Source organism: Chiloscyllium plagiosum, unplaced genomic scaffold (assembly GCF_037043375.1).
Source record: "Chiloscyllium plagiosum isolate Xiang-an unplaced genomic scaffold, Cpla_swu_hap1 HiC_scaffold_51, whole genome shotgun sequence".
In the NCBI taxonomy this organism is placed as follows: Eukaryota; Metazoa; Chordata; class Chondrichthyes; order Orectolobiformes; family Hemiscylliidae; genus Chiloscyllium; species Chiloscyllium plagiosum.
Genome location: NW_028270189.1, coordinates 18692918 through 18765006, shown reverse-complemented (window position 1 = coordinate 18765006; position 72089 = coordinate 18692918).

Genomic DNA, 72089 nt, shown 5'->3' with positions numbered 1-72089 from the left:
CGGATGTCTCAGTGTGTCTCAGACAGTTTCACAGTTTGTCTCAGAGAGTGTCAGATAGAGACAAAGTTTGTCACAGTGATTGTCTGCCTGGAAGTCTGTGGTGAGTGGTGTTCCACAGGACTTTGTCCTTGGGCCTCTACTGTTTGTAATTTTTATTAATGACTTGGATGAGGGGATTGAAGGATGGGTTAGCCAGTTTGCAGACGACACAAAGGTGTCGTTGACAGTATAGAGGGCTGTTGTAGGCTGCAGCGGGACATTGACAGGATGCAGAGATGGGCTGAGAGGTGGCAGATGGACTTCAACCTGGATAAATGCAAGGTGATGCATTTTGGAAAGTCGAATTTGAAAGCTGAGTACAGGATTAAGGATAGGATTCTTCGCAGTGTGGAGGAACAGAGGGATCTTGGTGTGCAGATACATAGATCCCTGAAAATGGCCACCCAAGTGGACAGGGTTGTTAAGAAAGTAGATGGTATTTTGACTTTCATTAACAGGGGGATTCAATTTAAGAGTCGTGAGATCTTGTTGCAGCTCTATAAAACTTTGGTTAGACCGCCCTTGCAATACTGCGTCCAGTTCTGGTCGCCCTATTATAGGAAAGATGTGGATGGTTTGGAGAGGGTTCAGAGGAGGTTTACCCGGATACTGCCTGGACTGGAGGGCTTATCTTATGAAGGGAGGATGACTGAGATCGGATATTTTACATGGGAGAAAAGGAGGAGGAGAGGGGACCTAATTGAGGTTTACAAGATAATGAGAGGCATAGATAGAGTCGATATCCAGAGACTATTACCCAGGGCATAAATGACGAACACGAGGAGTCATAGTTTAAAGCTGTTTGGGGTGAAGTATCGAGCGATGTCAGAGGCGGGATCTTTACACAGAGAGTTGTGAGAGCATGGAATGCGTTGCCAAAAGCAGTTATGGAAGCAAGGTCATTGGGGACATTTAAGAGACTACTGGACATGCATATGGTCACAGACATTTGAGGGTGCATACATGAGGATCAGTGGTCGGCACAACATCGTGGGCTGAAGGGCCTGTTCTGTGCTGTACTGTTCTTTGTTTTCTATTTTCTATGACTCAGTGAGCGTCAGAGACTGTCGCAGTGTGTGAGAAAGTGTCATCATATGTCTCAGAGAGTGATGGAGGGAGTCAGAGAATGTCATAGTGTGTTTCAGAGAGAGTCAGAGACTGCACGGTGTGTCAGAGAGTGGCACAGTATTACTAACAGAGTGTCACAGTGTGTCTTAGAGAGTGACAGAGAATGTCGTAGTCTAATTCAGAGAGGGATACAGTGTGTCAGGGAGAGTCACAATATCGCTCTGATAGTGTCACAGTGTGTCTCATAGAGTGTCACAGTGTGCCATAGCGTGTCACAGTGTGTCTCAGAGAGAGTCAGGAAGTGTCACAGTGTCTCAGGAAGAGTCAGATCGTGTCAGAGAGTCAGGGAGTGGCAGAGTAGATCTCAGAGTATGACTCAGCTTGTCTCATAGAGTGTCACAGTGCCCCACGGAGAGTCGGTCAGAGTCAGAGAGAGTCAGAGAGTGTCACAATGTGTCAGAGAGTGTGACAGTATGTCTCAGAGTTTGACAGAGAGTGTCATAGTTTGTCTCAAAGTGTGCCACAGTGTCTCAGAAAGTCTCAGTCAGAGTCAGAGAGAGTCAAAGAGTGTCACAGTGGGATTCAGAGAGTGACAGATTGAGACACAGTATGTCTCGGAGAGTGTCAGAGTGTCACAGTGTGTCTCAGAGATTGTCAGAATGTGCCACAGAGTGTCTCAGAGAGTGTCAAAGTGTGCCAGAGATGGTCACAGATCGTCTTAGAGAGTGTCAGACAGAGTCAGAGAGTGTCACAGTGTGTGTCAGAGAGTGTCAGAGAGAGTCACGGTGCTTCTCAGAGAATGTCACAGTGCCTCCGGGAAAGTCAGTCAGAGTCAGAGAGTGTCAAAAAATGTCAGAGAGTCTCGTACCGTGTTAGTGTCTCTCAGTATGTCAGAGAGTGTTACAGTGTGCCAGTGAGTGACGCAGTGTGGCAGAGAGTGTCAACGTCTGTCACCGTGTTTCAGAGAGTGTCACCATATGTCTCGGAGAGTGACAGAGAGAGTCAGAGAATGTCACAGTGTGTTGCAGAGAGTCAGAGACTGTCACGTGTATCAGAGAGAGGCACAATTTGTCTCAGAGATTGCCAGAGTGTGTCTCAGAGAGTGCCAGAGAGAGTCACAGTGCATTTCTGAGAGTGTCACAGTGTGTCAGGGTGAGTCACAGTTTTCTCAGGGAGTGTCAAAGTGTGCCAGAGAGCGTCACAATGTGCCTCAGAAAGTGTCAGAGTGAGTCAAAGAGTGTCACAGTGTGTCTCAGAGTGTGACGGAGAGTGTCAGAGAGAGTCAGAGAGTATCAGACAGTGTCACAGTGTGTCTCAGAGAGTGTCACTGAGAATCGGAGAGTGTCACAGTGTGCCTCAGAGAGTGTCAGATTGTGTCACATTGTGTCAAGTCTGTCAGAGAGTGTCACAGTGTGTCTCAGAGAGAGTCAGAGAGTGTCACTGTGTGTCAGAGAGCGTCGCAGTGAGTCAGAGAGTGTTAGAGAGTTTCAACGGGTGTCACATTCTGCTAGAGAGTGTCACAGTGTGTCTCAGAGAGTGCCAGAGAGGTTCACAGTCTATATCGGAGAGTATCACAGTGTGTCTCAGAGAGTGTCACACTGTGCCAAAGAGCGTCACAGTGTGTCTCAGAGAGTGTCAGAGAGAGTCGGAGAGTGTCACAGTGTGTTTCAGAGACTGACAGACAGAGTCACAGTGTTTCTCAGTGTGTGTCATAGTGTCACGGTCTGTTTCAGAGAGTGTCAGGAAGTGTCACAGAGTCTCAGAGAAAGTCAGTGTCAGAGAGAGTCAGGGAGCGGCACAGTATATCGTAGAGTATGACTCAGCGTGTCGCACAGAGTGCCACATTGTGGCAGAGTGTGTCTCAGAAAGTGTCACAGTGCCTCAGGGAGAGTCGATCAGAGTCAGGGAGAGTCAGAGTCTCACTCTATGTCAGAGAGTGTTACAGTGCGTCAGAGAGTGCCACAGTATGTTTCAGAGTGCGAGAGAGAGGTTCATAGTTTGTCTCAGAGGGTGTCACAGTGTCTCAGAGAGTCTCAGTGTCAGAGAGAGTCTGAGAGTGTCACAGTGTGATTCAGAGAGTGTCAGATTTTGTCTCAGAGAGTGTCACAGTGTGCCAGAGAGCGTCACCGAGTGTCACTGTGTGTCTCAGAGAGTGTCAGACTGTCAATGTGTCTCTGAGATTGTCAGAGAGAGTCACAGTGTGTCTCAGAGAATGTCACAGTGCCTCGGGAAAAGTCAGTCAGTGATTCCTGAAGAAGGGCTAATGCCCGAAACGTCGATTCTCCTGTTCCCTAGATGCTGCCTGACCTGCTGCGCTTTTCCAGCAACACATTTCCATCTCTGATCTCCAGCATCTGCAGACCTCACTTTCTCCTCAAAAGTCAGTCAGAGTAAGAGTCAGAGTCAGAGTCAGAGTGTGTCAAAATATGTCAGAGTGTATCACACTGTATTATAGACTCTCAGTATGTCAGAGAGTATTAGAGTGGGTCAGAGAGTGTCACAGAGTGTCAGAGAGTGTCAGAGTCTGTCACATTATTTCTGAGAGTGTCACCATATGTCTCTGAGAGTGACAGAGAGAGTCAGAGAATGTCACAGCGTGTGTCAGCGAGTGTGAGAGAGTTTCAAAGGGTGTCACAGTCTGCTAAAGAATGTCACCACATGTCTCAGAGAGTGACACAGAGATTAGAGAGTGTCACCGTGTGTTTCAGAGAATGTCAGAGATTGCTATTGGGTGTCTGAGAATGGCACAGTATGTCTCAGAGAGTGTCACAATTTGTCTCAGAGAGTGCCAGGGAGTGTCACAGTCTATTTCAGAGAGAGTCACAGTGTATCAGGGAGAGTCACAGTGTCTCTCAGAGAGTATCACAGTGTGTCTCAGAGAGTGTGACAGTGTGCCAGAGAGCGTCACAGTGCATCTCAGAAAGTGTCAGAGAGTGTCACAGTGTGCCTCAGAGAGCGTCACTGGGCAGCACAGTATATCGTAAAGTGTGACTCAGCGTGTCTCATACAGTGTCACATTGTGGCACAGTGTGTCTCAGAGAGTGTCACAGTGCCTCAGGGAGAGTCGGTCAGAGTCAGAGAGAGTCAAAGAGTGTCACAGTGGGATTCAGAGATTGACAGATTGAGTCACAGTATGTCTCAGAGAGTGTCAGAGTGTCACGGTGTGTCTCAGAGAGTGTCAGGAAGTGCCACAGAGTGTCTCAGAGAGTGTCCAAGAGTGCCAGAGAGCGTCACAGATCGTTTCAGAGAGTGTCAGAGGGAGTCAGAGAGTGTCACAGTGTGTTTCAGAGAGTGTCAGAGAGAGTCACAGTGCTTCTCAGAGAGTGTCACAGTGCCTCGGGGAAAGTCATTCAGTCAGAGAGTGTCAAAATGTGTCAGGGAGTCTCACGCCGTGTTAGTGTCTCTCAGTATGACAGAGAGTGTTACAGTGTGTTAATGAGTGACTCAGTGTGTCCGAGAGTGTCAGCGTCTGTCACAATGTATCAGAGCGCGTCACAGTGTCTCTCAGTGAGTGACAGAGAGATTAGAGAATGTCACAATGTGTTTCAGAGAGAGTCAGAGACTGTCAAGGTCTGTCAGAAACTGTCAGAGAGAATCAGGGAGTGTCAGAGAGTGTGTGTCAGAGAGTGACGGAGAGAGTCACAGCGTGTCTCAGAGAGTGTCAGAATGTCACAGTGTGTCTCAGAGAGAGTCCAACAGTGTCAGAGAGAGTCAAGGAGTGGCACAGGAAATCGCAGAATGTGACTCAGCGTGTCTCATAGAGTGTCGTATTGTGGCACAGTGTGTCTCAGACAGTGTCACAGTGCCTCAGGGAGAGTTGGTCAGAGTCAGAGAGAGTCAGTGAATGACATACTTTGTCAGTTAGTGTCAGAGTCTCACTCTATGTCAGAGAGTGTTTCAGTGCGTCAGGGAGTGTGACAGTATGTCTCAGAGTGAGACAGACAGGGTCCCAGTTTGTCTCAGAGAGTGTCACAGAGAGCCTCACTCAGTGTCAGAGAGCGTCAGACAGTGTCACAGTGTGATTCAGACGGTGACAGAGGGAGTCCCAGTGTGTGTCGGAGAGTGTCAGAGTGTCAAAGTGTGTCTCAGAAACTGTCAGAAACTGTCACAGTGTGAAACAAGGAGTTTCACAGTCTGACAGAGAGCGTCACAATCCGTCTCAAAGAGCGTCAGAAAGTCAGAAAGTTGCACAACGTGTTTCAGAGGGTGACAGAGAGAGTCACAGTGTGTCTCAGAGAGTGTCAGCAAGTGTCACAGTGTCTCACAGAGAGTCAGACAGTGTCAGAGAGCGTCACTGGGCAGCACAGTATATCGTAAAGTGTGACTCAGCGTGTCTCATACAGTGTCACATTGTGGCACAGTGTGTCTCAGAGAGTGTCACAGTGCCTCAGGGAGAGTCGGTCAGAGTCAGAGAGAGTCAAAGAGTGTCACAGTGGGATTCAGAGATTGACAGATTGAGTCACAGTATGTCTCAGAGAGTGTCAGAGTGTCACGGTGTGTCTCAGAGAGTGTCAGGAAGTGCCACAGAGTGTCTCAGAGAGTGTCAAAGAGTGCCAGAGAGCGTCACAGATCGTTTCAGAGAGTGTCAGAGGGAGTCAGAGAGTGTCACAGTGTGTTTCAGACAGTGTCAGAGAGAGTCACAGTGCTTCTCAGAGAGTGTCACAGTGCCTCGGGGAAAGTCATTCAGTCAGAGAGTGTCAAAATGTGTCAGGGAGTCTCACGCCGTGTTAGTGTCTCTCAGTATGACAGAGTGTTACAGTGTGTTAATGAGTGACTCAGTGTGTCCGAGAGTGTCAGCGTCTGGCACAGTGTGTCAGAGAGTGTCACCATATGTCTCGGAGAGTGACAGAGAAAGTCAGAGAATGTCACAGTGTGTTTCAGAGAGAGTCAGAGACTGTCACAGTGTATCAGAGAGTGGTACACTATGACTCAGAGATTGTCCGAGTTTGTCTCAGAGAGTGCCAGAGAGTGTGACAGTGCATTTACGAGATTGTCGCAGTGTGTGAGGGTCAGACAGAATCAGAGAGCGTCAGTGGGTAGCACAGTATATCGTAAAGTGTGACTCAGCGTGTCTCATAGAGTGTCACATTGTGGCACAGTGTGTCTCAGAGCGTGTCACCGTGCCTCAGGGAGAGTCTGTCAGAGTCAGAGAGAGTCACACTGTGTCAGTGTCACGCCCTGTCAGAGTCCCACTCTATGTCAGAGTGTATTACAGTGCGTCAGAGAGCGTCACAGTATGTCTCAGAGTGTGTAATGGAGAGCCAGAGAGTGGCATAATATATCTCAGAGTTTGACACAGTGTGTCTCCGAGAGTGTCGCAGAGAGTCAGAGAGTGTCAGAGTGTGCCTCATAGTGCCAGAGAATGTCACAGTGTCTCAGAGATTCTCAGTCAGTGTCAGAGAGTGTCGGAGAGTGGCATAGCACATCTCAGAGTGTGACCCAGTGTGTCTCCGAGTGCGTCACAGAGAGTCAGAGAGTGTCATAGTGTGCCTCATAGTGCCATAATGTGTCACAGTGTGTCTCAGATAGCGACAGAGAATGTCTCATTGTGTCTCAGAGAGTGTCAGAGAGAGTCAGACAGTATGACAGTGTGTCTCAGAGAATGTTAGTGAGAGTCAGTGAGTGTCACAGTGCGTCTCAAAGAGAGTCAGAAAATGCCTCAGTGTGTCTCAGACAGTTTCACAGTTTGTCTCAGGGAGTGTCAGAGAGAGACAGAGATTGTCAGAGTGTCTCAGAGAGTGTCAGAATCTGTCACAGCGTGTCAGAGAGTGGCACAGTTTATCTGAGAGAGTGTCACAGTGTGTCTCAGAGAGTGTCAGAGAGAGTCAGGGAGTGGCACAGTATATCGCAGAATGTGCTTCCGTGTGTCTCAGAGAGTGTCAGAGATTTTCACTTTGTGTCACAGAGTGTCAGAGAGAGTCAGGGAGTATTACAGCGTGTTTCAGAGAGTGACAGAGAGAGTCAGAGTTTCACAGTGTGTCAGACAGTGTCAGAGAGAGTCAGGGAGTGGCACAGTATATCGCAGAGCAGTATATCTGTGTGTCTTATAGAGTGTCATATTTTGGCACAGTGTGTCTCAGAGAGTATCACAGTGCCTCAAGAAGAGTCGGTCAGAGTTAGACAGAGTCAGAGGGTGTCACACTGTGTCAGAGAGTGTCACATCGTGTCAGAGTCTCACTCTATGTCAGAGAGTGTTAGAGTGCGTCAGAGAGGGTCACAGTATGTCTCAGAGTGTGGCTGAGAATGTCATAGTTTATCTCAGAGAGTGTCACAGTGTCTCAGAGAATCTCAGTGTCAGAGAGAGACAGAGAGTGGCGGAGCATATCTCAGAGTGTGACAGTGTGTCTCAGAGAGAGTCAGACAGTATGACATTGTGTCTCAGAGAGTGTTAGTGAGAGTCAGTGAGTGTCACAGTGTGTCTCAGAGATAGTCAGAGAATGTCTCAGTGTGTCGCAGACTGTATCACAGTTTGTCTCAGGGAGTGTCAGAGAGAGACAGAGATTGTCACAGTGTCTCAGAGAGTGGCAGAATCTGCCACAACGTGTTAGAGAGTGGCATAGATTATCTCAGGGAGTGTCACAGTGTGTCACAGAGAGTGTCACAGTGCCTCAGAGAGGGTCAGAAAGATTCAGGGAGTGGCACAGTATATCGCAGAGTTTGCCTCATTGTGTCTCAGAGAGTGTCAGCGAGAGACAGACACTATCACAGTGTGTCATACGGCGTCTCAGAGAGTGTCACAGTGTGTCTCATACTGTCAGAGGGTGTCACAGTATGTCTCTGAGAGTCTCAGAAATTTTCACTTTGTGTCGCAGAGTGTCAAAGAGAGTCAGGGAGTATTACAGAGTGTTTCAGAGAGTGACAGAGAGAGTCAGAGTTTCACAGTGTGTCTCAGAGAGTGACTGAGAGCGTCAGAGAGTTTCAGAGGGTGTCACAATGTGTCTGAGAGTGTGTCATCGAGAATCAGAGAGTGTCGCAGTGTGCCCTTTGAGAGTGTCAGATAGTGTCACAGTGTGTCTCAGAGTGTGTCAGAGAGGGTCACAGTGTGTCTCAGTCAGAGACAGTGTGTATCACAGTGTCTCAAAAAGTGTCAGAAAATGTCACAGTGAGCCTAGGGAGTGATAGAGCGTGCCACAGTGACTCAGTGAGGGTCACAGTGTGTTTTAGAGAGAGTCATAGAGTCTCTGAGAGTGTCAACGAGTGTCTCAGAGAGGCCAGAGAGAGTCGAGAGTGCCACAGAGTGTCTCCGAGAGTGTCAGAGAGAGTGAGAAAATGTCATGGTGTGTCTCAGTATGAACCCTGTGCCCTACAAAGTTCTCTCAGAGCCTTTTAAGACAAGGAAGGAACAGTGTACACAGCCTCCAAGTATGCATTTGGCGTGGTACAGAACTTCGGAAAAATTTGGTAAGAAAGCGGACTAATAAAACACAGAGGAAAAGAACTAGCGCATGAGGAATTGATAAAAACAAGTGATGGAGTCGCAGTTACTCCCGAGACAAATAGCGACAGTTCATATAAACGGACGTCAGAAGGGGAATGAACTGGAAGTAAGAGCAAATAAACTGGCCGATAGTATAACTAAAGAAGCAGCCCTGAATCGACAAGGAGCAGTGATATATTCCCTAACACCTACAATTCCACATCTTCAGGTTGTCCTGTTGTTTGCTGCAAAGGAGGGAAAGGAACTAAAATATTTAGGGGCTGCAAAACAGCGGATCGGTGCTAGATGTTACCCGATGGGAGGGAAATGTTGAATAAAATGATGATGCAAGAAATTATGTCTGTCCTATATTAGGGGAGTCACTGGGGAGTGCAAGCAATGTGTGATTTAGTCCTAAGGAAATATGGATGCACAGCAAAACGGTTATGTGAGGGATGTATAACATGCAAAAGCGTAAACAAGAAGATATTAAGGAAACAAGTCCCAGGAGGGAGAATCTTTGGGCTAAGACCATTTCAGTGCATCCAGGTAGATTCTACCGAATTACCCCGAGTGGAATTACTGAGGTATATGCTGGTCATTATTGAACACCTATCTGGATGGGTGGAGGCGTATCCTTTGGTCACTGGCACCGCAAGTGGGGTAACCAAGATAATGCTTGAACACATATTCCCCAGATACGGGATAGTGCAGTGTATAGATTCGGATCAGGGAAATCATTTTACTTCCAAGGTACTCCAGGGAATGATAAACGGGTTTGGAATCTCCTGGGAGTTCCACACCCCTTGGCACCCACCGTCATGGGGAATGGTTGAGAGAATGAACCAGACAATCAAGAGGCAGTTATGTAAATTGGTAATAGAAACCAGAATCCCTTGGACTAAGTGTTTACCTGTAGCCCTCTTGCGAGTGCGAACGGTCCCAAGAAATGATACGGGGCTGTCCACTTATGAAGCATTGTTTTGCCTGCCCTATTTGGGAACGAAAGGGCAACTGCCAAATCCTGGAGACTAAAGGTCTGTGCTAAAACGAGTATATACTGGGTTTGTCCTCCTCTTTGTCTTTCCTCAGGAAACAGAGTTTATCGGCACAGACTCCACCAATTGAATTCGCCACCCATTAGATCCGACCGGGGAGATTGGGTCTTAGTCAAATCATGGACTGAGACCAAATTGGAACCGAACTGGGAGGAGCCGTACCAGGCTCGTTTGACTACTGAAATGCGATAAGAACGGCAGAGAAAGTCTGGACTCACAACACACGGATTTAGTGGCCAGTGGACTCCTCGGTTGAGAGAGAAATCTGGACAACCGAATCAACAAAAGAACCGCTTAAAATCAGACTGAAAAGACTTTAAATAACTGATTAAACAGTGGCAGAATGAGCGCTGGATAGTTTCTATAGTATTGTATGCTAAGTCTCTCGGTGCTTCAGTGTCATTGTGGAATGGGGGTAATGTTTAGCTACACGATATTAGATCCTCTAGTCCTTGGATTCTGTCAGGCCCTGTTGTGCTCGTCTTACTTAGTGATAACAGTTCCAAAAAGTACAAATCCACAAGTCATAGAAACGGATGCCTGCAGCCTCGTGGATTGCGGAGATGTAAGAAGTCAGAGGCAATACAGTAACTCAGAGATACATCTTAAGTTCTACAAAAATGTCGCCAAAGGCGGGGCATGGTATAGGGTTGACGGGAAGAATGTGTCTCGGAGAGAGAAGTGTAAGCGACATCTTTGGAATGAAGGACATAAAGGATGGCGGAGGCATGAAGACCATGAAGGAGATCTCTTGATTAATCCACTCGTCACAGTACACTGGGGGCCATTCTGGTTAACCCTTGACTGTCCCGATAAAAAGCATAATCATATATATTTAAGAATAAAGAAATCTTCATGGAATGAAGCAGTTTTGGCAGGATGGAACCTGTCAGGTCCAATTTAACAAAACATTTGGGATAGAGATGAAAGCAGACGGGAAGGATTTCTTGGGCTGCTGTTTTAACATACAGGTGAAAGACGGAACCCAAGTAGAAGAACTGAATAGCAAAGCCCCTTACTCTGACACTACGATGATAAAAATTGTGGAGGTAAAAGACTGAAAACAGACCATTGAAGTAGAAGAAGGATATGGGGATAGAAAGGTCTGGGTTGAAAGTGTAAAGTACACTGTGAAAAGTCTGAATAAAAGCAATTGTTATGTCTGCGCCTCCAGGAGACCAATGGCCCAAGTAGTTCCCTTTCCGCTCGGGTGGAAGTGAGACAGGAGGGGCATGACATGCATGATAGCCCTGTATCAGGAGGAGACCGCATGGAGTAATAAGAATTGAATGTCCCTTCTATTAATGTTCCCTCCCTTCAACAAGGAAGATTTAAAAACGCCCCCCGCCCCACATTTTCTGCCGTGGTCGTGTGTCAACAGAGGAGGAACAAATCGGTCCAGATACTTGGGGGAGCTGAAATCATGTACCACAATTGAGTACTTGACAGAAACTGACAAGCGAGGGAACGACTCAGCATTAAGGATTGCCCGAACGGATCTGTGGTGATACTACAGAGGGAAAATATTGAGACCCACACAACCTCAAGATTGGAGGGATATGTGTGCAATTGGCAATCCCGTTCACCCTGCAATTTAAAAAGGAAAAAGCAGCAAAGAAAGGGGGACAGAGTTAGAGATCATTATTGGATACCTCGTTTGATGATCAGATATATCTGGACTCTATAGGAGTTCCAAGAGGGGTACCCGATGAGTTCAAGGCTCATAACCAGATCACAGCAGATTTTGAATCGGCCCTCCTCTGGTGAGTAACGGTCAACAAGAATGTGGAGTGGATAAATTATATTTTCTATTATCAACAAAGGTTCACTAATTACAGTCGTGACGCAATTAAAGGCATAGCTGAACAACTTGATTCAACGAGTAGAATGGCCTGGGAGAATGGCCCGAGACATGATCCTAGCGGGAAAAGGGTTTGTGTGTGCGATGTTAGGAGAGAGCTGTTGTAGATTTTATTCCAAATAACACAGCCCCAGATAGGTCTATTACTCGGGCCCTTCAAGGCCTAACAACACTGGCGGAAGAACAAGCCGAAAACTCAGGAGTCATCACATCACTCATCAGGTGACTAGAGTTGTGGTTTGGAAAGTGGAAGGGTTTGGTGGTCTCCTTCCTTACCTCTTTGATCGTGGTGGCGAGTACTGATCGCAATAGTATGCTATATCACACCTTGCGCACGAGGGCTAACGCAAAGGCTGAATGAAACAGCTTTGGCCTCACAAATGCCCCTAAAGAGAAATCGGGGTGAAGGTTTCTACCTGTTGAACAACGAGGGAATAAGTGACCTCGGGGAGGTTTCCAAAATAAATTAAATCTCGAGGATGATGCTCGCCAACTTGGAGGCGACATATAACGAAAATGCAAAAGACAACAAATGTTAATTTAAAAAGGGGAGAATGGTGGGATATAGGTAAAGCAGCTGGAGAACAAATTACATAATTGCTTCTGCCAAGCGCTGAACTAACTTACTCAATTGTATGATTGTTTCAGCAAAGAGCTGAGCTAGCTAATCTTGCATGTAAAGATGAAACCATATGAAGGCAGTCAGTTAAGATTAGGAAAAGCAGCAATGGTACATGTTACGGACAAGTAGATAAGGAGGATAGTAGGAATAAAAGGTCACTGAGCCATGCCAGTTCAGCAGATTACCTTCACGTAGGCATCAGAACGAGCCAAGATAGTTCCAAATAATGAATAAAACAAACAAGAGTAATGGGCGCTAGGCTGAGAGTAGTGGGAGAAGTAAACAAGGGCGGAGCATAGCTAAGCAGGGGCGGAATACAAGAGGGAATAATGATAGGTTTGACGCGTAATTTACTAGGCCAATGAAGTAAACGGGGAAGTACTGGGAGAGACTCAGTTAAACCGCATAAATTGTGACTTAAGTTTTGGAGCGGTGTGCCCCCTTGTTAGCCACGTCTTGCAAGAATGTTTCAATAAAGTTCACTGCTTCAGAATTTGACTCGGACTAAAATTTATTAATACGTGAGCTTCGTTCCTCACAATGTGCATGTTTAGCAGTCGCTTAATTATCCATAATGACTCGGCTTCCACCACCACCGCTGGCAACGCATTCCAACCATTCGTTACTCTCTGTGTAAAGAACCTACCACTGACGTCCCCTCAATACCTTTCCCCTCATATCTTAAAACAGTGACCCCTCTGACCAGTCAATCTTGCCCTGGGGAAGATCCTTTGGCGATCGTCTCTACCCATGCCACTCATTACCTGGTAAACTTCGATCAGGTGACCTGTCTTCCTCCTTCTCTCCAGAGAGAAATGTCCGAGCTTAGTCAACCTCTGTTTATAAGACAAGCCGTCCAGTCCAAGCAACATCCTGGCAAATCTTCTTTTCACCCCCTCCAAAATCTCTGCATTTTTCCAATAATGGGCCGACAGGAACTGAACACAATATTCCAAATGTGGTCTCATCAGGGACTTGTACAGCTGTAGCAAAACCACGTGGCTCTTAAACTCGATCCTCTTGTTAATGAAAGACAAAACACCATATGCTTTCTTCACAACCCCATCCACTTGGGTGTCAACTTTGAGGGATCGATGTAATTGAACACCAGGATTCCTCTGTTCCTCCACACTGCCATGAATCCTGCCTTTAATCCTATATTCAGCATTCGAGTTTGAACTTCCATCATACAACATTTCGCGTTTATCTGGATTGAAATCCAACTGCACTTTCTCAGCCCACTTCTGCATCCTGTCTATGTCACGCTGCAACCTACGATAGCCCTCGACATTATCAATGGCACTTCCAACTTTTGTGCCCTCTGCAAATTTACTAACCCATTCGTCAAGCTCCTCATCCAAGTCATTAATAAAAACTAGAAAGAGCAGAGGCCGAAGAACGGAGCCCTGCGGGACACCACTGCATGCTGACCTCCAGGCAGAATACTTTCCAACTGCGACCACTCTCTGTCTTCTGTCAGCCAATAAATTCTAAATCCAGACAGGCAAATCGCCCTATAACCCATACTTTCTGACTTTATGAATGAGCCTACCATGGGGAACTTTATCAAATGCTTGCTGAAGTCCATAAACACAACATCCACTGCTCGACTTTCGTCGACCTGTCTTGTCACCTTCTCAAAGAACTCAATAAAATGTGTGAGGCATGACCTGTCCCTCACAAAGCCATGCTGACTGCCTTTAATCAAGCTATGATTTTCCGAATAGTCATAAATCCTATCTCTGAGATTTCTTTCCAATACCTTTGCTGACCGCAGACGTGAACGCCACAAAGAATGTGAGTGTCTGTGGAGAAATGTAAAAGGAGATTTATCAGAACAGTCAATGGATTGTGGAATATTAGATGTAATGTCAGGATGGAGAAATTGAAGTTATGCTGTACAGAGCAAAGAAGATTGAGATTTTTTTGTTGAAGGTGTGGGGGATTTTAATAGAATTAAGAAGTTAGATAAATAGTAGCTGATCCCATTACCTGACAGTAAAAGTATGGGAAACCAATTTAAAATATTTGGCAAGAGTTACTGCGAGACAGAAAGAAGAACTTTTATGTTCCGTTTGTCTTACCGAATAAAGTGGTACGCTCAAACCTTGATATGTTATTTTGTTTCAGTTTGAAAACTGCAACTCTTCTTCTAACATATTATAAAATAGTATCCCAAAAGCATGTCAGTCAGTCCGGTACAGATGTTCAGAAAAGACCAAATATTTCTGTTATTTGGAGTTTGCTGTCTTTAAATCCTCCCCGCTTCACTACCTGTACAAACAGTTGATATACTTCATTCCTGTCAGTCCACATAAGACTTTCACAAGAACTAACCAATATAATCACCCACTGTGCTTGACTTTAATAGTCACCACTTTGTAAAACGGCAAGTTTCATTTGCAAAGAAAGCACATTTGTCCTAATGAAGCTTCCATTCAACCTCTGTCTGCCCAGCCATTCAATTTGTTCACTATTGATCTTATAAATTACACCTCCACTTCCCTGTTTTGCTCCATAATTCTACGGAAACTCGAACCTCATCACAACATCATATATTCCTTTTAATTTTAGGATGTTTAGATTACTTTAATGATATGAAGATGCTTGCAGCAATCTGAATAATACGAAGTAAGCTAAAAAGCCCTTCCAGAAAGTTAACCCACTGCAGAGTCAAACATTTTAGAAAGTTCAGAGAAAAGACACGTGTGTGCTGCTGAAAACTATCTAAGTTCAACTTAAAATAGTTCAGTATTCTTTTCCACAGCCTGATGGCGTAATTCTCACTGCTCTATGTTAATTGAAGGTGAATTTAGACTTCCCAGCCTGACGTCCCAATGCTCCCCACTCCATGAACAATAAGTTACATCAGGTGAGATTGGAGATCCCAGCTTTGGCGTTTCCCGCGCCTCTATCCCTTCATGGTACGACCGTGCACTCACGGATTGCGTCACTGGACGACAGAGGAGATCCACGCACTCATTCCACTCCTCATTTCCAGTTGGATCTTCGCGGCTGCGCCGCTCAGTTTCTCTGATTCCAGACGTGGGAACTGGGATATTATGATAGTGTGCAGGAGTGAATACTTCCTTATCTTGGGGATCTGGAGAAATAACGATGTGAAACTTCGTTGGTGTTGAAAATTGCATTTCAACGATATTGTGCAATTTCCCCTGTACATTTCATCTTTTGTAGGAACATTTGGATCTCAGTCTTCAACATTCTCAATGATGCAATCTCCACAGCCTCTGAGGATATTGAAGTTAAAGATTCACTCCAATCTCTTTTTCCACATCTCAGTCCAATGATTGGCAATATTCCTGTTGAGCATGTGGTGCTGTTCCTCGAATAACCTCTGCCGTTGCATTTATCGATTTAGATATTGTACTTTTTCATGTTTTGCCGTGATTGTATCGATGTTACTATTCTGCGTTGCGGCCACAGCAACCTCACTTCAAATGTGAGTAACAGTAATACGCATTTGATCCATTTTACTCCACAAAAACTGTGTGAAACAATCGCAGGAACTAATCAAATTCTTAACGTGGGAATATTCTTCAAAGTGACCGTTTTTTTCCTTCAAACTGCCACTCTTTGACATCTTTGCAAGTCATATATCTGGTTTCCAATCCACCCAATCTCGAAGATTTCTCCCAGTCACACAATCACTATCCTCCCTTTTCGTCCCTCCTCCCATTTCACTGAGGCATTGCGCAGACTTTCACATTGACACCGTTAAGCCTGCGCTGCTGATGACACTGTTGCCAGGTGAACGGGGCCCAACGTCACCATTACGACCTTCAAACCACTTAACGGAATTAGATAATACATTTGCGTGATCAATCCTTTTGTATAGTGTTTTTCTGCATGGAGCTGAGATTAACGGAGCATCAGGTTAATGCAAAGGGCACAGATCTGTATCGAGGGAAAGAGACTTTATTGGGAAGGCGAATTTCTGCTCTTTGTGAACATTTATTTCATGTCTTCATTCGGCTCTCGCGAGAGTACTGTGTGCGATCGTGAAATTCACATTTTGAAGCCATATGACTGCTATGGAAACCGTGCAGAAATGATTTAACAAGATACGTTCTGGATTGAAGAGATTCAGTGATTAAGAGCTTAGACAGACTGGAGTTGTTTATCTGAGTGAATGGGAGATTGACAGGAGGCAAAATTGAGATGCAGAAAATAAGGAGGGATTTTAATTTTTAGACTGAACGAAAAGTTTCTTTTGCATGACGAGATTGATCACCAGGGAACAATAAATTAAGTAAAAAGCAAAAAGTTTTTAATAGATGTCCAGAAAAAACTTTATCAGGATTTCACTGCCTGTAAGTGTTGGAGGGGCAGAAACCCGCGTAACTTTCAGAGATATTAAGATGCGTATCTCTGATGCTGAAGGCATATAAGGCCAAGTGATAGAAAATGTGTTGACGATAGTCAAGCACACGGAGCTTGATGGCTCAGCCAGCTCTGACCTTCTCCATCGTATGGTATTTACCATCCTCACCTGTTACGTGGAAGGCTGGAGTCATTTTCCCGCCGGTGCAGCCCTGACTATTTGGCGCTTCAAGGTTTTTGTAAGGATTTGTAGCTCTGGTGAAGAGTGCAGTTATTGTGGGGATGTTTGGTGGATTTGGGAAGTTTGCTTGCAGACGTTTCCTCCCCTTTCTCGGTGACATACTCAGGTCTGCTGAGATTCCTGTAAAGTGCTGCTGGCCTGTGGCGTTTGGAGGTGACTTCTTTTTGCTCCTACTGCTTCCGGTTGCCAGTTCTGGTTGTTAGTTGCAGGTCCCGGTATGTTGGATCCAGGTCAACTTACTTGTTGATGGAGTCCATGCATTGGTGTCAACCTTCTAGAAATTTTCTAGCTGACCTCTGTTTATCTTCTTCCATTGTTGCTGTGTTGTCCCAGTCGAATATGTTGTCCTCGTCGTCTGTGTGTTTTGCTACCACGGAGAGGTGTTTGTGGTGTTTGCTGGCTTCTCTTTGCCAAAAATAGATATTCCTGCAGAATCCTCACAAACAACTTTAGGAGGACCTGCGATGACCCGTCACACTAAGCACTGTAAATAATACTTTAAAAAGGTCTCGTAACTGGCAGCCAGACTCGTCTGGCCATTCGGTTTCTGTTAGGACATAAAACCAACAGCCATGTTCAGACAGTATTTCACCAGAAGAAAAGACCCATTATCAATCAGGTGCAGGACAAATGTGGACAAACAATGTTCCGACGCAGGGACGACATGAAACATTGCAAATGACAGACAACTCACGACTAGCATTTATGAAAATCAACTTGCCCCGAAATCAACTGCAAGGAGTCCGCATAAGGTCTCCTAAGGACATTGAGTGTCTCTGACTCCGTGGCTGGGAACTCGAATTATATGACAGTCTGCAGCAGTGCAGAGTGTGTTGCTGGAAAAGTATATAGGATTAGGCGACATCCGAGGAGCCAGACAATCGATGTTTCGAGCATAAACATTTCATCAGGCTTATGCCTAAAACGTCAATTCTTCTGCTCCTCGAATGCTGCCTGATAAGCTGTGCTTTCCAGTAACACACTCTCGGCTCTGGTCTCCATCCTCTGCAGGCCTTTCTTCTCCGTCTGCAACACTGGCTGCTTTCTTCTGTGTGGGAACTGCTGATATAACAAAAGTAAAATTCGATTGCTGATTGAAAAACACATTCGGGTCTGTAGCCCAAAAGATTATTGCTGTTGCCTTTCAGGTTCGGTTCCTGGCGCGACTTCTGGCACTGCACATATTTTGAGTTTACTGGCGTTTCGAAGTGTGTTTCTGGAAACTTCCAGTTGTCTGTGCACAGGAGTGTGGCTGCAGTCATCTGCATTCATAACCTAATGTCTATTGCTGCTGTTGTGTTTTACTCTTGATTTGTACAATAAAAATAGAGTGACGTGTAGTTATAGTGATCAGGAAAACTGAGGGAAAGAAGTCACCAGTGGCTGTTATATAGCAAACGTACAAAAGAAAATTGAGGAAAATGTATAAAGGATCGTAGTAATCATATGTGACCTGACTTCCACTCCCCAGCTCTCCCAATTCCCATGCCTGGCACCACTGTAAACATTTTTTGAGAACCATAAACATCAACACTGACAGTTTTTGGGAACCAATCACCACTGATCACCAGTACTGCCATCTTTCGCTGCTATTCACCATTACTCCCATTTGACGCTATGCGGGCCCCATCCACTCCCTTGCTCAATTGCTGCGTCAGCCTTATAGCAGTAGAATCCATCTCTGGCACGGCTTCGGACATTAATGACTCCCTGATGCCCCTGACCATGACCAGCCGCTTCATGGCCAACTGTCTCCCCGCTACGGTGATCTCCTCCTTCATGACCATGAACCAACGAGCAAACAACTAACAGAAAGAAAAAAAAACAAGAGAAGACAAAACAAAAACACAGAAAGACAAGCAGTCACAATGACGAGATGTGTTGAGGAACCTACCCTTTTGCCATTTTGGATGAAGAATTGCACCCTGTACTGAGGGAAGGGCTGCTTGGGTTTGGGTAGGGCTGCTTGTTGTCTATTCTCTTTACAACACTTCTAATGGGAAGCACTTCCAGATCATTGATACCACTCAGATAACTCAGCAAGATGAGGGAGCGTATGTGACTGGCATGTTCTTCAGAGAGTCGGCGCTTGGTTATGGACTACAGGGATTCTTTGAGTTTTCCCTTGCCCATATTGAAGATGGTTGTGCCTAATGCGCGTCCTAGCCTTTTACAACTGACATAACTCACTTAGGTGAAGGCTGAAGATTGAGAAAGTTGGACAGAAAATTCTCTATATTGAAAAGATGTAGTTGCAGATACACAGATAGAATCACGTTTTCATAAGGCATGGAAACAGATCCTCAGCTCCAACCAGTCCTTGCCAACAGTAATCACACACTGAGATTATCCCGCCTGAATGAACTTGGCCCATATCCCTCCAAATATTTCTTAGTCCAAATGCCTATTAAACATTGTAACTGTATTTATCGGATTTATCGGAATTATACATCATCTGCCACACCTCAGCCCATTGAGGAGTTGAGGAGTATATCTTTGTAATCTTTGATAACCTTCAGTGTTCACTGTTCCACCAATATTGGTGCATTCTGCAAGCTTACAGATCTGCCTTACTATCATCTCATGTGAATCATTATAAAAATGACAAGCACAAGTAGATTAAAGCAATCCCAGTGGAATCCCGCTGTCAATAGGCTTCCAGTTTTTTTTAAACAGTTATCCTGCACAATAACCTGTCTCCTGTGATTAAGGGAGTTTGTATCCAACTGGCACGTTCATCCTAAATCCCACTTAGTCTAATTTAATTAATTAGCTTTCTATTTGGAAACTAATCAAAGGCTTTAATAAAGCCCAAGTAAGCAATGTGTACTGCTCTGTCATCGTCAACCTTCTTGTTTACTTCCTCAAACAACTCAACTAAGCTTATCAGTCACGATTTCTCTTGCACAAAACCAAGCTGTATATATCTAATCATTCGTTGCTTCTCCAAATATACTAAAATCGTAACTTTCACAATCATTTTCAAAATTTATCTAACAACAAATTCAGAGTCACACATCCATCGCTCCAGGATTTCGCCTTACATTCCTTTCTTAGACAAATACCACACTCTAATCATCTACACTTCTAGCGGAATTATGGATACTACAAATAGTTCTGCAAGAGGCCTTGCAATTTCCCACCGAGCTTTCCACAAATTACTGGGATCAGATCCAGCAGAATTATTCGCCCTTATATTTTCGAAGAACTTCAGCACTTCGTCTTCTAATGTGTCAACTGTCTTCAAAACATCAATACTGTTTTCCGTGACTTCTCGAACGTGTACTTCCTCCTCCACTGTGAAAGCTGACACGAAATATTTATCTACTATCTCACCCATCCCATGAGGTTTAACACAACGATGACCTCTTTTTGCTTTAAAGGACATAACTCAATAATTGCTCTGATCCTCCTAATGTACAATCATATTTTCCAAGACGATCTCATGACCCCTCGTTTACTGCCTCATCTCCCTGTTATGAATATCACTACTACTCGTCATTTTCAAAAAAATCGTTTGTACCAATTATTTCTATCTCATATGTAAGTGTTTTTTTTTTATTATTAGGCAAGCCCTCGATTCCTGCAATCAACCTTCTAAAACTACATTGGACACGCCTAAAAGCAACATACTGGCGTGGTGGCTCACTTGTTAGCTCTCCTGCTTTACAGTACTAACAGATTCAGATTCAATTCCAGCCTCGGGCGACTGTCTGCGTGGACCTGGCACATTCTACCCGTGTCTGCTTGGGCTGACTACAGTTTCCTCCCACAGTCGCAAAGATGTGCTGGTTAGGTGAATTGCTCAAGGTAAATCGCCATTAGTCAGAGGAAAAAGGGTCTGGTTGAGTTAACTTTCGGAGGGTTGGTGTGGACCTGTTGGGCCAAAGGACCTGTTTTATCTTATCTAAATCCTTCCTGGCGGTTATGGTACTTAACTCAGGAAAATGCATTGTGGCGCTGTGGTGCGCATTGCTGCCTCACAGCACCAGTGACCCAGGTTCGATTCCAACTTCGGGTGACTGTGTGGAGTTTGCACATTATTCCCATGTCTGCGTGGGTTTCCACCCGGTGCTCCGGTTTCTTCCCACAATCAAAAGATATGCAGTTCATGTGAATTGGTTGTGCTAAATTGCCAATACTGTTCATGGATGCTTTGATTTGGTGCATTAGTCAGGGGTAAATATAAAATAATAGAATAGGGAAACGAGTCTGCGTGGATTGCTCTTCGGAGGGGGGTCGGTGCGGACTTGGTGGGCCGAAGGGGCTTTTTCCATACGATAGAGAATCTAATCTAATTTCACGAAATTTAAATCTTTTAATAGATCCGGAGCCCTAAAGTACTCCTATTATTCCACATATGTGTGCGATTTAGTGGAAGACCACAGAACAAGAAAAAAGGTTGTTTGGACTTAATACGATCATGGATAACATAACGGGACTTGATTAGATCAGGGGTGAATTCTTACCAGATGATCACAGGTCAAGAAATAGCGGTTTGCATTGGTAAAACAAAATGTGACTTGATTTGGTCATGATGATTTCTTAGCGGGTAATGTTAGGACAGGCACCCTGGTTCTTCTATTGCCATAGAAAATGCCTTTGCTATAGAAAATGACGCTTCTTTAGAAATTGACATTGCTATGGACAGAACATATGGAGTTACATCTACAAGCACAAAACAAAACACAAGGGTAGTAGAATACGAGCCGTGATTGCACAGGAAGCAGGTACCCAACGATGTTTATGCATCCACTTTTAACATGGAGGCATTTGTCCTAGAACATTTTTGCAACTGCTTTATACCACTTCTGAAGCTGTCACCTTTTTTAACCGTCCATGTAACTTCTACACTACTGCAATAAAGACTGAAAAAAAAACTTTTGTGGAGTTTCCTGTTTATTCCTAACAATGGAAAAGAAAACGAGTAACAACAATTCTGGCGTTGGTGGCAGGATCACAACAGGATAAAAGTGCATAAAACTACTGTAATCGGTGTTTAGTTGTAAGGACTCCTCTTTTCTTAGAAGTTCTCGATTATAACTGATAGTCCGAAAATTTCCATATGATGTGATCTGAAACTGTTAGGACAGCAAAGGGGGTCTTTGTCTATGACACTTAGAGGGTTCATTTCATCTCAAATCTCGATGGAAATTCAGGCATAATGTCCACATCGGAACTACCTACCATAGTCAAATATGTGGAAACACCACATACCATATTCGAAGATGCAGTCTTGTTGATAATCAGAGAACATATTGAGCAGTATTTCGATCTGTTTATCTCCATAACCAAACTCCGTGGAAAGTCTGAAATCTCCACGGGACTGTGGTCAATGGGTGATATAAAACGAATTTGGAGAAGGAGTACTCGTCTGAAGGATAAAGAATGTATCCGATTTTCACTGCGTACACTACAACAGCTTAGATTGGGACAAGAAAGAAAATAATAAAAATCGAATCATGATGGAGAAGTGAACAACCTAAATGTGCAATTTGAAACAGTTTGTCCAGAACTGCAAGCTACTAACAAGGAATTGAATACAGCCATGAAGGAAGTAGAACATATCAAAAATACGTCACCTGTGATTGCCACCATGGGGGACTGAGTGTGACTGCGGGAGAGGGAGTGCAAATGTGCGGGAGGGAATGTGATTGTGAGAGAGACCATGGGATTTCCACTATGTGAGTTCGATTGCGTGGGAGGAAATGTGAATGCGGTGGCAAAGGAGAAAGTCAAAAAGCCGCTGTGACAGTTATGCATGAGAGAGACCGCGAGATAGTCAGCGTGATTATGAGGTGAGACACAGTGTGACAGTGAGAGAGCGAGTGTGGCTACGAAGGAGTCAGCATGACTGTGACAAATCAATTGCGAGTGTGAGGGAGTGCGTGTGCATATAAGTATTTGAGTGTGACTGCGGTGGAGCCCGTGTGACTGCAGGGAAAAGCGTGCAACTGTGAGGGAGGGAGTGTGACTACAGATGAGTGAGTGTGACTCTGAGGGTGTGACTGTGACTGTGAAAGAGTGGGTGTGACAGTAAAGATGTGAGCGTGACTGTAGGATGACAGTGACCATGAGAGAGCGTGAGTGACAGTTATGAACGAGCGTGACTTTGGGAAAGCCAGTGTGACTGCTCCAGATGGACAATTCTCCACATTATATTCCCTCTGCCAATTATTTGCCCACTCAGCGAATCTGTCCATGTATGATGACAGCCTTTTTGCTCCTCCCACAACTTTTTCTCCCACCCAGCCGGAGACATTATATAGAAACAGAGAAGAGACAAGCTGTGTAATCCATTCAGCTTCTTGAGGCTGCTCTGACATTCAATATGATCAAGACTGATCATTGAGCCTAATTCATGAATCAAACCCTCTCCAACCCCGAATCTCTCACCACTCCCAATATTTCTTGTTTTTGTTTCAACACAATAACGAAACCTTGAGAGAAATACTGAGATTGGTCATGAGAGAGATCCACTTCCTGCTGACTATGAGAGATTCCTGTACCAGACGGGATTGGAATCACTTGCTCTCTTCGAGAACAAGACAAGGCAGATGCGTTTTGGGCCACCGTTGATGTAGATGACGAGAAACAAGAAGCTAACAGGTAATCCGAACAGTTCAGAGAGAATCGGGAAAAAAGGAACTTGAATTCTTGGAATATTTCAGTTCTTCTTGAGAATGCTGAGACAGTAATATATGGATTTTGTTGTCTCACAGTTGAAAGTTGAACATTATGTCGTTGTATGTCTATGTCTATGTCTGTACGTAGTGCTGAGAGATGGAGAGAGGTTAGTTCAACTTAGATGATCCATCTCTGCTTGGATTGTGCTTCTCCATCAAATATTCGACTGTGAACTCATCGAGAGAGTTCCCAGTGGTCTCCCTGTCCTCGGACTATCCAACGTAGAAACTGAAAAAACAGTGACTCAATGAAATGGACTCCGAAGCCCTTCTCTTTTCTGCATTCCCGGATTCATGAAATCAATGCCATTCCGGTGCTAACATGAAGGAGCTGCTCTGAAAAAAAAACACATAAAATACCCGATTGTCTAAGTTCTGCTGAATCTTTAACCATTGATACATTCCTGAATTGCAAATTCTGTAGTTGCAGGATATGGAGAAATTTGTTATAAACGTTCTGCAAGATTCAATTGAATAAGATGGAAATTCTAGAATCTGTTTTATGTCACTGCCCTCGGATAATTAAGTATTTACAGCAGTGTCTGTCTAACCTTCAAAACTTCATTCAGGCACCATGATAGAAATGAACAGAAGGTGACATCTCAGGTCACAGACTGACTTGTAGCTGTGAGGACTTGGTCAGAATTCGTCTCAGAGTTTCAACATGGCCTTAGGCTGTTTTTAATATAAAGTGTGGAATTTATTAAATGCTACATTAAACTAGTGCGACACAAGTTTTGTGTTTTCATACAATATATAATTAGCTTAGATTACTTACAGTGTGGAAACAAGCCCTTCGGCCCAACAAGTCCACACCGACCCGCCGGAGCGCAACCCACCCATGCCCCTACATTTACCCCTTTAACCTAACACTACGGGCAATTTAGCATGGCCAATTCACCTGATCCGCACATCTTCGGACTGTGGGAGGAAACCGGAGCACCCGGAGGAAACCCACGCAGACACGGGGAGAATGTGTAAACTCCACACAGTCAGTCGCCTGAGTCGGTAATTGAACCCGGGTCTCTGGCGCTGTGAGGCAGCAGTGCCGCCCATTATAATGTATGTGCAATTAAACAAAAGGCTTGGAAGCAATTATTATCTTCATATTCGTACGTTTGATTGTGTGTGTGTGCGAGAGAGTGCATGAGTATGCACGAGGGAGTATGCGTGCGAGAGTGTTTGTGTCAAGACATGGGGTAAACACTCCTGCTCAATTTAAAGCAGCAACACAGAAAAGACTTATCCCGTGCAGTAATCTGCGAAAATTCAACAGGCCAACTACTATGTAAATTAAAAAAGGCAACTTTCTTTCCTAAAATGTAACAGAGAACAATTGAATAACAACTATTAACAACTGCTTACTCTAATCTATCGTTTACTTCCCCCTTCCACAATACTAGACGGACAAAACTTGCAAATAAGAATTATAAAATAAAACTTCTTATCTCAAAACCACGCAGCATTGTATTGTCTCTGAAGTCCAGTCTATATTTTTTCCTTCATCGGGTGCTGCTTCACAGGTAAAGCAGGTCGATAAAGATACCTTTAAGAGAGCTATTTTTCAGGCAGCATTTACATGCTGGTAAATTGGCAGTTCTCCTCTCGACTGTTCGGTTTTCCTCAGCATTTTAACACAGACCCTTGTATTGTGTCAATGACTTTTAAGTTTTTCAAGATATTAAATTTAAACTGAGTTGCTGTTCAGTATTTTTAGGGATTTATTTTAAAATGATTGGGCTAATTGAGACTTTTGTGTGTTTTCCAGCCAATCAAGACAATCCCGCCTTCGACTCGGTGTTGCATTGTTACCTTATTGGCAACACCTTTTGAGTGGGAGCAGCAGTGGAGGTAAGGCGAACCGGGAAGGCTACAGCTAAGGTAAGGGGGATTTTTAAAATTACTTACCGGTAGTGGACAGCGGTGTTTTTCCTCCACAGTAGGAGTGGGAGCGGGGTGAGGTGGGGGGATGGGGGGGAGGGGGTGGCGAACTGACACAGAACAGAAGGGCTTCCGGGAAGGAATGTCACCATATATATTAGCAAGGCGGCAAAATCTACTGTAGTGTCTCCCACCCGCCCTCCTCCTCTAACCAAGTTAATAAGGTACGGTTCATTTCTAAACCTCCTTTACTGAATATAAGTTTATTGCTTGAATTTATAGCAATTTAATAAAGCTTTCTTATTTGGTATTGTGTGGGCGTTCAGATAAGTGGGGTATGGATGCTAGGGCAGTTGCTTGCTCCTCCTGCAGAATGTGGCAGGTGAGAGACATGCCACATGTATCCGAAGGCGACATCTGTGGGAAGTGCACCCAACTCCAGTGCCTTGAAAACCGTGTTAGGGAATTGGAGCTGGAGCTGGATGACCTCTGGATCATTTGGGAGGCTGAGGGGTAATTGAGAGAAATTACCGGCAGTTGGTCACTCCTGAGTCTCAGAATAAGGATAGATGGGTTACAATCAGGGGGAGGAAAGGGGACAAACAGACAGTGCAGAAATCCCCTGTGGACATTCCCCTCAGCAATAAGTATTACGTTTTGGATACTGCTCGGGGGAATGACCGACCAGAGGAAAGTCATAGTGGTCATTTCTCTAGCACTGAGCCTAACACTGTGATCCAGAAGGGAAGAGGGCAGGATAGAAAAGCGCGAGTGGTAGGAGACTCGATTGTGAGGAGAATTCACAGGAGAGGTTATGGTAAGGATCTGGATTCCCGGAAGGTATGTTGCCTCCCTGATGCCAGGGTCTAGGACGTCTCCGATCGGGTGTATAAGATTCTGAAAGGGGAGTGCAAACAGCCAGAAATCGTGTTACATATTGGCACCAATAATATAGCCAGGAAAAGGATTGAGGATATAAAAAGTGATTTCAGAGAGTTAGGGTGGAAGCTGCAGAGCAGGACGAACAGATTAGTGTTCTTGTGTTTACCACCGCTGCCACGAGATAGCGAGGCGAGGAACAGGGAGCGGGCGCAGATTAACAAGTGGCTGCACAGCTGGTGTGGGAGAGAGGGCTTCAGATATGTAGATAATTGGGATGCCTTCTGGGGAAGGTGGGACCTGTATATGAAGGATGGGCTGCACCTGAACTGGAATGGACCAATGTCCGGGGTGGAAGGTTTACTTGAGTGGTTCAGAAGGGTTTAAAATAGTATGGCAGGGGGGTGGGAACCTGAGCTATATACCGGAGGTGAGAATTGATGGAGATGAGGCAATAGCAAGAGGTAGCATAGTCAGTGGGTCCAAATAGCCTGCGAAAGAACCAAGGGATCGATTAAAGTGTGTTTGCTTTAATGCAAGGAGAATCAGGAATAAAAGTGATGAGCTTAGAGCATGGATTAGCACCTGGTGCTATGATGTTGTTGCCATACAGAGACGTGCGTTTCTCAGGGGCAGGAATGGGTGTTGGATATTCCAGAGTTTAGAAAATTTAAAAAGGATAGGGAGGGGGGAAAGAGGAGGGGGTGTAGCAATGCTAATCAGAGAGATTATCACAGCTATAGAAGTTACTATTGTCGAGAAGGGTCTGCCGACTGAGTAAGTATGGGTGGAAATTAGGAACAACAAGGGAGCAGTCACCTCATTAGGGATTTACTACAGGCTCCCCAATAGCAGCAGGGAGATTGAAGAAAGCATAGGACGTCAGATTTTGGAAAAGTGTGAATGTACTAGGGTTGTTGTAATGGGTTACTTTGACTTTCCCAATATTGATTGGAACCTCCTTTGAGCAGATGGTTTGGAAGGAGCTGTTGTTGGAAGGTGTGTTCAGGAGGGTTTTCTAACTCAGTACGTTGACAGGCCGACGAGGGGAGAGGACATGTTGGATTTGGTGCTCGGCAATGAGCCAGGACACGCATCAGATCTTGCGGTGGGAGAGCATTTTGGTGATAGTGACCACAACTATCCCACATTCTACATAGTTATGGAGAAGGAGAGAAGCAGGCACAATGGGAGGATCTTTAATTGGGGAAAAGAAAACTATGATGCTATCAGACTTGAGTTGGGAAGCATGGACGGGGAGCAATTGCTCCATGGAAAGGGCACTATAGACATGTGGATACTGTTTAAGGAACAACTGTGGCGATAGATGCATAAGAGTGTTCCTCTGAGACAGGCAAGAAGGGGTAAGATAGAGGAACCTTGGATGACGACAACGCAGGATCTTCTCGTCAATAGAAAGAAGGCAGCTTATGTAAGGTGAAGGAAGCAAGACTCTTGCTCAGCTCGAGAGGATTACAGGCAGGCGAGGAAGGATCTCATAAATGGTCTGAAGAGAGCCAAGATGGGGCACGAAAAACGCTTGGCAGGAAGGATTAGGGGCAATACAAAGGCAGTTTACACGTATGTGAGGAATAAGAGAATGGTCAAAGAAACAGTAGGGCCGATCAGGGATAGCATAGAGAACTTCTGCATCGAGTCTGAGGAGGTAGGGGAATCCCTAAATGAGTTTTTGCTTCTGTATTTAGGAATGAAAAGGACCTTGTAGTGAATGAAACCATTGAGGAGCAGATAAGCATGCTGGAACAGATAGAGATTGAGGAAGCAGATGCGCTGAAACTTTTGACAAACATTAAGATTGACACGTCGCTAGGGCCAGATCAGATTTGTATTCGGCTGCTTTGGGAAGCGAGAAATGTGATTGCTTCGACGCTTGCGAAGATCTTTGCATCCTCGCTCTCCACCGGAGTCGTACCTGAGGGCTGGAGGGAGGCAAATGCAATTCCTCTCTTCAAGAAAGGAAATAGGGAAATCAGCAGCAACTACAGACCAGTCAGTCTCAGTCTGTCGTCTACAAGGTGTTATAAAGGATCCTGAGGGATAGGATTTATGAACATCTGGAAGAGCATGGCTTGCTTTCGTGCAGTCAGCACGGCTTTGTGAGGGGCAGGTCATGCCTCACAAAGCTTTTTGAGTTCTTTGCGGATGCTACGGGACATGTTGATGAGCGTCGAGCGGTGGATGTGGTGTATATGGACTTCAGCAAGGCATTTGATAACGTTCCCATGGTAAGCTCGTTCAGACGGTCAGGAGGAATGTGTTACAGGGAAATGTAGCTGTCTGGATACAGAATTGGCTGGTCGACAGAAGACAGCGAGTAGTAGTGGAAGGAAAGTGTTCTGCCTTTAAGTCAGTGGTGAGTGGTGTTCCACAGGGCTCTGTTCTTGGGCCTCTACGCTTTGTAATTTTTATTAATGACTTGGATGAGGAGATTGAAGAATGATTTAGCAGGTTTTCAGACGACACAAAGGTTGGAGGTGTCGTTGACAGTATCGAGGACTGTTGTAGGCTGCAGCGTGACATTGACAGGATGTTGAGATGGGCCGAGAGGTGGCAGATGGAGTTCAACCTGGATAAATGCGAAGTGACGCATTTTGGAAGATCGAACTTGAAAGTTGATTACAAGATTAAAGACAGGATTCTTGGCAGTGTGAAGGAACAGCTGGATGTTGGTGTGTAGGTACGTAGAGCCCTTAACATTGCCACCCAAGTGAACAGGGTTGTTAAGAACGCATGTGGTCTTTTGGCTTTCATTAACAGGGGGATTGAGTTTAAGAGTCGTGAGATCTTGTTGCACCTCTATAAAATTTTGATTAGACCACACTTGGAATCCTGTGTCCAGTTCTGGTCGCCCTATTATAGGAAAGATGTGGATGCTTTGGAAACGGGTTCAGGGGAGGTTTACCAGGATGCTGCCCGGAATGGAGAGCTTATTGTACGAAGAGAGTTTGACTGATCTCGGACTTTCTTCATTGGAAGAAAGAAGGAAGAGAGGGGACTTAATTGAGGTGTACAAGATAATGAGAGGCAGAGATAGAGTTGATAACCAGAAACTTTTACTCAGGGCAGAAATTGTTAACACGAGGGGTCATAACTTTAAGCTGTTTGGTGGAAAGTATAGAGGCGATGTCAGAGGCGGGTTCTTTAAGAAGAGAGTTGTGAGAGCATGGAATGCGTTGCCAGCAGCAATTGTGGAAGCGGGGTCATTGGGGAAATTTACGAGACTGCTGAACATGCATATGGTCACAGAAATTTGAGGTTTCGTACATTAGGTTTACACTACATGAGGATCAATGGTCGGCACAACATCGTGGGCTGAAGGGCCTGCCCTGTGCTGTACTGTTCTACGTTCTACTTCCTGTGGTCACGTATTTCTTCCAGCATTTAACTCCCTTAAAGATACAGTGCACACACACCTCCTGAAGAGAGTGTGTGTGAAAGAGTGAGTATTTGAGGATGAATGAGTGGGATGAACAGAGAGGGTATATGAGAGAGTGTGCGTGAGAGACTGAGGGAGTGAAAGTCAGTGTGTGTCTGTGTGGTTGCGTGAGAGTGTAAGTGTAAGAAAGTCTGTTGGAGTATATGAGTTTCTGAGAGTGACTGTGAGTGAGTGTGTAACTTTGTGCATTCCGTTCATTGTACTAACCCATGACAGAAGATATTTGCTACAGTATACCATCGGAATATAAAGAGGGTATCGTCACAAAGCTTGCCCTTTTTATTTAAAAAAAATGGTCGTTTCTCAAGGATACTGTGTCCATGATTGTTTTCAGAGGTGTCATGAAATAACGCAGACTCTGGATCGATTGATGTAGCACAAAGATGAAAGGGTTTACTGAGAGGCTCTGTTTATACGTAAACAAATGAGTCTTCACGCCAAAGATTTTATGGTTTAGAAGTAACCTGTACAAGGAAAGGGGAGTGGTCAGTCCTGGAAACTGAATTCTTGCTGTAGTCAATTCTGCAGTTTTGTGTGTGAAGAAAGGCTGCAGGGGTAAATCAGTCATACTGGAACTTCTGTCTCTCTTTCACCCTTCTAATTTGGACTGGAAAGCCTCTTTTTTCACTCCATGTTAAGCGGTTTGTTTATTGCAACTTTTGCACGCATTTTCATTGAGTCCAGTTTGGATTGACTGAGGTTTGTGGGTATTCTGCGTTCTGTTCTTTGTGTTTCATTCCGTATCTTTGTGATTTTTTTTGTCTGTTTCAAAACTTGGTCGTCAAACTAGCTGCCTTACTCCAAGTAATTTTCACTGTACACTCACCGAAACAAACAGCAAAGTTACGGTCTGGGCGGCCTGCTTAAAAATGTTGTGAGTGGTCTGGCCTCGTCCATACTGACTGGAGGCTCCTTCTGGGTTTTAAATAGCTAGAGACAGGTGCTCGTGTCTTTACTTCGTGTATTGGTTTCGTTGGGTTGACAAAGCTTGGGATAGCAGTGGCTGTTTCCGTCATCAAGTGTTTTATCGAGGTAGATGAGGTGATTTTACAGGTTTTACAGAAAGTTATTAAGACCAAGCTGCAGGAATTATTAAAGAAACTGGAGTCGAAGCTACCTTCTGACGCAAGGAAAAATGAGATAATTGCAGCAGTAGCTCAGCATTAAAGTTTGTTGGGGAAACCATCAGAATCTGCAGAGATGGCAATAGTTCAATTGCAATCGACCCAGTGTGAGTAAGAGGTGAGCGATAAGGAAATTACAGCAGAAATGAAACAGCCTGAGTTACGGTTAAAGCAGAACAGATAAAAAAAGAACGAATATGTTCAGCAGAAGAGAAAGAAAGAAAAGTACGAAAGGCTTCAGCAGAAGACAAAGAAAAAGAGATAGAATTTGAAGTACAAAAACTGACTCTTAGTAAGGGAAGTCATCTTAAAGGTCTGGAGATAAAGGCTGTGTTAAGCTTAGTACGGAAGTGCAGAGACGTTGGAAGGTTCGTGGCTGATAATTATGAGCTGGTCCATAAAACATGCCTTGGCTTGCAGAATCAATTTCAGTCTATGAGGGATAGAAATTGGGGCAAAGAAAGATCCTCAGGTGGAAAGGGTAAGATAAATATCAGTGAATAAGGAGAACTTACCAAAACGCAATAATGAAAATACTTGAAGGGGACAAAGAAGGTTCAACATCTCAGCCGTTTTCATTGTAACGAAGTGGACCACATGAAATCACATTGTTGATAGTCTCGGAGAAAGCCAGACGTAGGAAAACAGGACAAGTCTGGGAGCTTTGTTGAATGCGTAACAAATGTCACAAGGGAAGTTGTACAAGTGCCTCAGAGTGGAAAAGATGATTGGAGGATGGTAAAGGTGGACCTGCCTGAGTCGCTTCAAATATATACATGCAAGCATCATATTATATTCACATAGTCCAGGAGAAGCAGATAAACTGATTACAATATTAAGGGAGACAGGATCCTCTTAGCCTCTGATGCTGAAGGATAATGAGACATGTACTCCTGAAGGAAAACGAACTGTTAACGGGAATTCACAGTGAGACAAAAAGCGCTCAATTATGTAAAGTCAGGCTAGCGTTTTCAGAAAGGTTTTGGGAATTTGTCATAGGAGTACTGTAAAAATTCTTCACCCCAGGAATACAATTTGTCCTTGCAAATAATATCGCTGATTCACCCTTAGGCGTGTTACCTACTCTAGTCAAAATGCCAATAGAGACGCAGGCAAGTGAAGCAGTGCAGGATGTTTAACAAGGCATCATTCCAGACTAAACGAGATCGCAGTGCGATAAGCTGAAGCATGGGAGATCAAAAGGCACAGATTTGAAAGCTGAAGTAGCATTACCAGACACACTTTTATCGGATAATCGCGACAGTGCAAAAGCCAACTATCAAAAATGCAATCGTCTTTAGATGTGCGAAACTTATTGAGTTACAATTGAAAGATGAGAACTTAAAGCAATTATATAAAAAGGTATATACAGGGAGGATAATAAAGGCATCCCTGTGTGCTACGGTTTTACAAATGATGTCTGAATGAGGAAATGGAGACCTCCATAAATTGAAGGGGATGAGCAATGAACAGAAGTTCATCAGATTGTTTTGCATCAGGGTAGAGAAAGGATGCGCAGCAAGTGGCGCATGAGCTACCACTTAGAGGTCATGAGGTGAAATGCACAAACAGTTATACGACACAAAGATGTAGTTGAATTTTGCTAGAGTTGTCATATATGTCACCTAATCGGAAAATCACAGGCAGTAATAAAAACTGCTCCTTAAATACATATTCCAGCATTTGGGGAACCTTTCACAAATTTCTTGATTGATTTCGTAAGTTCCCTATGCCAAACAATAAGTGGGAATCAGTATTTGCTACAATAATGGATGTATCGACTAGATTACACGAGTCAGACACATTATGCAATATTACAGCTAAATGGGTGATAGAAAATACTTTTTTTAACTAGATACGGATTACAAATAGCGATGCAGTTAAATCAAGTGTCCAAATTCACATTCAAACTATTAAAGGAGGTTATGGATAGCGTGGGAATAAAACAATTCAAATTTAAAGGATGCCATCCAGCTTTGCACGGAGGGCTGGTAAGGTGGGATTATGCATTACCTACCACGTTGAGGGCTTATGATCAGCACTATCCAGATATTTTGGAGATGCTTGGAATAAAGGAGTTCCGTTTGTGCTTTTTGCAATCAGAGATGCATCGAATGCCTCATACAAATTTAGTCCGGTTGAAGTAGTTTTGGACATTAAGTAAGAAAAAAAAGAAATTCATTAAGGATAAATTAATACGCCAATATTCAGAGGCTGCTCATTTGGACCATGTGTCAAATTTCCGAGAACGACTAAATAGAGCTGGGGAGTTTGGATAAACAGCATTTGAAAGTATTGCAGTCTGCAATGAAACATGAAGTGAACAAGAATTTAATGATTCACAATTTTGTCATTGGGGATAAGGAATTGGTGTTACTTCCAGTAATAGGTGCACATATAAAAGCAAGATTTGGTGGACCTTATGAAAGTTAGAGGAAATTGAGTGAGGGAATGACCTGGTAAGGACTCCAGACAGGTAGACATCTCAGAGACCTTGTCATGTGAATATGCTCAAAAGGTATTTTGACGGAGAAAGAAAGCAAGAGGAGTAGGTGTCAATGATCATCAAGTGGAAGGAAGAAACCAATTCAGACTAATCTGAATTGGACGTTCCTCAAATGAAGTTGGTCCATGAATAAGTTATCAAAAATTGGGAAAAATTATTGAGTTACCTTCTGCAAGAAAATCGAAATGACCTCTAAGATTTTTTGCTATCATATCGGGTGGTATGCGGAATTAAACTGGGGAGTACTAACCTAATTGTGCATGATGCTGCTCCGATTAAGCAAAATCCCTACAGGAATAGCCTTCCAAAGTTGGGAAAGATCAGAAGGAGATAGCGCGAATTTTCGAAAATGACGTAATTGAAGTGAATTTGTCAAAGCTCAAGTGACAGCTTCGGGGGCATGTTATTGGACACTGACAAATGGCCCCATGGAATGCGAACACGATAGTAATTGAGGAATTTTCCAACACTGTAGGTGCGGTGCTCCTGAACGAGGAGAACAGGGGGATAGAAATACCCATCAAGTATTGTTCCAGAAAGTTGGACGTTAATCATCATAAATATTTAACAGTAGAGAAAGAAACTTTGAGGTTGATGTTGGTGTTACAAATTTTATCGATTATTTTTCCAGCGATGCATCTAAGACATTCCTAAACACTGATCATAACCTATTGACATTTGTGGAGAAACGTAAGCACAAAAACCCCAAACTGTTTAGATGGAGTTTGTTATTGCAGTCACTCAATTTCGCAATTATGATTGTTGCAGTGCACGAAAACGTGATCGCAAATGCATCTCAATAATCGACTGGGATGTGAAGGTGCTAATAGCGGTTGTGTTACGGCCTGAAATTGAATGTCGTTGGGAATATTTGCATGTGTATAAACAATGTAGTGTATACGCATATTTTTGAGTACTAACCCTTTTTCTTAATGTGTTTTAAACATGAAGCTATCTTTGCATATGATGGTTCTTTATCTTAAGGTCGAGGTATCTCAAAATTGGTCATTTCTTTTCTGAAAGCTGTTCCTATTATGAACGACACTGTGTCTGCCATTTTTTAAAGAGAGAACGAAAACACTCTGGGCACCGAAATGTCTCGGTTGACTCTGAGATGAAAGTGTAAACAGATTAGACTTTTGGCCAAAACTTATGTTTTATACGTGACCTTTACAATGAATGGGGAGTGGTCAGCCCTGGAAGCTGAAATCCTGGTTGAGTCAAGTCAGCAGTGGGCTGTGTGGAACCAGGTTACTAGACTCTTTTCTGCCATTCTACATCCGACTGGAAGACTTTGTTGCACTTTGTTTAAGGGTGTTCGTTGGTGGGGACTGTTGTGCACATTCAGAACAGCTTACTGAAGTCTCGGTTGGGATAGTCTGAGTTCTGTGGATTTTTCATATTCGATTCTTTGAGTTTCATTTCCTAATTTTGTGAATAAATTTTTGCCTGTCAAAAAACCTGACAGTCAACTCAGCTAACTTCCTCCGGGTAATTTTGACTGTCCACTCACTGAAGCAAATTGCAAAGTTGTGGTCTGGACTTTCCATTTAGAATGTTTTGATTGGTCTGGCCTAGTCCATAACACACATCTGAGGACGGGTCTCACTGATCTCTGCAGTCAGTATTTGTCAACCTAAAGATAACCAATTCACTTATACTGCAAAAGCTCTTGATCGCTATGATATTAAACTGCGAATCCAGGAACGTTTGCTGAAATAACCAAGCTCTTTCTGTTTCTTAAGAACCAATGGAAGCAGTCAGAGAAAGAGAACTGAATCACAGTCCCTGACCAAGAGAAAAAAACTGAGAGTATCATTTCAATAACAGAACCTAGAGTAAAGAAGAATGAACTGTGTTTCCAGTTGTCCCACTCTACCAATAAGTTATAAGTCCTGTTTGACTGTCTTTGGTTAAACGGTGCTTAATGGAAATTATGATGGGAAGACGCCAGTGTTGGACAGGGAAGTACAAAGTTGAAAATCACACCAGTTTATAGTTCAACCGGTTTATTTGAAAGCTATTGAAATTTCTTACATTAATCTTTAAACATTTACATGAAAACATTCAACAGCAATTTCAGCTGTTTCTTTAACTCGGCTCTGAATTTATTCTGTGTTCCAACGTAAATAAATGGGTTGATACATGAGTCCAATAACTGAAGCATTAACTCTGATTCTTGGAGAACACATGTGACATTACTGGGATCGGAACCGGAAGGATAAGTAATTTTTGCAGTTCGAACATAAGCAATTGTTGCAAAACGTAACAAATTTAACAGGATGAAGCTGCCCGAGATAGGGAAGAGTAAAATAATAGTCTTTTTCCAATTGTCTATTTCTGGATCATTACGATACTCTCCTTTTCCACATGTTTTGAGTCTCCTGCGGACTTTACTGGCAATAAAAAAGTTTCTTATAGGCAGAGCATTAAGTGCCAAAATCAAAATGAGTGGGAGACATGGAGAGAAAGTAGATCGAATCTTGTCACAGAACCAGGGCATTCCTTTCATTGTTTTTACGGGTTCATATGTAAAATACATGAAGCTATTCTTGATACAGATAAGTATGGAAACGATTCCTATAATCCAGGCTGTAGTCCAATGGGTGCAATATTTTGTTTTCAGTTTCCGACAACAAATGGCAACAAATCGATCATAAGTGAAAGCAACTGTCAACCAGGCAGAACTGTCGAGTGCTGCATTCCTTAAGGCATGACGAAAGCTGCAGATTGTTGTAATGGACAAGAAACTGATTTGTAAATACATTCTATCAACACGGTTTAATAACACGATGGTGAACATAACGAAAACTTCCGCCACCGCCATGGACAGTAAATAATATATCACACGTCTAGAAAGACCGAATCTACTTCGGCCTAGTATCACAACCACTCCTACGTTAGCTGCAATAGAAAGAGACACAATGGAAGAAGGTGTAAAATGTATGTGCGAGACAGAGCGAGGACACCAAACTGAATTATCCGTTGTAGAGTATTCCACGTTAAATGCACACACTTGACTCAATGGTTATCCATTACCATGGGGTAAAATTTCTAAGGTTTTAGGTATTGATCTTTCAGATAAGGACCACAGAAGGTTAGGATCGCTAAATAAACTAATCTGAAATAATGAAGCGCTAGATGATACTCAACCAATAATGAAACTGAAAATAATGGAACAAAATTCATTCTGTTTGGGGTAACGGTCATTTTTAGCATCAATCAATGCCCAAGTATATATACTTATAATAAGATTTGACGTATTTTTAAAAACCGAATCAAGGACATGACGCTGTCATATTCAGCGCAACTATCTCTCAATGTGTTACATCCTCTCGAATGTTATGTCCCTTCAGAAGCAATACTTATGTGATTAATGCAATTTAATGTCAGGCAAAAACAGTGTGAATTAGATGAGAAAGACAGGCAACATTTTTGAAGATTTACTAAGTATGAGGTTAGTCATGAATGGAGGAAGTTTGTTGAACATTTCAGGTAGATCATCAATAGAATACAACCCATATTTTACAATTATCATTCCGTAAGCAGGAGTAGTGAACATGAAGGTGGAGAACCATACGGATTGGTGCCTATTAATAGAACCATACTCTGGGAGCAGTGGCAATTGCTAATCCATTAAAGGAACAATTTCACTTTGGTTCGAAACTGAAAACTTTTATGTGCTTTAGCCAATATCTTCAATAAATGTTTAATAAGTTACTTCAGGAATCATTCAATGAATCATTTGTGGCAGTTATGTTGATTCTGTCAAAGTCAAAAGTACAACGGACATGCATACCGAACTTTCTTAAATGGTGTTGAATAAGCGAGAAAATCAGCAGTTTTTTTAAAGAAAAACACACACACAACAGAATATTATTCACATTGTGAAAACTGAGAATTCACCGACAGGGTACTTTATACTGCACTAACACTATGTTGACATTACAACAATTGTTAGTTAATTAACTATCAAAGTTCTATCAGTACAACACGTTTTCATTGTCTGATTTTCACAGGGCAAAGACATAGTATGCAATCAAACTGATCAAATAGCACCAGACACAGGAAAGTAGCATGGTTACGTTAAGGAGACACAATTTAGACATAATGTGAAAAGCTGAATTTTTGAAACAACGAAGTAAATACAGTATGATCCAAATTTTTGGGAGATGTTGACATCATGCCACAAAACATGTGTCTGCTCATTGAAGAAATTAATGTTGAAATTAATACTAGCAATGCAAAAGAAGTCACGAAAGAGAAATTTTGCTCATAAAATTGTTAAATTCTTGGCAAATTAACAGAGCAAACAGTTACAAAGGAACTACGATACCTGGAATCCCGCTAGCTGCAATGATGAGAAAATAAATGGCGAAAACCAGACCTGTTAGCAATGCATGAATTTCTCCCCGGACGTTCTGAATGAGCAAATCGCAGAAAAATTATGACATTTAGCGCAGATGTTGGACACCAGGGAGAGAGTTTTTTTTGTTCAATCTACCTTTATTGGAACAAACAAATTGATGCAGCTTCAGTTCACTGTTTATCCTTTGATGGAATGAATCACAGCAGTGTGAAAATAAAGCACTGAATGACGACAGGATAATTGGACAAAATGTTGCTTTTACTTAAATAAAATCTACTTGAATTCTAGCCAAATGAATGTTCTTTACTGGCCGCTATTAGAAATGTTTTTCTTTCGAAAAGAACATTGCCAAGCTTTCGTTCCTGAGTAGGCGTCAGGACCAATGCAGAGTGTACAATCTCTTTCATACGTTGTGTAATCGATGTTCTATTATTTCTAACACAGTTACTGGTGGCAAAACAAAATTATTCTGAAGTCAACATCTGGCCTTTACCTCGGCATGAAAACGGCAAAGGAATGTATTGATGTGAGACGTATTCGGTTCTCTTATGTAAATGATTGTAATCTCCTCAATCGAGAGGGCGCCCTGCCTTTAGGATAAATGGAACAGCGGTAAAGTTGTTCACAATAATCAGTCAAAAGGGCCAAGTGGATGGTCAATTGTGGTCTCCTGTAGTAATCCTCAACAGATCTCCATCGTGAGCCAGTTTGTTTCAATCCAAGTGAAATCAAGAAATCTTTGTGGAAAATGAATACTGTAAACCCTATACTTCTTGATATTTCAGCAACAGTCCTGATATTGTATGCTCCAGAAACTGCTGCATCCTTTGAAAAGTTGTTCCAGTTCAGCTTCAACACTTGCATTTACTCGAAAATGTGAAAAAGTAGCACAGGCTTGTCTTTTGCACAAGAACCAGAACAAATCCAATGCGGTGAATAAATGAAAAATTAGTCTGCACTTGATCATCTGTGTTGTGATAGAATGCGAAAATACAGCGCTTTGACCTATCACTACTTCGATAAAAACTTTGATAAATTCTAGACTCCACCAGGACCACGCAGCTTCAGAAATTATTACAGCATTGGTTCAATCATTTTTGAAAGAGCAGAATTTCAGAAGTGACATTGAAGCTGCAATTGACAGAGTGTGACTTCACGCATACCCGGCAAAACTGGACTCAAAATATATCTAGCAGAAAACTCTCTGCTGGTTGTAATCCGAACCAGCAGGTTAAAACGTGGTTGTGGTTGCTCGTGTTCAGTCATCTGAGTTCCTGGATTTCGTATAGTTCATGCCAAATACTCTTCAGCTGCTTCATTAATAAACTTGCATTCTTCATATTGTCACAAGTGGAATACTCGCTGGCGATTGCACAGTGTTCATTACCATTGGCCTAACACCTCAGAGAACAAAATGTTCCTTGTCCAAGTCCTACAAGAGCTTGGCAATAACTAGGCTTGGAAGGAACTTGGAAAATCACATTCGTGGAAAACAAATGCTAAACGGTGAAGATATCCAACAACAGGTGCGGCCCCTTGAATGAAAATGGTATAATATATGTATGGAAATTAGACAGACAACAGTGAGTCACAGAACATAATCTAATCTAAGCGATTGGGTGATTTCCATTTAGAATTAAGATACCCAGCAGCGAAATATAATGTTAATTGAAGCGGTCACAGATACGTGGAGTGAGTTCCAGCTAATAATCCAACAGCGGGATTTGGAGTCGGTTTAAATTACCAGATATACTGGAGATAATTCGAGGCTAGCATCTTATGGAAGGGTTCATGGGTTTTACAAATTGGAGGCAAATTTGAGACACAAAAATTGAGACAGCATGCAACATGGATGTAAATGGGAAACGGGCAAAATATGTGTCAGGGATTATTTTACGGGCAGGCTTAGCAAAATAGCTGAGGCAAGAATGCCAAATCCGAGGTAGGAAGCAGCATTTCAGGAGGTGCAAAATTTGGGTCATGAAAATAAGGAGAACTTAATTCTTGTCCAATGTTTGGAGGGGGTGGATTCAAATTATGGCATCAAAATTTGACGGTTGCTGAAAAATTGGCGAACTTGCTAAAGTGGAAGAAGTGCATAAATTGGGATGGCAAGTAATTCGGGTGAGAGTGTTCTAGAACGGCTGCATAAGTAAGTAAAGCAACTGTGGAGCGCGCAATATAGTGGTCGTGAATATTTAGGGGGCAAAAAGGGAGTATTATATAATTGGAGCAGCTGAAGACATTGTGCGAGGAATTAGGATGTGTATATTTTTCGGAGCAGGCAAAATCGTGCTGTCGGCAAGAGAGAACAATATTGGAAATGTAGAATTGAGAGAGTGAACACATGATTTCTGACATAAAATTGGGGGTAAATTGTTTGTGGAACAAATCAGATTTGGTGCACAAACTTTGGTTGATCAAAAAGTCTGAGGGAGGCAGAATAATGTAATTGGAAACATGGGGGTGTGCATCAATTTCTGAGTGTCAATATTTGGGTTGACTTATAATCTTGTGATTAAAAAGTGCTGAGGCCATTTTTGGATGGGATGCAGAACACGGAGGTGACGACACAACAAGACTTAGGAGTCTGAAAATTGGAGCAAGCACTCAAACTTTGGTGGGTTGGGGTGACAATCCAATGTAAGGGGACGTGCAAAACATTGTGAGGGAGAAAACTTATGAGACGATACAATATTATTTGGACTCCAATCTTGATGTTAGACAGAATTGTACTGTAGGTTAACCGTTTGGGGAGGAGCTGTAAACATTTATAAACGGCATGCATGAGGCAGGACTACTCAAACAAAATAAATGTAAGATCATAGCAGATTTAAAGGCAAAAGGAGCAGATCAGACTCAGAATTACAAAAGTGAGGAAAAGAAAACAAGGACAGGCAGAGTTGGAGGTGAAAGAGAAAATTTCAGGTGTATGTTGATTTTAACGAATATCGAGGATCTTTTAAAGAAATACTTTTAGGCTAAGAAATAACTTTGAATATTGTAAATTGACCACAAAAGAAGAAGCAAGGGCATTTCGCAATAAGCTCATAGTTTGTAAGTCCGCCTTTTGGACTATCAAAATAGTAAAGGATGATCTCAGAAGTCAGACGGTTAGAAAAGAAAAGAGGAACTGGATAAAATAACAGGAAGGCTGTAACGAACAAGGACAGCCAAATGAGACAGATTTAAAACGAAAACAAGTGAGGTAATTAATAGGTATTTTCGGCTTAGGCTTTGGTGCAGGGAATTACCAAATGAGGGAATAACGGGCGCAAGTAATAACCAAACAATGGGATAGAATGAAACATGCTTATTATATGTTTATTGCTTAGTGTGGGGGTGTCGAGAGAACCCTCAGAAAAGTATTTTAAAAACTCTGTATTTTACTGTCGGGTGTGACTCTCCTCATAGAGCCACCCACCTTTAAAGATGTTCGAACTCTTTGACTCGAACTGAAAATGATTGATTAAGTGGGTTCGTTTCTCACAGAGGGAAATGGTGGAGAAGAGATCGAAACCAAGACAAGCAGAACGACTCAAACAGATACCAGCAAAAATAGATAGAAGGAAGAAAGGGAAAAATGTCAGCAAGAGACGAACTGGAGTTAAGTGAAGTCATGGAGAGATTGAGGAGGGAATTCTCACCATTCCATCGATCCAAGGTCTTTTGAAGGTTTCTCTCACTTTCACTCTGAGGGACAGACTCTGTCCCTGGAGTTTGTTTCAGCCTGACTGTTCAGCAAAGGTGTGCGGGTGAGGTTAGTGGATCAAAACAGCCATTGAGGATCCAACATGACCCACACTCATTCTTACAAGCGAGACCGTCAGAAAGACTAGAATTCACATCTCTTGCATTCTAAATGTGGCAAAGAGATGTGGACCACCACGTTTGACATATGATGCCCCCTCTCGACCCAAATTACAACTCAAGAATTGAGTTCCCGACTGTCTCTATATGTGGCACTCCAAGAGGCATCGTCGTGAGTTCGATTGGTAGTGGGAAGGAGTATGGAGGAGGTGACAGAGAAAGCAACAGTTCATTACGACAATTATCCTTCAGATATTAGAATCTGAACTGTCCCGAACAAACAATCGAGATCAAAATGGTTCAGGCAGCATCCATGGAGAGCAAGCACACATTTATTTCTTGTCCAAGTGCTTCTGATGAAGAGTAATCTGGACTCAAAACGTTACTTTTCTTTTGTCGCTGTGGATCCTCTCTGACCCATTGCGATCTCCGTATTTGTTCTTTTCCTTTCAATAGTTTAGTTTAGGCTGCCTCTGTCTGTTCCCCTCATCTCACAGACTTTGGCCCCGGATGAAAATCCATACATAGACAAAGCTTCAGTTTCATACCGACAGAATCCTCACAAAAGTTTTATTTCGACAATGTCCTCTGCAGACAAGAGAAACAAATACATTCCACAAGGCAACACAGGTCACATGACTTAGGATTCTCCTTGAACATGTTCCAGAGGCAAAGGACTGAACAAACTACTCGACATTAAGCCAAACACTGCTTTTTAAAAAAATTCACATTATCTTGAAAACAAACAGCAGAAAGAAGAAATTCTGGTAACTTAAATACACTGGAAAACCTAACCGAATAATAGACACAGCAACTATTATTAATTCACTGACCAAATAAGAAACAATCCATAATATATACCTTGCCAAAATACAAACTCAGACATGCATTCTCACATGCATTTCTCCCATTCAGGAGGAAAAAAAAACAAAAGAAAATTCAAAGAGTAACATTTGCTGAAGCTTCCAACTCTGTTTAGAAACCAATAGCTCCTGATGTTACTGGAAAACCAAAACCCAGACAAGCTGATCATGAGAGCCGATGATATCCACTTATGCTGCATCCATTGTTCCATACAAAAAAGAAATCCGAAGGTCACATGTTGATGGGAATTTCTCTACCCAGATTTGGGAGAGCAACTCGCCCTCAACTCCACCACGCCGAGCCCCACATGCTGTTCTGATGGTACAGTGTCTATCCTGAATACTTATGTCCAACGGTGTGTGAAGAATGTGGAAGAGCCTGTGTCATTATGTATGTGAGTGGGGAATGGGGAAGATATATATCAGAAACTGATGTGTTTCACGTACTGATACATTCATTGAAACCACTGGGATTAGCCATCTCTAGTAGATGACCAACAAGACGGGTTCATGGTAGTCTTTATGATGGTGGAGGGAGCGATCAAAGCCCTGGAGAGTAAAGATGGGCTCTTTGGGCACACAATAGGAATATAGCTGAAAAGAATGGGGAGAAGACACTAACAAAGTGTTTCGAGCCAATTGACTCTTTACCAATGGACTTGCGATGGGTCATACAGTCATTGAGGCATAGAGTCCTACAGTACAGAGCAGGCCCGTTGACTCAAACTAGTCCATTCTGACCAAAAGATCCATTAACTCGAACCCGATTTCCCTGCACTTGACCCGTATCCTTCTAATCGTTTCGTATCCATGTATTTGTCCAAACGGCATTTAAATTTTGTTAACTTCCCCACTTCAACCGCTTCTGCTGGCAGCTCACACCATGTGCATATCACTCTCTGTGTTAAAACGTTGCCTGTCAGGTTCCATTTTATTATTTTCCCTCTTTTCTTAAACTGATGCCTCCTCACCCGAGAATCCCCACCCCGGGGAAAGAAGACTGCGTGCATTCATCCTACCTATACCTCTCATAGTATTGTACATCTCACAGAGGTCCCCCCCGCCACTCAGTCTCTTATAGGCTAAACTAACGTGTCCTAGCTTGTCCGTTCCCCCCGTTTCAATCAGGCCATTGTGTCCAAGCAACATCCTTGCGAATTTCTCCTCAACTCATTCTATTTTAGTCACATCGTTCATGTAGCAAGGTGACGAAATTGAGCACAATACTTCAAGTGTAACCTCAACAACAACCTGCGTAACTGCAACATAACTTCCCAATTTATATGCTTAATGCCAAGAGTGATGAGGGCCAACGTGCTGAAAGCTAACTTCAGTGCCCTGTCTACCTATGGCTCCACTATCAGAGAACTTAACACTGTTAGTCAGTTCGCATGTGTTCTGCTCCATATCGGGAATCGGGGAGCTGAAGACCTTCAGCTTTAAATACAAACAATATCGTTCGAACTGTCTGCGATAAAGTTCTGCAATTGTCCTTCCATCTTGCAGCAGAGCATGACAGAAGGGCTGTGAGAGGTCACTTCAGTCCCTCCAAACAGTTTGGAGAGTTTGTGGCCGACGTGCTGCTCTTTGCAGGAACTGAACTGCAGGACATTTTCTTTCGGAAGGACAGATCTCCAAGGAGCTGTTCCAAGAGATGCAGATGTTGATGCTAACCCTCGAACAGCAGGTGTAGAACGCTTGCATTTCCCGGTTCCTTGAAATAAACTTCATTAAAGAGGCCTTGATGTCACAGAGTAAAAGAGATGTACAGCACGGAAGGGAATGTCACTCCTCTTCTCCTCACCTGGGTGGTCAAGGAAAGCTCAGTCAACAGAAGACATTTATATGAATGAATCATATTTGCCGCTGAACAGCCAATCTATATATCCTTGTCTTCTTGAACTGCTTCAGGACACGTCTATTAAGGAAAATCTAGAAATGGAAAACGCTGCACATTAATACTTACACGGAAGACAATTACCTGTTTTCATGAAGGAAACATGTGTTTCATCTGCAAGTGGATCAGCATTTGTTTTGTAAATTGAAGCGACTTGTGGTTAATATATCTATAACGAATGTACAAATTACATCAACTCCATTCAGGGTGCTTGGATTGGAGACTGAAGTGAAAAACTGGTGACACATCACGGAGGTTCAAAGACACCAGGAAGCGTTGTTGAAGATGGAAGTAATGTATCACAGGACTGGGAAGTCCAACACTCCGTCTAGTAAGGATCAGGAGAGTATAACCATGGGGGTGGCAGTTAATGCTTTGGAGAAGACTTTAGGACAGGGAAAACCTTCACTATTCTCAACTCCAATGAGGAGAAGACCAGCTTTTCCCATAATTCCCCATTACACAACTCACGAATGTCCGTGATGAATTATGTACAACTTCTCTGAATCACCTCAAATCCATTTATATTCTTTCTTCAAAACGGAGAACATAACTGCAAACAGTGTTGGAGATATTGCTGTGCTTACGTCCAGGAATAACCAAAATATCATAGTGTCAATTGTATGTTTAACAGTTCAGTCAGTTTCCATTGTAATAATTCAGAACACTTTTATTCTTCCTGTTAAAGTGAACAACTTCTCATTTGTCCAAATTATACTTCATCTGTCTGTTTTCCGTTTCTTCGGTGAATCTAACTTTACTGGTCTACCCGCTATGATGTTATCTTCACAGCAGACTTTTCCTCCCATCTGTGAAATTGACCGTTGAGGGCCCAGGACTGAGCCCTTTTGGATACACCCAGCACATGCAGACAATCTGAAAGAGATTCTCTTTTGGATAATTTAACTTCTGCTGGCCCACAACTCTTCTGATGGAGAATTCAGACAGGGAACACTGTTTGGACAGCTCAACTACTGCTTCAGAATGTGCTCGCAGAAGTGGCGTTGAAATGTGTGGGTAGCAGACTGTTGTTTCATTAAAAAATGGTTAAGATTATGCAAGATTGATGAAATATGGATTTCAGATCAAGCTTGTCCTATTGAATAAGGGAGAAGTCTTGAAGGATTTAATGAAATAATTCATCTTGTAATTTGTAAGTTTAAACCACCTGCATGAGTACTTCCTCGCAACCGCTTATGAACAACGTAAGAAAAATTTATTCAACACTTCCTCTTCCTCCTGCCTATCTTGACCGTGCCGAATCAATGTTGCTCGGAAAGTTGAGAAGCTGAATTATTCACTTGTTCATTCATTCTCGTCGAAGCATCACTTAATCTCCATAAATTATACTCAACACCAACCCACTGGTCAGGACAAGGTCTGTCAGCTCAAAGGCATTTTTCTTCAAAACCAAAGTGGTGAGTGTCTGCTGGAGAACAATGTCTCATTGTTCAAGCCCTCTTCAAGGTGTTCAGCGATTCTCTTAATACACATTCATTCCTGAAGGAATCAGGCAGAGAGGACGAGTCAGTGCAGCTGTTGTACAGCCTACTGTGTCGAATTGTCGTTTTCCAAGCCCATTCCAAGCTCATTGTCTGCCAATGACATGAAGCAGATATTCCCATTACAAGAGGCTACATGACCCTGAGGACTGCTCGAGCAAATACTGTTCATTCAGCTCAATGATCAAGCTTTCAACTTTCTGACTTGCCTGCAGCCAGGAGAACACTGCCGATAGGAAATTCTACACAGACTCCCTCCCTCCAGGAAACTATAATTTGCATGTCCCTGCCTTCTCTCAAAACTGATCTTACTTTGAGTGATGTCGAAAGAAAATGAAATTTTGCCGACGTTTTTTGTCTTATACGTCAGGTAAAAATGCAAGAAATTGCACAGACGTAACCAAACATCATTTATACTAGAGTTCACAATGAGACAGTCAGCATCGGTGGAAGGAAAGAAATCTGACGTTTCGAGTTGAGATAACTCTTCATCAGAGCGGAAATGAAATTTGAAGGGAACAGCATTTATTGGAGCGCTGTTGGAGAAAGAATAACAATAGCTCAGATAAAGGGATTGGAATGCAAAAAAAACAAACAATAATGGTATGTCGACCAACCAGACTTGAAATGAATGATAGTCCCATCGCACAGGGTGACCCATTGTGATAGTTAGCATTTGTAGCCTTCATTACAGTTAACAGCATCTGTAATAATTTGTTAGACAATAGATACTGCTGTGTGCATTGCTTTAATACTTCTAGCAATCACATTTCACTTCCCAACAAATCGGCACGTCCCTCTCATGAAATAAAGGCATTTTTCCCTAAATATCTGTACCTCCAAATTATCCTGATGATGCAAAAGGAACGACTACCACAAATGGACACTTTATCATTCAAGTTCTATGTTCTCAAATGACTACTTCCTCTTTTGCTTCAGGCATGTTTCAATTTCAAGTAGTCGCCTTGCCCCTTTTTCAATGAAGGACTGAGTTTACCATCAGTCATTGTCATAACTTTTTTGAAATATTTTGAGTCCTGATCTCCTTTCTGTACCTTCTATGTAACTGCAGAATGTGTCATATTACCCTTCCATCTATGTGCCTGCCTGGTAAATCGACGCTTACAGTATTTACCTCTTTAAGAATTTTTGAATATCAGAAAACCCACTGTTCAGCTTTGAACTCCTGTTCTGGCTTTTCATAGAATCATAGAATTCATACAGTGGGAAAACAGGCCTTTCACCCCAACGGTTCATACCCACCCTCGGAAGACCATCCCACCCACACCACACTTCTGCTGCCCTATATGACTAAATTTTCCTTTGCTCATACACCGAGCGCGCACATTACTTCAAATAATGGGAATTCAAGTTGGCCACTCTGCACAATCTACATCCCTTCTCTCAGTTCTGCGCATGAAATATCAGTTTTGATGTTTATGCTTTGGCTTACAAAAAAAAATTTGGAAACATGACCACAAGACAGAATTAATCATTCAAGTTAGCCACTTCAATACTCCCAATGACAGAAAAACATGCACTAAAGAATGTGAACATATAAGCTTTGAACTGGAATTCCAATCCAAAATCAGATAATATCCACTTGTTTGAGGAGGCAAAGGATGCCGAAATTTCTGAACCCATCCCAACTTAATGGTAGACCAGGGCTGAAATAGGCTTGACTTCCCACAATGTGTTCAATCAAGGAACACAGTTTGAGATGATGTACTCATGTGAAATTGCCACCTCTGCCATGACCCACACCATCTGTCAGTTGCACTTGTTCTGGGAATCCATCATAATCCAACGTCATGTGTTAACTGCCTCCAACAACCATTAATCTGCCAGTTTCTGACTTGGGACCTACAGACAAGGAAATCCCCAGCAGTCCTATCGCTGATGGGTGTAGTCTCTGTTGATCTAATTTGGAGTGGATATGGACCCCTAACTTTTTGACACTATGAAAAGAAAGGTAATAACATAGCCAAGTGTGAAACTGAATAGAAGTCATAAAACATGTCAATAATTCGGACTGCCTTTAGGTTAAGGTCAGAACTATGAGATTTAAACATATTATTTGCGAAGGCAATGACACTTTTCCATGGATAAAGTTGCTGCAAACAGGAACATTCAATACTGCACAGAAAAATCAAACTAACAATGTGTCCATCACCATTGAGTTGAGTGTATATTTGCATTATTTTCCCTTTATTGTTCTTCCATTTCGGCAAATTAAACTCTTGTAAAATAGTAGATTCATGGAAAAACCAACCCCAACAACGATTTCTCCCAAGTCATTCAACATGCTGACTGAGAAGTATGCCACTCTTCCTTCACTGCCATTTGGTTAAAATCAGAGAATTCTCTTCCGAATGGCATTGTGTTTCGAACTATGAAACACGACTAGAGTGGTTTCAGGACAACAGCTCGCCACCCTGGTCAAAGTAAATGAGGACCTAGCAATAAATCTTGGCCAGCTTGAAATAGACATGTTTTCCGACAGAACAAAACATTTAAAGATTTTGCCTTAACGGCATGTGGGAGAAAATTTCAAATTCTTTGCAGCTTCCATATAAAGAAATCTACATACCAATCTAAAACATCGTAGCTTACGGCCCCATCCCTGTACCATTCTGCATTTCACCACAAATAATTCCGTAACTACATATCATGTTCTTGATATGACCTAACCATTCTTCAACAGCTGCCAGGGTCATTCGCAACTCGATTGACTCAGTCTCAATATTGATTCCAAAATGACATTTAACTTTATTTTCTGAGATTACTCCAAAATTTAAATATTTATGTCACTCAACTTCCTTTCTCACCCATGGCAGCAAATTGTCTACAATATCTGCTGTCTTTCATCATTTATCATTTTCAGAGTCATGACAACCAGGAAGCTCTTTACCATCTCACCGGACAGAAAGTTCATGTTTCCTATTTCTCTGCTCGATCAGAATAAGTTTGCTTTATCTATTATTGTATTTCGAGTGTATTCGATAACACCTGACACTGTCCGACTAATGCGCTTGCACCCACTGATGCCTTTGTGACGCGTGTTGAGTTTTTCAAAATTGCAGTTTGTTGTCATGCATTTAAAGCCATTTCTAAGGTGCTTGATTGTAATTTATATTGTGACTGATCCCAGTGTCAAATTTAAGGTCACTCGATTTTGCAGTGTGAAAATGTAAGTTCTTCGATGTAATGGCTCTATTCCTGGCTTTGGCCCTCGTCTTTCAGAGATGAACTCAAGCCTCACCAGTTTATAGCATTTAAGTTGTACGTTATTTATTTTGATTTCGCCTGGAATGGGAAGGATGTTCTTCGAACCAATTAACACAGTTTCTTCTAAGCTTCTAACTGTTGCCCTTTCCTAGTTTTCCTGTAGAGGGCGGTGGTAAACCGTGAAATAGTCGTGGGGTGGGTGTGTGGGGGCGTTGCGATGTGTACAAAAATAACAAGGAAACTCAATGTCATGTTTCTGTATGTTATTTAGACAATTGAAACTGATCATCATGCGGATTGTAACTCCAGTCCTATAGTGGCATGATGCATTCTTTATGGCCCCATGATCGGACTCAACAAATAACGCAACCCAAGAAGCTGGAGATGGCAATAAACGATAGGTTTGTCAATGGCATTCACGACCAGAGACGGAACAATGCTCTCCTCGTCTCTGAGCCGCCACATTCTCACTGGTCTGCGTCTCCAAATCACTGGTATTAATTTATTAGATAGCAGCAATATAGGATGATTTTTTTTGATGTTCTATCAGGTCTCTTTCACCCGTGAGTTTCTTTTTTTAACCACCTCCCCACTTACGAACAACCCTTTTAACAAATGCTTCTCGTGTCAGCCTTGCTGTGGAGAATGAAAGCTCTCTGTGTTCTCTGTCTTATGTTTGTTTCCCCTCCAACGTAAGTCAAAACATTTGATCCTAAACACTGTTGAGATAAAAAGATAGGTGAAAAAATAATGTAATGAGAACTGAGTTCGCCTTGTTAAATAAACCAAAGTTTATTTTGAAGTTTTATTAATCTCATTAAGTGACAAAAGAGTTTTGGGGGCTTAAGATTTTCGACAGCCTCTGCCTGAACATAGGAATGGAGGGAACTGGAGCTGGAGTTGGATGAACTTCGGATCATTCGGGAGGCAGAGGGGGTCATAGATCAGAGTTATAGGGAAGTAGTAACTCCAAAGATGGCAGATAGATGGGTGACAGTGAGGGGGACTGGGAGGAAGCAGCCAGTGCAGGGACCCCCTGCGGCCGTTCCCCTCAAGAACAAGTATACCGTTTTGGATACTTGTGGGGGGGATGACTTACCAGGGGTAAGTAACGGGGCTCAGGTCTCTGGCACGGAGCCTGTCCCCGTTACTCAGAAGGGAAGGGTGAAGAAGAGCAGAGCAGTAGTAATTGGGGACTCGATAGTTCGGGGCACAGATAGGCGGCTTTGTGGGAACGAGAGAGACTCACGTTTGGTATGTTGCCTCCCAGGTGCAAGGGTACGTGATGTCTCTGATCGTGTTTTCCGGGTCCTGGAGGGGGAGGGGGAGCAGCCCGAAGTCGTGGTCCATATTGGCACCAACGACATAGGTAGGAGGAGTGCCGAGGATGTTAGACAGGCTTTCAGGGAGCAAGGTTGGAAGCTCAGAGTTAGAACGAACAGAGTTGTTGTCTCTGGTTTGTTACCCGTGCCACGTGATTGAGATTCGAGGAAGAGGGAAAGAGAACACTTAAATGCGTGGCTACAGGGATGGTGCAGGAGGGAGGGATTCCGGTTTTTGGATAACTGGGGTTCTTTCTGGGGACGGTGGGACCTCTATAAACAGGATGGTCTACACCTGAACCTGAGGGGCACCAGTATCCTTGGGGGGAGGTTTGCTAGTGCTCTTGGGGGGGGGGGTTTAAACTAACTCTGCAGGGGCATGGGAACCCAGATTGTAGCTTCAGGGTGCAGGGCCTGGAGTGTAGGGAGGTTAGGAACATGGCATCAATTTCAAAGGAGGGTGCCTGTAAACAGGAAAGTGGCTTGAAGTGTGTATACTTCAATTCAAGAAGTATACGAAATAAGGTAGGTGAACTTGCAGCGTGGGTTGGTACCTGGGACTTCGATGTTGTGGCTATTACGGAGACATGGCGAGAACAGGGACAGGATTGACTGTTGCAGGTTCCAGGATTTAAATGTTTTAGTAGGGTCAGAGGTGGGGGTAAAAGAGGGGGAGGTGTGGCATTGCTTGACAAAGATAGTATTACAGCTGTGGAAAGGACGATGGATGAGGACTTGCCATCTGAGGTAGTTTGGGCTGAGGTTAGGAATAGGAAAGGTGAGGTCACCCTGTTAGGAGTCTTTTACAGGCCTCCTAATAGTCCTAGAATCATTGAAGAAAGGATAGGAAAGGTGATTCAGGAGATGAGTGACAGTAATAGTTTGGTTGTTATGGGGGACTTTAACTTTCCTGATATTGATTGGGAAAGCTATAGCTCAAGTTCGTTAGATGGGTCAGTGTTTGTTCAATGTGTGCAGGAGAGTTTCCTGACACAATATGTAGACAGGCCAACAAGAGGTGAGGCCATACTGGATTTGGTTCTGGGTAACGAACCAGGCCAGGTGTTAGAATTAGAGGTAGGTGAGCACTTTGGGGATAGTGACCATAATTCGGTGATTTTTACTCTCGTGATGGAGAGGGATAAGTGTGTACGACAGGGCAAGAGTTATAGCTGGGGTCAGGGAAATTATGATGCGGTGAGGCATGACTTAGGACGTGTGGCTTGGAAAAGTAGACTCCAAGGCAAGAGTGTAAATGATATGTGAAGCTTGTTCAAGGAGCAACTATTGAGTGTCCTTGATAATTATGTACCTGTCAGGCAAGGAGGAAAGGGTCGTGCGAGGGAGCCGTGGTTTAATAAGGAATTGGAATCCCTTGTTAAATGGAAGAGGGCGGCCTATCTCAAGATGAGACGTGAAGGTTCAATTGGGGCGATTGAGAGTTATAGGGTAGCCAGGAAGGACCTGAAGAGAGAGCTAAGAGCAGCAAGGAGGGGACATGAAAGGTACTTAGTCGGTAGGCTTAGGCAAAACCCTAAGGCTTTCTATAGGTATGTTAGGAATAAAAGAATGACTAGGGGAGGAAAAGGTCCAGTCAAGGATAGTAGTGGGAAGTTGCGTGTGGAGGCGGAAGAGATTGGGGAGACACTGAATGAATACTTTTCTTCAGTATTTACTCAGGAACAGGGCATTGTCGTCGATGTGAATACTGAGTCACAAATAAGTAGAATGGATGGCTTTGAGGTATGTAGAGAAGAGGTGTTGGAAATCCTGGAAAAGGTGAAAATAGATAAGTCCCCTGGGCCTGATGGCATTTATCCTAGGATTCTCTGGGAAGCAAGGGAGGAGATTGCAGAGCCATTGGCCTTGATTTTTATGTCCTCTTTGTCTACAGGAGTAGTGCCAGAAGACTGGAGGATAGCAAATGTGGTTCCCTTGTTCAAAAAGGGGAGTAGGGATAACCCTAGTAACTATAGGCCGGTGAGTCTCACTTCTGTTGTGGGCAAATTCTTAGAGAGAATTGTAAGGGATAGGATTTATGCACATCTGGAAACGAATAATGTGATCAAGGATAGTCAGCATGGTTTTGTGAAGGGCAGGTCGTGCCTCACAAACCTTATTGAATTCTTTGAAAAGGTGACGAAGGAGGTTGATGAGGGGAAAGCGGTAGATGTGGTATATATGGATTTTAGTAAGGCGTTTGATAAGGTTCCCCATGGTAGGCTACTGCAGAAAATACGGAGATATGGCATTGAGGGTGAGTTGGAGGTTTGGATTAGGAATTGGCTGGATGGAAGAAGACAGAGGGTGGTAGTTGATGGCAAAGTTTCTTCATGGAGTGCTGTCACTAGCGGTGTTCCGCAAGGATCTGTTTTGGGACCATTGCTGTTTGTCATTTTTATAAATGACCTGGAAGAGGGGTTAGAAGGTTGGGTGAGCAAGTTTGCGGATGATACGAAAGTCGGAGGAGTTGTTGACAGTGAGGAAGGATGTGGCAGGTTACAGCAGGATATAGAGAAGCTGCAGAGCTGGGCAGAAAGGTGGCAAATGGAATTCAATGTAGCTAAGTGTGAGGTGATTCACTTTGGGAAGAATAACAAAAAGATGGGGTACTGGGCTAATGGTCGGAGACTTGGTAGTGTGGATGAGCAGAGGGATCTTGGTGTCCATGTACACAGATCTCTGAAAGTTGCCACCCAGGTAAATAGTGCGGTGAGGAAGGCATATGGCGTACTGGCTTTTATTGGTAGAGGAATTGAGTTCCGGAGTCCTGAGGTCATGATGCAGTTGTATAAGACTCTGGTGCGGTCGCATCTGGAATATTGTGTGCAGTTTTGGTCGCCATACTATAGGAAGGATGTGGAGGCACTGGAACGGGTGCAGAGGAGGTTTACCAGGATGTTGCCTGGTATGGAAGGAAGATCGTATGAGGAAAGACTGAGACACTTGGGGCTGTTTTCATGAGAGAAAAGAAGGTTTAGGGGTGACTTGATTGAGGTGTACAAGATGATTAGGGGGTTAGATACGGTTGACAGTGTGAACCTTTTCCCGCGTATGGAGTCGGGTATTACAAGGGGGCATAGCTTTAAATTAAGGGGGGGTAGATATAGGACTGAAGTTAGGGGTAGGTTCTTCACTCAGCGAGTCGTAAGTTCATGGAATGCCCTGCCACTAGCAGTGGTGGACTCTCCCTCTTTCAGGTCATTCCTGAAGAAGGGCCTGTGCCCGAAACGTCGAATCTCCTGTTCCCTGGATGCTGCCTGACCTGCTGTGCTGTTCCAGCAATAAAGTTTCAACTTTGATCTCCAGCATCTGCAGACCTCACTTTCTCCCTCTTTATGGGCATTTAAGCGGGCATTGGATAGGTATATGGAGGATAGTGGGTTAGTATAGGTTAGGTGGGCTTGGATCGGCGCAACATCGAGGGCCAAAGGGCCTGTACTGCGCTGTATTCTTCTATGTTCTATGTTCTATGTTCTATGAATCAGGACTAGGAGTCGACATTTTGCTAAGTGGTCTGTCAATGAAAAAGATCACTGCTGATCTGACTGTGGTCTCAGATGCAGTCCCTCCTTCTCCCCAATTCCCAATTTTCCTTAACTATCTTGTTCTTCAAAAATCGATTTAACACCTTTGCCATGCAGAGATTTCCACAGACTGTCAACCCTCACGTAGAAAACACGACATCAGTTTAATAAGAAACTTATTTTTTTGACTGTCTCCCTAGTTCTCCTCTGAAGTCTAACATGAACTATCATCTCAGTATCCAAATGTCAGACCACCTTAAGATGTGGGACTGTTAATGAAAGTGAACAGATTTCATAATGAAGGCGTTTTCCGTGGAAAGAATTAACACTGTTGAAGAAACTTGTTTTCTCCAATGCCAAAGTCCAGAACATAACAGAGATAAAATTGAAATCAGGATAATTTCAGGAAGAACTCCTTCGGACAAAGAGTGTTGAAAATCAGAAAGACTCAATCCAAAGAATGCTATCAAGGCAGTGGTTCCATTGTCATTCTCCTAATACAGCTAAGGGTTACGGAACTGAGAGGGAATGTGTCCCAAGTCAGCCATGGCCTGACAGACTGACTTGGGCACCAGGTCAAATGAATATTGATATTATGTCTGTGTTAAACTGAGCGTATGAGACTAAATTTCGAAATTTGCTGATGATATGAAAATTGCAAGTTTAATGTCCAATGACGAAAATAACGTAGAACTTAAACACGGATGTAATCACGTGAGTGGAATTGGCATGCATTTGTGGTTAAAATTTAATAGAAAGAGACTTCGGTGATTCATTTCGGAAGGAAAGCGTGGAGACACAAAACAAAGGTGGAACCTGGATACAAATATGCATTCATAATTGAAGGTGGCAGGATAGTCATCTGCATATATGAGATAACAGATGATTAAAACAGATGCTATATAAGAATAAGCATATGAATATAGCATAAATGAGAAAACAATGTTTCCTTTTCGGAGACAATATAAAATACAGAGACCAATCTCGCACACAGTATTTCAATGCAGCTCAACCCTGTGCATTTGGGGCAAGATTTTTGGATTTTATGTTCTACAGTAATAAAGGTTAAAATTCCTTTCGCCTTCTCCATTACGTGATGAACCTGTATAAACGTTTTATGTTTTATGTACAAAAATACCCAGATCCCTCTGCCCTGAACTTTGTTGGAATCTCTCTCCCATTATACAATAGCCTGCCTTTTGATATCCCTTCCCAAGTGCAAGCCCTCACACTTTCCGACATTAATCTCCATCTGCTGTATGTTGTTGTATCATTTCTCGTTTGGTCTTCCCTTGTGATTGTCCATTTCTGTGTATCTGACAGCACTGTGCCCCATTCCTATTTTCTTATGGCCCAGACACTTGATTGCCCAGTCGTTGCGTGCTCTTTCCGCTCATTACTGAACAGCTTCCTCAAGATAATATAAGTCAACATGTCATCCCTTTTTTCGTTCGTGGTTTTTCTTGCTGCCCTGGGATTGCATATTCATGGCTCGGCGACTTACTTCAGGACTCGCTCGCAGACTCTGTGATGGAGGAGCAGTGGTAGAAAAGGGAGATCTAGGGGTCGTGACTGTGGATTGAGGGCAAGACCAGGCCCAAGATCTATGGCTGCGGAATGAGAGAGGCGCAGGTTTTGCTTTGCACGTCAACAGAAACGCCTGTGTTTAATAATTGTTACTGCATGGTCTGCTCACTGACTTGGTGGCTCGCAGCTGTGCAACTGAATGCAGCTCTATAACCAAAGCAAGATGTTCCCCACCCGCCCACCTCCTCCTTGCGCCTGAGATTGGGAAAGAGTGCTCGAGCGTCCAATCGTACTATTAGGAAGCAGAGAGAGTCCTTTCCTCGATCCTACACACTGTGTGTATCTTTGTTCCTCAGGTTGAAGACAAGGCTGATATCTTCAATAAGAAGGTTTCCGAAAACAGATGTTACTGGTGATTAATGATGGGAAATGGAGACAGGAGGACAAATAAGTTACGGTACCGAGTGGACAGGTAGAGGTGGGGACTGAGTGAGACCCCTTACCAGCCGTGGAAATAGGGCTTGTCCAAGTGATTATTGGTTGATGCCAATTGAGCACCTCGTTCTGATCATTACTTTCCTGCCAATGCAGTTGATGGAGAACTTTGGGAATAGTTCGAGAAAGTTGAATGGGAAGTCTGCAAGACCAAGAGAATCATTTTGGAATACACACCGGTCTGAACATCGGGTGGTGCTGCACATTTCATGGGAGATTGCTTTGAAACAAACCGTGCATCAGGTGACTGAGTGTTTCAGGGTCTGACTGTGGGTTTTATCTCACATTCCTTTATTAACGTCAATGGGGTGAACATACCAGACAGTTGCACACTGGTGGGGACTGCTTTCACCGCATTTTTAAAAAGATGACAGACTCTGATATTTCATCTTCAATCCAGCATTCATATGAAACTCTGTTCCAGCTTTGCGACGTTAGAGTTGAAAATTACCGATCTATCTTAACTGCTGTGACTGATTGCCTTCTCTGAATTTCAAGAGAGTGTTTAAGAATCAACCTCATTGTTGTTGTTCTGGGGTAATGTGTCAGTCGACCTGGTAAGGGCGGCAGACTTCCCTCCCAAAAGGACATGAGTTCAACTCGATATCTCTTTAAGAAATGTCTGATCACTCACAAATCGTGAAAAACTTTATCCAACAACTTTGGTACAGACTTAGATCAGCATAATTCAGCAAGGACTCGCGTTGTTTGTCCGTGTGGAATTTTCGAGATTTCATTTGAAACTTTGCTCCCAGCACTGAGCTCATGTCAAGGCGAAGGCTGCAATGAATCTCTGTGTTCCAGTTTCATAGAGGGCCACTACTCCTAATGACGCCTGGAAGGTGAGAATGAGCAGACATGGGGCGGGAGTCAGAATCAGGAGACTCCAACTTCAAAGAAAGACGTGGAAGTGTGTATCGCCTGCACCCAGCTTCGGGTGCCTTTTGCCACTCATGTCTGAGCGTGCAAAGCAAGATCCCAAAAAGAAGAATGATAATGAACAGGCAATCAGTGTTTTAGTGTTTTAGTTGATTGGGGATGGATATAGACCAGGATGCCCTGGGCTAGTGCCCAGCTGTTCATGTCATATTGACATGGCATCGTTCCCTGGCCGGTGAGAGGGCAGAAGTAAGCTGTCATTCAATCTTAAACACAGTCCAAATGACAGTACAGTTCTCCCTTAGTATTGAATCTTTGATAATGCGGCACTGCCTCTGCACTGACCCTCCGCCAGTACAACACTCCCTGAATACAGAACCTCCAACAATGCAGCATTCCCTCATTACTTACACTCCGACAGTGAAGCACTCTCTCAGTATTCTCACTGACAGTATGGCACTCGCTCAGTGATTACTCTCCGATGGTATGGCACTGCCTTAGCGTTGACCCTCTGATAGTGCAGCAAATTATTAGTACTGATCCTCGAATAGTTTAACTTTCCCTCAGTATTATAATGCATTCTTAGCCTGAGGATGGCCTCATGCCTCTTTAATGTGTCGTGAAGTCACAAAAGTGTCGTTCCAAAGAGGCAGTGCTTACACTAAGTGCCGGCTGACATTGCTCGGTCCAATATTCAACTCTGCTCCCCCTCCTGGCTCACATTTGGAGGACTGAGTCCACTTGTGAATGGAACTAATGCCCAGCCAGTGAAATGGAGATCAGATAATTGGCCTGGGCTGTGAGATGGTTGTCCTCGCGAGGTGGTGCGTGGGGTTGTGTGGGTGGCTCGAGGCTTTCTCTCGAAAGATTTTCACATTCGATGAGGAAAGTGGGAGGAGGACTAGATTAACTCAATTGTTGCTGCTGAAAATCTTCCTGCCTACTCAGTCAAGTCTGAAGGACACACAGGCATATCGGACAGAGGGGGAAGCTTTATGTGGGTGTTCTCCTGGTGGCAAATCTCATCATCTGTGGGATTCTGGGAGCTGGAGCAGCAGATGATGTCAGTGCGGAGTTTTGCGTGGCTGAGAGTTTCGTGCGAGCAAGACGTGGTCACTGCGTTGCTTCAGAGTCTGCAAGAAGAGAGGGAATGGGGTAGCAGCAGGCAGTCCATAACGACCAAGCAGCTGGTACACGACTCCGCTGAGTACGTTTCACTCTCAAACCAGAATTTAGTTCGGAACCCTAATGAGAATTATGGTTTACCTGGAGAATGCAGTCAGAGCCAAGTCCATGTCACCATGGTTAGCTCACCTGCACATAGTGTAATCAAGGAAGTCCGAATGAACGATAGCGAGAGGAAATTCGAGGATGAGAGCAGCCGACAGATTATGCTGCCGCTGCAAGTGGAAATCCAGAATGGCGTGTTCTCTCCATGGTTCCAAAGCCAAGAATGTCCCTGAGCGGCTATAGGGCACTTTGACAGGAGAGGTGGTACAGTTAGCAGTCATGGTCCACATCGGTCAAAGTGACAAAGAAATCAAAGTGGTGTGGTCCTGCAGTTATGATTTGGGGAACTCGAGAGGGAATTAGCAGCAAGAGGTCACAAATATGTATCGCGAGATTACTCCAAGTGCCCCACATAAGTGAAATTAGGAACAGAAGGTTAAAACATCTGCCACTGGAAATTGGGAATGGAAAGATAATCTAGGAGGGAATGCTTTAGATTCTTGAAACGTTGGGTCTTGGTTTTGGAAGATGGCACCTGGAGAGACCGGATTTTTTTTTCCTGAACTGGGATGGGACTGAGTTCCATCTGGGGCCCACTGGCTAGTGCTTTTGGATCGGGTTTAAACTATCTTGACTGGGCCATATTATTCAAGAGATAATATCAGTGAGGAACACAAACGTCCACAGGATCCTGGGAGAGATATGCAGCAGTGTCAAAAAGTGTGGTGCCTGGCAAAGAACAACCAGTCAGGCTGTATCCGAGGAGAACTGGCTTCGACGTTTCGACCATAATCTGTTTATTATTACTGATGAAGAGCTTATGCTCAAAATGTCGACTCTACTGTTCCTTAGATGCTTCCTGAGAGTCTATGTTTTTTTTCCAGTGCAAAACGTCTTGACTCTGATCTGCAGCATCTGCAGTCCTTACTTTCTCCTCGAGATCGGGAGCACCAGAATGAAGTATAGTAATTTTTAGGTAAGATCAGCGTGAAGAAAACATGAATAATTTATAAATCAGGATCACTGTGCACGTATGCAACTGGATGGAGTGTGCGGAGTGAGATGTGGAGTTATGGCCATAGCTTGGAAAAGTGACGTTGTGGATATAACAGAGTACGGTATGAAGGAAGGCTATGCCTGGGTTATAATTATTCCTGGATACCAGTTGGTTGGGAAAGATAGGAAAGGGGGAAAGCTGTGCAGGGTTTTGGGATTCATTTCGGTGCGAAAGGAACAAAGGGCAATGCAGCATAGAAATCGGCACTTCGTCCTCCAAGGTTTGCACCAAAACAATTTCCCTTCCGTAATAACTCTGTCTACACTTACAGGATCCATACCCCTTCATTGCCTTCCTATTCATGTTTTCAAATATTTGGTTCTTGAATGCTGCTATTGTGTCTGCATTCACCACATCCTGTGGCAATGCGTTCCAAGCACTCGTCATTTTGCGTGTAAAAAACATGTCTCGTTCATGTTTTAAACTTTCCCGCTTGCTCTTTGAACCTGTGTGCCCAAATAATTGCCCCCGTCACCCTGGGATGAAAGCCTCCTCTTTTCCACTCTATTCAAGCCAGTCATAATCACATCAGATCGCCCCATTATAAACGGAGTTCCAATGAAAACAAAACTTTTCATGGATATAAAATCCCCCATATCAGGGAACATTCTGATAAAACGTTTTCTGTGCTCTTTCCAAAGCGTTCACATCCTTGAGGTCGTGTGCCAACCTCAGTGGAGAAGTGGAGAAAGAAGATGGCAGAGGGGGCTGAGGAACAGAATATATTTGGCTCAAGATAAGGAACAGGAATTTGTGCAATCAAATTGCTCACCAACCAGTGGGAAGGATGCAGAGGAATAAGGCTGTAAGCAATTCACAGTGAAGTGCGAACAGTTTAGATACATTAGAACGGAAGATTTGAATTTTCAAAATATACACTGGAGTAATCGCATTATGAAGGGCAGAGCAAGGTAAGAATTGTGAGAGTGTGTTCAGGTAAATATTCTCCAACTATGTATTTACAGTATGTTAAATTTGAGGCTCTGCTAAACCAGAATCCTTGGAATATGGAGGCCCAAGCAGATCAATGAGTGGACACTTCGGGAAGAGTTTTCATTGTATCATAAATGTTAGGTTGTCCAAAGATACAGTCATGACTTTGGTTCATATCGCATGTATCACATCTAAAACAAACTGAAAAAAATGCATCTTCTTCTAAAACCACACGCTGTTATGAATTCGCAGTTGAGTTTTCAACTTGTACTAACAGAATGACGTCATTGGAAATTAACGTTCGAACAATTTGTTTGCCAATTTATCCGGTGCTGCTCTTTATAGTTACAAATCGATCAGCTTAGACATATTGTTGCATATCACTCGGGCAGGTGGGATTTATAACCAGGCTACCTGGTTCAGAGGTAGGGACATTACTACTGCTGCTATCTAGCTACTTTCAGCCTGAGACTCAATGTGGCGTTCCATTCAGCATTGTGGTAAGTCCGTCCTGGGATTCCAAGCGGGGGTAGTGGTGGACGAAGTTCGTCATCAAGCACATGAAAGGAACGAAATGAATTTTGCATAAATTGTGAACTTTTCCCAAATTATGTTATTACTGAGGAACTGCCATTCTGAATAATTTAATGCCTTTACTTGTAGAAATATCGTTGCTATCACTTCATACATTCAAAAGTCCATTATGTCGTAATGTTTATTGCTTTGTTTTTCACTTTTCCCCTAAATAGGTGAACTCAAGAATTTGTAGCTGGGTACCTTTTCACCTATGCTATCACAGTCTCGCGGAGTCCAAAACTAAAAAGCACAAGTGAAATGTGGGAGAGGAAAGATTTAACATAGAGGCATTGTATAACACAGAGTGTGGTCCGTGCATGGAATGCGCTGCCAGAGGAAGTGGTGGACGCTGTAAACATTACAACATTTAAAGGACATCGGAATATGTTGGGTTTAGAGGGATGTGGTCCAAATACGAGAAAATCGGAGTGGATTAATTTCGGGTATCTGGTCAGTATGGATGAGTTGGACCAAAGGCTCTTTTCTCTGACTTCATCTGTCTACTCATGGAAAAAGTGCCTTCCTAACCACCCTCGGTCTGCCGCTCATAACCTTAATGCCCTCCACCAGTTCGCATCGCAAAATTCACTGCTGCAAAGGTTAGAAGCCCATCTTTCCAATCATTCCTCATAGTTCAGACACTTCAGGCACCATTTTCTTTAATCTTCCTATGCACCTTCCCGAGTACAATCACATTCTTATGAAAATGTGATAACCAGAGCCTGTCACTCTCTCTCTTCACATTCTCTCTTATTCACTTATACCCTCTCCACCCATCTCTCTCTCTCTCTGTCGCTGTCTTGCCCCTGGTTTTCGAGGTGATGAAAGATAAATGCAGGTTGAATCTCCTTCTGCCCTGTTCCGTCAACCCTTGATGCCAGACATACGACGCCAGCTCCCACATTGATCATGCTTTGGCGTCGTCAAGAAAACAGACTTTTGTCCTTTAAAGTACAGTTCCGGTGCTGGTGGCCTTTTCTTACAGTGGTCGGGTTTGGACGCAAAACGCAAAAGGTGCAACAGAGAGAGGAGACCCTCGGCCCAACAGTGTGAGCAGAAGCCACATGACAGACTCTGATCCATTGACCAACTTTGTCCATGCACAGCATGTTCCAATCATGTTCAATCTTCAAATGTGAAAAGTCAACTTGAATCTGATACCAACTGGATACTTCAATTGATTTGAGTGAACAAGGACCTTATTCCCATTAGACCATTCGGCAGAGATCTGTCAAGATTGGCTGCTTTCCCAATAGATAATCGACAGAGATCTCAAAACATGGATCTCCTCCCAAAAGGACCCTCCAATAGATAGCAATCAAGATGAGCAATCTTACGAAAGGACTCTGCAGTAGAGACCAGTAAACATTAATCTCCGCCCCATTGGAGCCTTCAAGATACAACATAAACACAGGCCTCCTATCCACTGGCCCGTCTAATTCAGACCAATATTTGATTGTGTTTTTGAAGAGTTTTTAGTAAAGACGATCGACGAAGGTCGATGTTGTCTATATGGAGTTTAGAAATGTCTGAGACAAGTTTCGCTATGGGAGGCTGATTCATAGCATTACAGCATCTGGGATCCAGGAAACTCTAGTCAATTGGAAACCAATTTGACTTGATGGTAGGATGCAAGGTCTGCTCAGGGTCTTCTTTCAACTAGCAAACTTCTGATGCAAACCTCTAAACCACACTCAATCCCATGTTTCTGTATTGTGTGTGATAGCCTACTATGAGGAACCTTAACAAATTCCTTTCTTAAATCCAAATGCACCACATCAAGGATTTACCGTCATCCACCTGTTTGGTCATCAACACAAACAACTCAATAAGCTTTGTGAGGCACGACCTACCCTTCATAAATAGTTTTGAGTTCTTCAGAATGAAGGCCTGTGACCAGCAATCTGGCAAGAGGATCAAACCTAGATTCGCTGTTGTTTATCGTTCATAAGAAGAATTTCGATGAGAAAACAGGAGGAATGGTTAGTAAGTAGAGCATAGAACATAGAAATTAGAACTTTGTAGTTCAGTACAGGCCATCCAGCTTCGATGCTGCGCCGATCTCTGGATCCCATCTGAAGTCCATCTATCCGACGTTGTTCTAATTTAATTCATATATTTATCCAATATCCATTTCAATGCACTTAAAGTTGGCGAGTCTACGACTGTTGCCGGCAGTGTGTTCCATGCCCCACTAATCTCTGAGTGAAGAGACGACCTCTGCCATTTGCCCAAGAAGTATCACCATTAAAATTAAAGCAATATCTTCTCGTTCCAGCCATCAGCATTCGAGGAAAAATGCTCTCATTGTCTACCCTATCTAACCCTCTATACTGAAAGTGTAAATTAAGTCACCTCGCAACGTTCTTTTCTCTGACAAAAACAACAAAAGGTCATTCAGCCTTTCCTCGTAAGAACTTCCCTCCACACCATGCAAAATCCTCGTAAACTTCCTCTGAAGTTTCTCCAAAGCTATCACATTCTTCCGATGATGCAGTGACCAGAACTGGACGCACCAGAGATTTGTACAGCTGCAGCATGACTTAATAGTTAGGAAACTCAATTCGTCTAGCAATAAAAGCTAACACGACATATGCCTTATTAACAACTCTATCAAACTGGGTAGCAACTTTCAAGGGTCTATGTATAGGGACACCGAGGTCTCTCTGCCCATCTACACTACCAGGATTCATTCCATTAGCACATTGTTCATCATTCCTGTTACTCCTTCCCAAATGAATCACCTTATAATTTTCCAAATTAAACTCCATTTGCCAACTCTCAGTCCAGCTGTGCATCTTATCTATGTCCCTCTGTAACCTGCAGCATCTATAAACAGTATCCACAACTCCAGCGACCTTACGTTCGTACGCAAATTTACTAACCGATTCTTCTACGCCATCATCCAGATCACTTACAAAAATTACAAAGAATAGTGGACCAAAACAGATCCTTACGGTACACCACGAGTAAGTGAACTACAGGATGAAAGTTTCCAGTCAACCACCACCCTCTCTCTTCTTTCAATTATCAAACATCTGATGCAAACCTCTAACCCACCCTAATTCCCATGCTTCTGCATTTTGTGCAATAGCCTACTATGAGGAACTTTGTCATTTGCTGCTGTTTTCTTCAGATACGTTCTGTCGGGTGACCCGTGTTTTACTCTCCAGCCATCTGCAGAGTTGTACAATATTATGTTGATGCCGGTGAATGTAAACTTGACACTTATCACGTACGATTTTAGAGGGTTTTTGTGTTACAAGGTGCATCAGACTGTCAACTTGTTATTGTCATTACCCAGTGTCTGCTCCATGGTGCAGATGTGTGGAGGCTGGGAAGTATGCTAGATGTCATCAACGTAAGTAACTTCTATGGTATGATTCCAGCACTCCATGTCCATACATCTGCTCTCTGGGAAAGGCTCTGACTGAAGATGAATTTGTAAAACCTAATTGTTGGTCAGCCATTGGTCGCTAATGTGGAAAGTGTTTGCACCTACACTGAGACTGGTGATAGCCTTTTGGCTAGTTTTAACCCTTCCCAAGGAGTATTCCAAATTATTTATTGTGAACACATGTTTAAATGACCGAGCTGACACAGATGGGAAGCTCTCCGCACAAATTTGGAGCAAGCCAGTGTATCACTCAGTATAATAGGCAGGTGTGAGGTCCAGTAACACTGTGAATGAATTCAGGTCTTTTAGAATCTGTTTTCCGCCTAGCTCATTTGAAGCTATGAAGTTTACTGACCCGAAAACAATCAGATATTTTCTATGTTTCTTGAACTGAGAACAAATGTAAACTATGTGTTTAAATTGAACTATAATCTTTGAAAACAATTAGGTTGGTTCCATGTTTATCGATCTAAAACATAAACTCCTGTCAACATTTTATGACATGAAAATAAACAATTTCCATATAATTTTAGATCGAACAATAAACATGGTATCTAACTACTGTGGTGATTACAATTACATATTCAATGTCAGCATTCAAAACGACGCATTGTCACTACAATATTTGGAAAGTGGTTGGCGATTGAATGCCCAGAGTGAGCAAACGATTTGACAATCAAATGGAGTTAGCGTTCTTATACATTTATATATCATCAACCAGGTTAATGATTCAAAGAAATGTACGAACTTTAACTATATTCCAGCAATTTAGATATTCAAAAATTCAACATGTACCGTAAATATTAACCACATTAAAAGATATGCGTTATTAAATTTTAGCAATCACTAATTTGGAAACTTGCTAAATTTTGAATGAATGATGTTTAATTTGAAGTGTGGTTACTGAAATAAAAGATGAACTTTTATGCTGTGAGTGAAAAGTGAGACTTTTGTTCAGAGTTTTGTGGCAAAGCAATGAAGTATTTGTTTTAGTAATTAGATAAGAAGGTTTAACATATTCATGTTATGAGTAACAATTAAACTTTATAATGAAGCCGATCTTGCAATACTTGAATTTAAATGCTCATGCTTTACCAAATAATCAGATATCTAGCAACTTTCACAGCAGGAATGAATCAGACTTTCATTGCATCTGCACATGATAGAGTACAAAACTTCAAATTTTAGGAGGAGGCCATAGGACACTATATATGCATCAGCTCACGAATTGTCTAACAAGCTCACCCCATTTGCCAGCCATATGACAGGGGCTCTTTAAATTCAGAACTTCCAAACATGTATCCAGTTCTGTTTTGAATAAGCATCCACAACTCTCCCAGGCAGTCCATTCAACTGGCTGACAACTCTCTCAATAAAGATTTTTTTCCTTATCTCACTGCGAGCTCTTTTGCTAAAAATCTTGGAATTAGACCTTCTCGAGCTGCAATGACAATTCACGGAAACAGAGTAAATTTGTATTATACTGCAATTTTATTTGCTTAATTTTCAGAACCACAATAAGTTTTCATCTTTATCTGTTCCGCACGAGGAAGAATAAGCACAATGCCTTGCAAGGACTTGTAACAAACAGTATATCGAACGAACAGCAGAAAACTAGACAGCAGAATAAATGAACATCAAATTGCCCCAAAAGAAGATGACCTATTATCACTAGCATCAATACATAGAGTTGAAGTAGTCCACTCCTTTGACTGGGACAACATATTCATCCTCGGACAAGCCAAACAGAGACAAGCACGAGAATTCATGGAAATATGGCATTCCAACTGAAACTCCATCAACAAACTAAATGATTTAGACCCGTTCTAACAAGCTCTGAGAAAGAAAAAAAAGAGCAGGACATGACATCTCCAACATAGGAAATTACAGCAAAAAAAGGAAACTGGTGAATATAATAGAATGTAGGACAAAACATCAGCGCTTCACCGGAGGCTCACTGATGATGTTCCCGAGTATGAAAGGAAACGTCTGAAAACGAATTTCCAGCTCATTGAGAAATCATTCGTCCAGCATAAGCCCAATTTCTCTCAATCCTTGTTTTAGCTAAATCCTCCATTCCAGTTATTATTCCAGTTAATTATAAGGTTACTGGTATTCTTGTCTAAGGTATGTGGTGTATGTGTGTGCGTGTGCGTGTGTGTGTGTTTGTGAGAGTCAGAGAGAAAAAGAGAAAAGCAATCCTCTGCAATCTCTGGATTACGTTTTGTGGATGAATTATTCAATGTTCTACAAAACAAATTTACCAGGAGACGCAGAAAGTCCTTCACGAAATTAAACTTTAATCTTCCAAAATCAACACCGTGGGAGCCAGCAAAATGTCTTCCCTGACTTCCAGCAAGCTCTTTTTTCTCCTCCAGTTTTCACAATTTGCTCGTACTGCGCTCATTGGATAACATTATCATAGTAAATCATGCAGACTTGCTTTATCTTTCTAAACTCACAGTCTGTCACACTGGTTCCTTACATCACACGTGATCTATCACATTACAACACCATCATCTTCAGTATTAGCTCATTTCTTAGTGATGTAACTAACTCATCATAATGCACTACCATTATCTATTACTGTAACATGACCACTGACATACATTTCCACACGAAGTTAACGATATTACTTCCATATATCACCCGCTGTGAGACCAAAGGGTCTCTCACAGTGAAAGAATACAAGGAGACAAGATGCCCAAAGGTCAAATCGATCGACAGAGCCCCAAGAGCAGGCAATAGCAAACTCCAGGGTCCAAACATACAAAGATTCTCTCACCGCACTAAAATCGTCTTCACAAGAGGAAGAGCACAGCAAACGACAAAGGAAACACCAAGCAACACAAAACGCGCAACAATCGCAAACGTAGTGAAGCAAGCCCCCGATCTATCCAAAACACTGTCCAACCAGTCAAAAACCGATGGCTGGACCCCGTATTCTCGTTCAGCTCCTCTGGTAAATTGCATATTTACCATTGCCTGAATAATATATCCCTCTCAGCTAATATTATTGGAAATAAAAGTGCAGCAATATTCTCCAAACAACACACAAACCCCACCTTACTCCGGCACAAACCAGCCCAAGATCTCCTATGTCTGCTATGCCATCCCACAGTCACATCCAATTGCTCACTCAACACAGAGAGGGCATTACAAGGCTAATTATAAATCTCTGCTGATTGTAATAGATATAACTAATCCACTCAGCAGTCGTGCTGACACCAATGGAAGGGATAAGCAACTCCCAGCTAGCGAGAATCTCATTCCTGGCCTTGAGCACATTGAGGAAACACCTCGGCTAAGCTATTCCGAACTTGTGCATTGCCGGATCAGGAAAACACAACCATTTAGGGCGGTGCAGAGTCAGTCGTGACAGGGCATTGGCAATATCAAGTGAGATCCTCCAGGACTGCAACGCGATGCACTTCAGGTCAGTACAGGAGCAGAAATGTTCAGGGACGGGGAGGGTGCCTCTGTGACCTCCCCAATCTGTCATCAGCCACACAAGCACGTGAAAGATCTCCTTCGACAAACGCATCACCGACGGCCTTGGAGGCATCAGCACCCCCAAATGCCCATTCACTGACTACTCAAGGCCGCGTAAAAGAGTAACGGGTCCCAGCACGACCTTTCACTTTTCGCAGCCCCGTTTAATACCTCACTAACTCAACCCAAGAGTCTGTTTAAGGTTGTGGGAACACACTGGTACAATGACTAAGATGATATCACGTCGATCAACCTACCATTAGAACGGCAGGAAGCGATGCTCTGCTTACTCCCTCAGTATTTCCTGTGTGTGGATGGACTCATGAATTACAGGTCGCTGTTGCATGTACTAGATAAAGTTCAAGTCCCAATCGTTCCAAGCTAGTGCAGTTAAATGGATCCGTCCACTCAGGCACTGGCATTAGTATATTGATAAGCGTTTGATGTGGCGCCAATTCAGTCATGCGATTAGTCTGCACACGGTAGCCCATTAATGCCAGTGGCTTCGCATCGACCTAGGCACAATAGGTAATTTCACAAATTATATTCAGCTCAGCTTCCAAAGCACTAATAAACTATTCCATCATATATAGCGACTCAATTTTTACTGTTTCCCAAATATAACCATCTATGTCACTTATGAATTGGCCTTGCTGGCTTCGCGCAACACCAACTGAGAATTCCCTTTATCTGTTTCAAATCCATTTTGAGTACATTCCAATTCTAATTCTAACTTCAGTAAAGGATCCCTACCTAGCAACTTAATTAGTGTCCCCTCAGAGAATAATAAACACACAGCAACTATTTTACTATGCATTTGTAAACGTACTGGAACTGTAGATCTAGTCAACTGTGGTCTACCCGAGAACACTCCATTCTTAATACACTTACCCGACATGGGAATTTGAGAGAAATACTGCTGTTGGATGCTGCATACGTAGCTCCAGTATCTATCATCATATGCATCAACTGCCCTGCCACACTAATCTGAAATATATGTTCCTCTTCAGCCTAATATGTCATCATAGTGTATAGCCAATTCCCACTCGGTTTCCCTGGGCACCCGTAACACATCCTACATAGAGTTACAGTCCTCGTCTGGAGTGCCGGATTGTGTCGGAACCACTTGATGTTCCTGAATGCAATTCCAATGAATTACGGTGTGAATTTATTTTTAAATTTCGGTTCAGTCTGCTTCTGAGTAAGTACCGATGTCTACGGCACTTTTCCTTTTCCACAGTGAACTTGCAGGCATCCCGCAGTCACGACCCGACAGGAAATAAAAGTTATAGTCTTTTTAGCCTCACTCGACAGCCGAAACGCTGCAAACCTCGCCACATCCTCGTAAATATTTCCTGAGCAATTTCACACGATTTTCTTTATTTTTCAATATTGGCCATAACGCTGGACGACATTGATGTAATTGAATTTATTACCCCCTATCTACTGTCGTGGTGAAAAAAATACTATTCCGATTAAGTGTTGGATTGAACTTTCTTACGTTTCTCTCCTCCATGTTCCTGATTATCCGCTAATGCGTGCAGCACCGTTGACCAACCTGGTTAAGACTGCAGTTAAAATGCAGTGATCCATTCTCTAAAGTTAGTACCACATTTGTGTTTATGAAAGTACTTCTGGCACTTATATAGTTAAGTTTGTGTTGCACTGTATGTCCGTGATCATGTTGCAGGGATCCAGTAACCGATAATGTCAGTTATGTGATAGGCTAGTTAAATCACTGGTAGATGAGCTCATGCTGAAAATGATGGTGGTGTAATGTAACAGCTTAAGTGTGACGGAGGGAATCAGAGCGGCAGACGATGATTCGTTTAATAAGACAAAGCATGCCAGCCTGATTGTCTATGTTAATGTTATCCAATAAGCGCGGAAACAACAATTGCATAAACTAGAAAAGAACAACGAGCCTGGTGGGAGGAAGGGAAGATATTTTGCTGGCTCTCACAATTTTGATTTTGCAATATTAAAGTTAGGTTCGTGAACGATTTTTTGTTCTCCTGATTTTTTTTATTGAACATCGAGTGATTCTGCCACAACAAATTTGGCACCCCAGATGGGACCAGGAAGAGACATTTTCCTTTAAAAAGAGGCTGCAGCTGCAGGGCACTGCCTACCTGAACTGACAGCTCTCATGAGAAAGACAGAATAAAAGGGTTGGCAAAACACAAAAGCAATAGAAAGCGTTTTGCTGCTAATTGAACTGTATTCTGTCAAAAAAGGGAGGTTCTCTAGAATGCAGAAGTGCAAAGAAAGCTCCTCGTGGGTTTCTGCGAACTAAAGAACGAGAAGGTAGATGTTAAACTCAAGTTTGAGGAGTCACAGAGGATTGTTCAGGGAAGATGTTCGGCGCGGTGGGGGGCGGGGGGGGGGGGTGAGGAGTATAGAATAAAGATATTGAGACAAACTTCGACGTGGTGTTAGTAAGTACCTAGAGTTACTCCTTTACGAGTTGTGCGTTGGTTTCACCAATTGTGTGAGGGTCCACTTGGGCAGAACTAGCTGTTGTTAGCAAGTTTTCTGTCTTAAGAAAATAAAGATATATAAAATATAAAGGTTAAAGATTTATGATGATGTGCACGGACAGAAATAGGTAAGGGTTGTTTCATTGTTGTTATTAGTGATTTTGGAGGAAATTGAACGCCGGCAGAATAGTTGTTTATGATTAAAAGTAAAATAGTAGACAATGGTCATACTGTTAAAGTTTTACGAGAAACAGAGAGAGAGACGCGGACAGAGAGACAAAAAGAGACAGAAAGAGAGAAGCTTTGGCTTGCAAAAAACATCTTTGTGTATCTGAATGCAAGAGAGAGAATCCCTGGCTTACAGAAAGTCTTTGTCTGTGTCTGCGTGTGAGAGAGGGAAACTGTGGTTTTCAGGGAGTCTTTGTGTGCGCCTGAGTGTGAGACAGAAAAGCTGTGGCTTGCAGAAAGTCTTTGTGTGTGTATGTGTGTAAGAGATAGAGGATCTGGCCTGCAAAACGTTCTTGTGTGCTTCTGTGTCTGTGTGTTACAGAGACACTTTCATTTAACCATTGTGTTCCGGTTTCGACGCATTATTGTTGGATGCTGTTTAAATGTTTGTGTTTTGTTACATGGAGCTCGAGATCCGAGGGTGTTTTCATTTAATTTTGCACCGTAAGAATTTAAGGTATTTTTTTAAACGTGGTTTTTCAAGTAACAATCAATGATTACTGCATTCTGCAGATGCAGTCTGAGGATGGTTTACACAGAATGAATGCGAATAAGTTTTTTTTATGGAAAAACACTTACACAACCCTGATTGGTAAACCTCACACCCCAATTCGGATGAAGGGAATATCACACACTGTCCTTTAATAAGGGGGACAGTAAGAGACACATGAGGTATTGGATTGGAAATTAGCTGAACCAGTGCAGGGTGTCTTAAGAAGAGATTGCGAGGTGATAAATTTGTCGTTATTTATGTTAGGAGAACAAAGACACTGTGAGGCACATCTAAATTATTCCAGGAATGTTGTTCAGAGACAGGCAAAGAGTGATGCGGTAGGGGAGCAAAGGGAGCAGTAAAACACGCCGGAAGATGGGAGGAAATACAAGTCAGGTTGGAATTGGAATCTGATGAGGAATCACAACGTAGCAATTTCAATTCGTGAAAGAGCTCCCATAGGTGAAGATTCTGGCATTACATTTAAAAGGGGGGAAAACGGCCGCAAAGCATTGCTCAGGGAACCCAGGATCGTAAAAAGCTGAGAAATGTGTTGCACAGTTTATATGATGTAGTAAGAAAGTGGATTAGTGCCTTTGACGATGAAAACACAGGGCAGTTGTTGGCTATGGGGAATTTCAAGGCACTACTAATATAGGTGGGTTGACTCCCGAAATTAATAGAAGTAATGGACTGATACCGCCTGATGAATATTCTGCACAATCCAATGATTGATGGTGCTCGGTTTGATCGAGTAAGACAAAGGGTATAGCAGGCCCCGGGACTGTTACCCACTTATGGTCTATCCCGAAGTTTTGAGTGTGGTCCATTGGGAGATACTGAAAACCCAGCAGCCGGTTTGGCAAACCAGTTGGAAAGATGGAGGATTGAAATAAAGCAAGTTGTGGAATGTAGTCAACTGTTAACCGCAATGCGCCGGATTGCAACTGTTGAAGTAATTGCCCTCAAGCCATGGAGCAGATAGTGGATCTTACATCCATGGCCCGCCAGTAATTCAGAGACCATGTCGTCCATGCAGCAGAAAGATACCAGAAAGATAAAAGGAATCTGTCTGAACAGCAGGAGGAGGTGCGAAGACAGTTGACACAAATGCATGTCAAGGAACTTAAAAAGACGAGAGTGCGAAAACCAAGATGATGTTGCCAGACACTCCTGGGTTGAATGGCGCTAATAAAAGGAATAACATGCCAGTGCATGGAGAACACTCTACCGCCACCCAGCAAGAGCCAGACAACTCTATGCCGATAATAATTGTTTTTGGAGGAACGTTCCTACAGATACCATGTTAAGGGCAATAAGAAATTCACTGCCAGCCGAGACGGAATGGCGTCTACAAGGACAGAAATAAATATGTGGCTAGTCAAAGTATATCTTGAGAAGTCAGATTCAGAGAAGATAATGAATAGTGTGTTGGGGAGTTATCAACCAGGCCAATTAAAGAGAGATTATGCATATCAGCCTCGACAAACCTGGCCCCAGGATGCAACACAAACTTAACTATACAAGTGCCAGAAGTACTTTCATAAACACAAGTGTGGTACTACCTTTAGAGAATGGATCACTGCATTTTAACTGCAGTCTTA